The following is a 72089-nucleotide window of genomic DNA, read 5'->3' on the forward strand; positions in this document are numbered from 1 at the left end:
TTTTGGCCAATATTTATCCCTCAACCAACTTTAGTAAAATAGATTATCTGGTCATTGTCTCATTGTTATTTGTAGTATATTGCTGCAATTATATTGGTTGCCACATTTCTTACATTACAACAGGTATTATGATTTGAAAGGTAACCAATTGACTCCAAAACTCTTTGGACACTCTGAGGTCATAAAAAGAGCTGCATAGATGCAATTTTTACTCTTTCTTTCATGTGTGGCATCAATGATTGTCTTAAGATTAAAGGAGCATGACTGCTGACTGGGAAACAGGTATGCATTTGTATGATATGGAAGCCTGTGCTAACCGAATAGTTCAACATTGACAGGGTGAAAGCCTTTCCTGTTCTTGAGGACCATGGGATATGCCCAGAGGCCCAGATAGTTATTTTTGGTGCGGTTAATGACAACTGTGCTTTGAGAATCCAGCAATGCAGTGAAATTGGGCAGCCCTGTCATGTTGTTGTTGTCTTTTTCTTTCAATGTGACACCAGTAATTACTTGTAGCTATTGGCTTTTTGAAAATGTACTCAATGGATTTAATAGCATGTCCCTCTATAGGCAAGAAGTAACAGTTCAGGATTTTGACCCGGTGACAATGAAGGAACAGTGATATAATTCCAAGCCAGGGTGGTGTGTGGCTTGGAGGGGAACTTGGTGGTTGTGTTTCATGCGTCTGTTACCATTGTTATTCTAGGCGGTCGGGGTCACAGGTTTGGAAAGCGTTGTTGAAGGTGGCTTGGCGAGTTGCTGTAGTGCATCTTGTAGATGACTCAGACTGCTAAAACCTGTGCGCCAATGGTGGAGGGAGTGAATGCTTAAGGTGATGGATCGAGTGCCCATCAGGTGAGCTGCTTCATCCTGGGTGGACTGCTTTGTCCCTGGAGTGTTGTTGAAGCTGCACTCATCCATGTAAGTGGGGAAATATTCTATCACACCCCCTCCCCCCACAGGGCCATCTGTCACTTGTTCTTGTGTTTTGATTTCATAGAGTGTTGACCTTGTTCTGCTATTAACACCTTCTGCTGTCTTACCTTTACAGCACTATCAGCACCTTCTATGCACTTTACCACTATCATTAACACTCCCTTTGTCTTGAGTCCATGACATCTTTGTCAATCTCTCCTTAGCTGTCACCTATCCCCGACCTTCTATCTCGTTCCACCTTCTCCACCCCTCTTAAACAGCATAAAATTCATCACATTTCTACTTCTCTTTAGCTCTGAAGAAGAGTCATGCAGACTCGAAACGTTAACTCTGTTTCTCTCTCCTTAAGTACTACCAGACCTGCTGAGATTTTCCAGCATTTTGTTTTTATTTTAGTTTTCCAGCATCTGCAGTATTTTGCTTTTATCTTAATATTCTATCACACTCCTGGCTTGTGCTTTGGTAGGCAGGGTTTGAGGAGTCAGGAGGTGAGTCATTTACCACAGAATTCCAAGCCTCTGACCTGCTTTTCTAGCCGCAATGTTTATATGGCTTGGTCCAGTTATGTTTCTGCTAAATGGTAATACCCAGAATGTTGGTAGTGGGGGATTCAGGACGGTAGTGCTGTTGAATGTCAAGGGCAGCTGGTTAGATTCTCTCTGGTTGGAGATGGTTACTGCCTGGCACTTGTGAGATATAAATGTTACTTCCCACTTACCAGTCCAAACCTGATTGTTGTCCAGGACTTGCTGCATAGGGGAACTGATCACTCTAGTAAGTGGGGAGTTTTGCATGTGACTCTGCTATCATCGACAAACACTCCCACTTCTGGCCTTATGTTGGAGGGACCATTATTGGTGAAGCAGCTGAAGATGTCCGCAACCAGGACACTACCTTGGGGAACTCCTGCAGCGATGTCCAGGAACTGTGTTTATTGGCCTCCAACAACCATTTTCCTTCATGCTCGGTATGACTCCAATCAGTGGAGAGCTTCCGCCCTGATTCCCATTGACTTAAATTCTGACTTCAGTTGACTTCAACTGGGAACACCACCACCTGGAAGCTCCCCTATAAGCCACTCACCATCCTGACTTGGAAATGTATCGCCGTTCCTTCTCTGTCACTGGGTCAAAATCCTGGAACTCCCTAACAGTACTGTGGTGTACCTACAGCACATGGACTGCAGCAGTTCAAGAAGGCAGCTCACCACCACCTTCTCAAGGGCAACTAGGGATGGGCAATGAATGCTGGCCCAGCCAGCGAAGCCCACATCCCATGAATTAATTTAAAAAAAAAGAAAATTTCACCAGGGCTCCTTAATGCCACACTCAGTCAATTGCTGCCTTGATGTCAAGGGGAGTCACTCTCACCTCATTTCTGGAGATCAGCTCTTTTATCAAGGCTGTAACGAGGTCAGGAGCTGAGTGGCCCTGGTGGAACCCACACTAAGAATCAAGTTATTGCTGTGTAAATATCGCTTGATTGCACTGTCAATGACACCTTTCATCACTTTGCTGATGATCAGGAGTAGACTAATGGGGAGGCACTTAGCTGGATTCGATTTGTCCTTCTTTTTGTGGACAGGACATAATAGGGCAATTTTCCACAGTGTCGGGAGATGCCAGTGTTGTAGCTTGGCAAGGGGCACAGCTAGTTCTGGAAAACAAGTCTTCAGTACTACTGCTGGGAAGTTGTCAGGGCCCAGAGACTTTGCAGTATCCAGTGCCTTCAGCCATTTCTTGATATCACATGGAGTGAATCGAATTGGCTGAGGACTGGCATCTGTGAAGCCGGGGGCCTCATGAGGAAGCTAAGGTGGATCATCCACTTGGCACTTTTGACTGAAGATTGTTGCAAATGCCTCTTTCTTGTCTTTTGCACTGATTTGCTGGGCTCCCCCATCATTGAGGATGGGGATATATGTGGAGCCTCCTCTTCCTGTTAGTTGTTTAATTGTTCACTACCATTCGTGACTGGGTGTGGCAGGACTGCAGAGCTTAGATCTGATCCATTGGTTGTGGGATTGCTTAGCTCTGTCTATCATTTGCTGCTTCTGCTGTTTGGCACGCAAGTAGTCCTGTGTTATAGTTTCACCAGGTTGACACCTCATTTTTAGGGATGCCTGGTGCTGGCGCAGCATACTCTCAACACTCTTCATTGAACCAGGGTCGATCCCTTAGCTTGATGGTAATAGTAGAGTGGGGGATACAGAGGTTACAGATTGTGGTTGAATACAATTCTGATTCTGCTGATAGCCCACAGTGCCTCATTGATGCCCAGTATTGTGCTGTTGGATCTATTCTGAAACTATTCCATTTAGCGTGATGGTAATGTCACACAACACGATGGAGGGTATCCTGACAGGATTTTGTCTTCACAAGGACTTTGAGGTGGTCACTTCTACCTATACGGTCATGGACAGATGCATCTGTGACAGATAGATTGATGAGGGCAAAGCCTAGTGGACCTTTTTCTATTGTAGGCTCCCTCATACCTGCCATAGGCCCAATATGGCAGATATATCCTTGAGGCCATGACCAGCTTGGCCAGTAGTACTGCTACCAAGCCGCTCTTGATGATGGACATTGAAGTCCCCCACCCAGAGTACATTCTGTGCCCTTGCCACCATCAGTGCTTCTTCCAAGTGTTACTCAACATGGAGAGAACTGATTCAGTTAGTAATCAGCAGGAAGTTTTTGTGCCCATGTTGGATCTGATGCCATGAGACTCCATGGAATCCTGAGTCAATGTTGAGGACTCCCAGGCCAGTTTCTTTCTGACTGTATACCATTGTGCCGCGACCTTTGATAGTCCTGTTCTGCGTTGGGACAGGTCATAAACGGGGATGGTGATAGTGGTGTCTGAAACATTGTCTTTTTAAAAATTCATTCATGGGATATGAACGTCACTGGCTAGGCCAGCATTTATTACTCATCCCTAATTGCCCTTGAGAAGTTGGTGGTGAGCTGCCTTCCTGAACCACTGCAGTCCATGTGTTGTAGGTACACCCACAGCGCTGTTAGTGGGGCAGTTCCAGGACTTTGACCCAGCGACAGTGAAGGAACAGCAATATGGTTCCAAGTCAGGATGGTGTATGGCTTGGAGGGGAACTTGCAGGTGGTGGTGTTCCCATGCAATTGCTGCCGTTGTCCTTCCAGGTGGCAGAGGTCACGGGTTTGGAAGGTGCTGTCAAAGGGGCCTGAAGATATGGTTTGGTGTGTATGGCCATGTCTGGCTGTTGCTTGACTAGTCTGTGAGGTGTTGAGTAGATGCCAGTGTTGTAGCTGAACTGGTTCAGCTTGGCTCAGGGTGTGGTTAGTTATGGAAGACTGTTATGGCATAGTCAATGATGGATGCTGAGTTGTTCAAATCTCAAAGGGAAACTTGAAACAACCATCACAACTTGTTTTGCAAAATGTGTGCCTTGAATGCAGTCCTAATAAGACCACCAAGTCTTATAGGTTTCTTACCAAACTAAATTAAACCTTTATTAATAGAAGAAATTATTTTCAATACATAAATGGATCTACAAATTACAACGATGATATCTAAATCCCCTAATTAATCTAACTCCCAATTACACTTTCGTTAAGGCAACAGCAAGACACAGATTTTAAAAGACCCAGGCAAAGAAACACAATACCCTGAACAATCCAATTCAAAGTGAGTTTTCTTAACTTCAGTTTGTTGTACACAATAGCTTGAGGCGTAGATGCTGAAGGCTTTTCAACTTGTTAGATCTTAAAATGCCTACCCTTACACACAGCCTTGCACTCTGCTGTTTTGTTTTGATATTCATTTAAGGGATCTGAGCATTGTTGGCAGCAGTTGTTGCCTCTCCATAATTGCCTGTGAGAGGGTTGTGTTGAGCCACCTTCTTGAACTGTTGCAGTCCATGTGGTGTAGGCATATCACATGGAGCTGTAGGGGAGGAATTTCCAGGCTTTTGTCCCACGATAGTGAAGGAACGATAATGTAAGTCAGGCTAGTGTGCCGTTTGGAGGAGAACTAGCAGGTGGTGGCATCTATTGCCCTTTTCCTTGTAGTTGCTGGAAGTCGTAGGCTTGGAAAGTGATGTTTATAGAGGCTGGGTGAGTTGCTGCAGTGCATTTTGTAGATGGTACACACTGCTGCCTCTATACATCAGTAGTGGAGGGAGTGAATGTTTTATATGGTGGATGGAATGGTGATCAGTGGCTGCTTTGTCCTGGGCGGTGTCAAGCTTCTTGAGTGTTGTTGCACTCATCCAGGCAAGTGGACAGTATTCCATCACAGTCCTGACTTGTGCCTTGTAGATGGTGGACAGCCTTTGGAGGGTCAGGAGGTAAGTTACTCGCCACATAATTTCCAACCTCTGACCTGCTCTTGTACCTGCTCAGTATTTATGTGGCAGATCCAGTTCAGTTTCTGGTCAATAGTAACCATCAGGATGTTGATAGTGGGTATTCAATGATGGTAATCCCATTGAATGTCAAGGGCAGCTGATAGGTTCTGTTTTGTTGGAGATGGTCATTGCTTTGCACGTGTGGCATGTATGTTACTTTCCACTTATCAGCACAAGCTTGAATGCTGTTCAGGACCTGCTACATGTGGACATAACTGCATCAGTATCTGAGGAGTGGTGAATGGTGCTGAACACTGTGCAATCATGAGTGAACATTCCCGTTCTGACCTTATGATGGAGTGAATTTCTTTATATCATATGGAGAGAATCCAGCTGGCTGAAAACTGGCTTCTGTGATGGTGGGGATCTCAGGAGGAGACCGAGATGGATTACCCACTTGGCACCTCTGGCTGAAGGTGATTGTGCATGTCTCAGCCTTGTCTTCTGCAATCAGGTACTGGACCCCAACATCATTGAGGATGGGGATGTTCATGGAGCCTCCTCTTCCTGTCATTTATTAATCGGCCACCACCAGTTATGACTAGATGTGACAGGACTGCAAAGCTTTGATCTGATCAGTTGCTTGCTTAGCTCTGTCTATAGCATGCTACTTCTGTTTTTCTGCATTACAGCGTTGACTACAATTCAGAAGTACTTAATTGACTATGAAGCAGTTTGGGACAAACCACATTCATGAAAAGTTCTATATAATGTAAGTTCTTCTATTTATACCCTTCATTTTCATTCAAAGTTCTATAAAATCTTATGTTCTTTGTGAGTTTGGTTGTAATTTACATTATTAGTTGTAGTCACAGTAACACAAGACTTAATTTAATTAAAGGAAGAAAGAAACATACATTCAACATTAGGCCTAAAATAGTGGCCTGTGGTATAGACAACTCACTGTATAATCAGGATATTCAAAATGTCCAATTCCTTATTATGCGTGTACAGTAGCTTCAGTAATGCCATTGTGGCCTGTCAGTAAGGCATTATAGATTTATTGGCCAGCACGGATAACCCACAGAGGACACCAGGGAATTCAAGCAGGGTTAGAAAATGGATGATTTCCAGGCTTTTTTTTAAAGGCCTCAATGTAGTAGACCACTAATGGAATTTTTAAAAATTCAGGATGATGGCATCGCTGGCTAGGGCAGCATTTATTGCCCATCCTTAATTGCCCATGAGAAGATGGTGAGCCGCCTTCTTGAACCACTGCAGTCCCTGTGGTGTAGATACATCCCCAGTGCTGTTAGGGAGGGAGTTCCAGGATTTTTACCCAGTGACAGTGAAAGAATAGGGGTATATTTCCAAGTCAGGATGGTGAGTGACTCGGAAGGGAATTTCCAGGTGGTGGTGTTCCCATGTATCTGCTGCCCTTGTCCTTCTAGATGGTAGCGGTCGTGGGTTTGGAAGGTGATGTCTAAGGAGCCTTGGTGAGTTTCTGCAGTGCATCTTGTAGATGGTACACACTACTGCCACTGTTCGTCGGTATGGAGGGAGTGAATGTTTGTGGAAGGGATGCCAGTCAGGATGGTTGCTTTGTCCTGGACGGTGTTAAGCTTCTTGAGTGTTGTTGGAGCTGCACTCATCCAGGCAAGTGGAGAGTATTCCATCATACTCCTGACTTGTGCCTTGTAGATGGTGGACAGGCTTTGAGGAGTCAGGAGGTGAGTTACTTGCCACAGGATTTCTAGCCTTTGACCTGTTCTTGTAGCCACAGTGTTTATATGGCTAGTCCAGTTCACTTTCTGGTCAATGGTATCCCCCAGGATGTTGATAATGGGGATTCAGCAATGGTAATGCCACTGAATTCAAGGGGCAATGGTTAGATTCTCCCTTGTTGGAGATGGTCATTGCCTGGCACTGGTGTTGAACGAATGTTAGTTGCCACTTGTCAGCTTAAGCCTGGATATTGTCCAGGTTTTGCTGCGTTTGGACATAGACTGCTTCAGTGTCTGAGGAGTTGAGAATGGTGCTGAACGTTGTGCAATCATCAGCGAACATCCCCACTTCTGAAATTATGATAGAAGGAAGGTCATTGATGAAGCAGCTGAAGACGGTTGGGCCTAGGACACTATCCTGAGGAACTCCTGCAGTGATGTCCTGGAAACTGAGATGATTGACTTCCAACAACCACAACCATCTTCCTTTGTGCTAAGTATGATTCTAACCAGTGGAGAGTTTTCACCCGATTTCCATTGATTCCAGTTTTGCTAGGGCTCCTTGATGCCACACTCAGTCAAATGCTGTCTTGATGTCAAGGACAGTCGCTTTCACATCATCTCTGGAGTTCAGCTCTTTTGTCCATGTTTGAACCAAGGCTGTAATGAGGTCAGGAGCTGAGTGGCCCTGGTGGAACCCAAACTGAGCATCAGTGAGCAGGTTTTTGCTAAGCAAGCGCCGCTTAATAGCACTGATGATGGCCCCTTCCATCACTTTACTGATGATGGAGAGTAGACTGGTGGGGGAGTAATTGACCGGGTTGGAATTGTCCTGCTTTTTGTGTACAGGACATACCTGGGCAATTTCCACATTGCCAAGTAGATGCCAGTGTTGACACTGTATTGGAACAGCTTGGCTAGGGGCATGGCATGTTCTGGGGCACAAGTCTTCAATGCTATTTCTGGAATATTATCAGGACCCATTGCCTTTGCAGTATCCAGTGTCTTCAGCCGTTTCTTGATATCATGTGGAGTGAATTAGCTGAAGACTGGCATCTGTGATGCTGGGGACCTCCGGAGGAGGCTGTGATGGATCATCCACTCGACACTTCTGGCTGAAGATTGTTGCAAATGCTTTAGCCTTATCTTTGCACAGATGTACTGGGCTCCTCCATCATTGAGGATAGGGATATTTGTGGAGCCTCCTCCTCCAGTGAGTTGTTTAATTGTCCACCACCATTTACGACTGGATGTGGCAGGACTGCAGAGCTTAAATCTGATCCGTTGGTTGTGGATTCACTTAGCTGTCTATCACTTGCTGTTTATGCTGTTTGGCACGCAAGTAGCCCTGTGTTGTTGCTTCACCAGGCTGATACCTCATTTTTAGTTATGCTTGGTGCTGCTCCTGGCATGTCCTGCTGCACTCTTCATTGAACCAGGGTTGATCACCTGGCTTGGTGGTAAAGGTAGAGTGGGGGATATGCTGGGCCATGAGGTTAAACATTGTGGTTGAGTACAATTCTGCTGCTGCTGGTGGCCCACAGAGCCTCATGGGTGCTCAGTTTTGATGTGTTAGATCTGTTCGAAATCTATCCCGTTTAGCACTCTGATAGTGCCACACAACACGATGGAGGGTATCTTCAATGTGAAGGGATTTTGGTTCCACAAGGCCTGTGTGGTGGTCACTCCTACCGATACTGTCATGAACAGATGCATCTGCGGCAGGCAGGTTGGTGAGGATGTGGCCAAGTACGTTTTTCCCTGTTGTTGGTTCTCTCACCATGTGCTGCAGACCCAGTCTAGCAGCTATGTCCTTTAGGACACAGCCAGCTCGGTCAGCAGTGGTGCTACTGAGCCACTCTTGGCGATGCACCCTTGCCACCCTCAGTGCTTCCTCCAAGTGTTGTTCAACATGGAGGAATACTGACTCACCGGAGTGGGGTGGTACATGATAATCAGCAGGAGGTTTCCTTGCCCATGTTTGACCTGATGCCATGAGGCTTCTTGGGGGCCGGAGTCTGCATTGAGGACTCCTAGGGCAATTCCCTTTCGGTTGTATACCACTGTGTCACCATCTCTGCTGGGTCTGTCCTGCCGGTAGGACAGGGCACACTGAGGGATGGTGATGGTGGTGTCTGGGACATGGCCTGTAATTTATGATTCTGTGAGTATGATTATGTCAATCTGTTGCTTGACTAGTCTGTGAGACAGTTTTTCCAATTTTGGCATTCTCCCCCAGATGTCAGTAAGGAGGATTATGCAGGGTTGACAGGGCTGTGTTTGCTGTCATCGTTTCCGGTGCCTAGGTCAAAGCTGGGTTGCCCGGCTGGTTTCATTCCTTTTTATTGTCTTTTTAACAGTTTGATACATCTGAGTGGCTTTCTAGGCCATTTCAGAGGGCACTTAAGAGTCAACCGCATTACTGCAGGTCTGAAGCCACATGTAGGCCAGACCAGGTGAGGACAGCAGATTTTCTTCCCTAAAGGGCATTAGTGAACCAGATGTGAAACAACTTTTTACGACAATCGACAATGGACAATGCTTTCATGGTCATCACTAGACTTTTAATTCCAGGTTTTTATTAAATTCAAATTCTACCATCTGCCATGTTGGGATTCGAACCTGGGTCCCCAGAGCATTAGCTTGGGTCTCTGGATTACTAGTGACAATACCACCAATACCCCCTCCCCCCAATTTAAATCCAATTAGTAAAATCTGGAATTGAAAGCTAGTCACAGTAGCGGTGATCATGAAACCATCACTGATTATCGTAAAAACCCATCCCTTCAGGCAAGGAAATCTGTCCTACTTGTGACTCCAGACCCATAGCAACATTGTTGGTTATTAACTGCCCTCTGAAATGGCCTAGCAAGCCATTCATTTCAAGTGAAATTAGGGATGGGCAACAAATGCTGGCCTTGCGAGTTATGCCCACGTCTCCTAAAGAATTTTAAAAAGCGCGTTAACATCAAGAGTAAGGTAAACACACACCAATCCCCAGGATTATGCAGTAGCTTCAGTCATTCTATTGCAGTTCTATAAATTGTACTCAGCTGAGCTGCTCTCAACTTTAGCCACTGCTGTTATACATGAAGAAATATTCCTCTGAATCTTGGATAAGCTAGCAAATGACAGCTTTAGTGTTTGAGTCATTTTGTACAGCACAAGGCATTTGTCTGAACAATTATTCCAAATTAGCTCACTTTCAGCACTTCCATACAATTTCAAGCAGTGATCCATCACACTCCCAACATGGGTGACTCTGGGACAATTTTACTGGCTTAAAACAAATGCTATCCAACATTTTAGCAGATAACAACTTTATTTCCCCTTTTCGGAGGAATAATGCATTTCCGGTTTTCAACATTTTTCCACCATTAGTGCTGGTGTACGGTCCCTGCCAATTTTGTCTCATTAAATTAAGGCTTGAAACCATGTTCTGCGTTCCTATTGTCACAAATAAATCTTTCAAGAAGGAAAGGGCTGGAAAATTTTGCAGCCCCTCAGTGAAGCTCTTCATTGTAGTTTATTGGTACGCCTGGCTCACTGAGAGATTATACTTTCTTTGGTGAATATTGAAGGTATAAAAGGTGTCCTTGATAAGGAAATTGGTTGTGGTTTTAATGCTAGTTCTATCCCAGATTGACTACCCTAAGATCTTGTCTCCCACTAATGTTGATAAATTGGGAAATTGCTATTCAGACCTGTATAAGTCTTGTTTATTACAATGTATGTCTAATTTTGAATCTAGGGATATTAGATTGCTGCAGCTTTGGAGGGAGTTTTATATACAGTGTATTAAGAAAGAACTCAGGGCTTGGCAGTTCTGTTTCAATCACAAGCCAATTCTAATGCTTTTCTGTGCTTGTGTTATTAAACTTGTGGCAATGCCTGCAGTATAGAAATGGGCTTGAGAATTCAGTTTCACTTTTCAATTGTTCTAAATTTAAGTGTGATGTCTCTCTCCAGGAAGAGAAAGGGGGGAGGGTAGAGAATATTGTTTTGAAACAACTTCTGTAAATTATATATAATAGCAATGATGAGACGTGTTTGACTTTGGGGATCATATTCATTTTCCAAGGTCTTCATCTTCTCAGAAATTGAGAATCTGTCCCAGCACCAAAGGCCATTTTATTTCTTTCTAATTGGAAGTAAGCGTTGACATGAATGGTTTTTACAAATGTGTGTGAGATTCAATCAAAAGCATTTTATATTCCTTATAATCTAAAAGAAAATCAGTGAAAATCATTGTGGTTAAAGTAAATTCTAGGAAAGGCTGTATTTTTATTAGCTGTACAGCCAGGTAACTTTCTTTACTAGATCTGAGAGATGGTGTGCAGTTTAGAGGTCAAGAGAGAAGCTGTAGTATATAATTGACAAACAGGGGAATTATGTAGCTCCTAACACCAGCTGAAATCTTCTGCAAAATATCATGAACATACATACAAGCTGCTACAGATATGAGCATCGATGGAATAGGTAGGCTGTGTCTGTGGGCCTTCTGACCAAGATTACCTGAATACTTTAAAGACCTTTAAACATCAATCATTTACTCAAGAGAAATTGGCTGTGGTGGTATTCTCTTTATTCTTGGGACTGTTTTAATTTTTGAGTGAATCTGAACAGATTATGTTTGGGGGACATCACACAGACCTCTAAATGTCTTATCTTTACAATATTTTTCTCCCACTGCAGTCAAGATTTATAGATTTAAGGTGAGGGGCAGGAGGTTTAGAGGGGATGTGAGGAAGAATTTTTTCACTTAGACGGTGGTGGGAATCTGGGACTCTCTGCCTGAAAGGGTGGTAGAGGCAGAAACCCTCATAACATTTAAAAAGTATTTGGATGTGCACTTGTGATGCCATGGCATACAAGGCTATGGGCCTAGTGCTGGAAAATGGGATTAGAATAGTTACGTACTTGTTTGACTGGCACAGACTCGATGGGCCGAAGGGCCTTTTTCTGTGCTATAGACCTCTATGACTCTATGACCAAGAACCTTTTCCCTTTCTTCAGATGGTGAATGTAAGGTTGTTCATTTTGGCAAGACTTGGTGATAGCTCATTAAATATGCTAATTCATACACTGTTTCTTATGCAACAACAATTTGCATTTATGTAGCACTTTCAATGTAGTAAAATGTCCCAAGACACTTCTCAAGAATGATATCAAACGAAACTTAAGACTGAGACATATAAAGAGATATATAGGCAGATGACCAAAAGCTTGGTTAAAGAGGTAGCTATTAAGGACCATCTTACAGCAGGAATAAGATGTAGAGAGGTTTAGAGAGTGCATTTCAGAGTTTAGGGCCGTGACTGCTGAAGGCCAATGGTGGAACAATTAAAATTAATGATGTTCAAGCATTCAGAACTGAAGGAACACGGGAATATCAGAGGGCTGGAGGAGGATACAGAGATAGGGAGGGATGAGGCCATGGAAAGATTTGAAAGCAAGCATGGGAATTTTATAATTGAACTGTTGCTCAACTGGCAGCCAATGTAGGCCAGGGATGCACAGGGTGATTGGTGAACAGGAGTTTGTGCAAGCTTGGATAGGGGTAGTAGGATATTAGATCAACTTAAGTTAATGAAGGGTAGAAGAGAGGAGACCAGCCAGGTGTGCTTTGGAATAGTCAAGTCTAGAGGGAACAAAGGTATGGATGATGGTTTCAGCAGTAGATTTGGGGAGCAGGCAGGAAAGTGGAAGATCAGCCATGAACATATTGATTGGCGGAGCAGGCTCAAGAGATTGGATAGTCTACTCCTGCAGCTGTTTCTTCTGTTCTTATGAGGCTGTGGCAGAGTTGAGTGTTGTTATAGAAGTGGAAATAAATGGTTTTAGTGGTGGCGCAGATATGTATTTGAAAGTCCATCTTGCTATCAAATATGATACCAAAGTTGTGACGAGTCTGGACAGTTGCCAAGGAGAGGGATGTTGTCAGTGGCTAGGGAGCGGATGTTGTAGTGGGGACCGAAGACAATGACTTCTAAAACGATCTAAAATCATGTAATTTAACAACAGATGATCTGAGGTAATGCAGAGTCAGGCAATGTTACAAGATTAGAGATAATGTTAGACAAGGGAATCAAAGGTTATTGGGGGTAATGCGAATGTGGAACTTGAAACACAAACAGATCAGCCATGATCTTATTGAATGGCGGAGCAGGCTTGATGGGCTGAATGGCCTACTCCTGCTCCCATTTCATATGTTGATATGTTTGTGTATTAATCCACAATTTACCTTTTGCTCATATAAACACCCTGGCCATTTCTAGATAAACAATTGTGGAACTGAAACTTCTCTCTCAAGCAATTGCACTTGGATATTATGCTAAGTGGCCCAATTTTTCTAAATTTCTATATTTTTGAATGTTTTCGTGGTTCAGACATGCAATCTTACCTCTGTTAAGAGGTAGATTAATCTTAAAGCAATTTAGACCTGGTTTTATAAGAGCAGAAGAAATAGAGTTGGAGTAGGCCATTCAGCCCCTTGAGCATCCACAGACATCTGAGGTAGAGATTTCCATACTCACAATCTTTTGAGTGAAAACATTTTGCCTCAACTCAAGCTAACTGGCCGACCCTTTATTTTGAGTCTATGGACTATTCTTCCAACCAAGATTAAACCTTTTCAGGCATGGATGTAGACTTTCTACTTACTGCTTGGGCTTAAACCTGGCATTGCATATTGAGCTACCTATATTAGAAACCAGCTGATTTTTATTTCTCTAACAGTTTCTATAAACTGCAGCTGACTCATAATGTCCGAGTTACATCTGGACAGTGAGTTGAACATCTGCCCCGTGGTCTCAAACAATGCTAACGTAATGAAAACATAAATTGCTGGAAACACTCAGCAGGTCTGGCAGCATCAGTGGGGAGAGAGAACAGAGGTAATTTGCTGAATTAAATGGCCACAGTCACTGGCCGGCAAGCCGGTGGCAACCACGCAGCAGCCGTTTCCAGGACCCTCAAAAGGATTAAATGCCAATCAGTCACTTACCTGCCTGACAGTGGAATTCCGAGGCCTTTGGAGGTGAGGATCCTGCCTCCAAGAGCTGCCAGCCATTCAGATTGCCAGCAGCTCTAAAGCTGGGAATAGTGCTGGAGGCTAAGAGGAGAAACAAGTGGCATGGGCTCACTGGGGCCTCGGTGAGGTGGTTAGGGCGGGGGGTTGATGTGGCAGGCTGACAGGTTATAGGTGGTGGCCTGTCCAACTGTTTGACAGTCTCCCCACCCCCACAGCTGATAGAATAGCAGCAGCTACAGGATGAGGCAATTAAGTATCCTTAATTGGCCACTTAACAGCCTCAATTGGCCTAGAGATGGGGTGGACAACCACAACCTTCCCCGCCCCTGAATTTATTGGTATCATTAAGAAGAAGACGGGCTCTCCAACCCACATCTCCCTACCTAATTAAATGTCCTCCCCAAACTCCCATCCTGTTCCCAAGGGGGAGGGCATTAAATTCCATCCAACATTTCAGGTCATTGACCTTTCATCAGAACTGAGAAAAGTTGGAAAATGTAATGGGTTTTGAACAAGTTGGTGGATGGGTGAGAAAGGGAAAAAAGGATAAAGTCTGTTGTAGGGTGGAGGGCAGGACAGATTAACTAACAAAAGGTTTTCATGGTACAAAGCTATAGGATGTGGTCATGGGACAAGTAAAGAAACAAAAGGTGTGCCTAGATGAGGTGTGGTTTTATGTATATGCATTCATGGGATGTGGGCTAGGCCAACATTTATTAGCCATCCCTAATTGCTCTTGAGAAAGTGGTGGTGAGCTGCCATCTTGAACCGCTGCAGTCCATGTGGTGTAGGCACACCCTAAAGTGGTGAAGGGAAAGTTTTTTAAATGATCACAGGTTCAGCCAGGGAGAGGAAGGTGGTGGTGGATGGGGACTGGTTGGATCTCCATTCATAGAAGAAGTGGTGAGCTTTCAGACCATCCTATTGGGGGATGGAGGTGTAGAGAGATTGGACGTCCATTGTGAAATGGAGATGGCTAGGGCCAGGAAACTGGAACTGTTGAAGTGACAGAAGGCATTAGAAGAGTCACAGATGTAGGTAGGCAGAGACTGGATAAGGGGACAAAATATAGAGCCAAGATAGAAAGAAATTAGTTCAGTGGGGCAGGAACAGGCTGAAATAATGGGCCTACCAGAGCAGTCCTGTTTGTGGATTTTCGTAAGGATTGAGCGGGCTGTATGGGTTTGGGAAACTATACAATTGGAAGCCGTGGAGGGAAGATCTCCAGAGGAAATGAGATCAGTGACAGTTCTGGATACAATAGCTCAATATTCGGTGGTGGGGCCATGGTCCAGGAAGGGGTAGGAGAAAGTGACAGAGTTGGTGTTCAGCCTCTGCTAGGTAGAGGTTGATACAGCAAATAACAACAGCACCACCCTTGTCACCAGGTTTGATGATGATGTTAGGGTTGGACCTGAAAGAACGGAGTGCAGCAAGTTCAGAGGGAGACAGGTTAGAGTGATGGAGAAATTGAGATGGCCAATAACACACTGGCAGTTCTCAATGTAAAGATCAAGAGGGAGTAAAAGACTAGATGGAAGAAACCAGGTGAAAGGAGAATACTGGAGGTGGTTAAAAGGGTCCTCCAAGTCAGGAGAAGACTCCTGGCCAAGGAAGTAGGTGCAGAGGCGAAGGTGAGGGAAGAAGAGTTGTGTCATGACAAGCTCAAAATTCATTGATATGGGGGCATAATGGGATGAGGCTGATCATTTAGAGACCGAAAAGGAAATGTCAGAGAGTATTGTGAATACATGGCAGTGGTTGACATATGAAGAAGGGATGGGGTCAGGCGGAAGAGGAGGGAAGGAAGGAACTAGAGGGGTGTTATTACTCACGAGTTGTTGAAGTTCGTGAACTTTCCTGCCTGAAAGGATTAAGATTTTTGTTAAAGTATCAGATGAGGCGAAGGATGAAATGAAACTGTGGGCTCGGACAGCTTTGACGAAGTGAGAGTTCTGCTTAAGAGAGAAGTCAAAAGTGTGCATGTGGTGCTGCATGGCGCTGAGAGCAGATCTTAGGATATGGCGTGGACATCAAATTGAGGAATTCTAAGTGTCTAGGAGATAACTGTATTCAGGGAGAGATCTGATACATGAAGGGCGGAATTACGGTTTGAATTCATGTGGAATAACTTGCTAAGGAAGGGAAAGTGGGTGTGAAAGGGGGTTTTGGTAGATACCAAATCAAACACAAAAGGGAAATAGAAAGCAATGAAGATGAACAAGGAAGAAGAGACAGATGGAAATCCCATTGGAGGAAAGAACAGAACTTCTTCAAGATAGCATTCCCAGAAAAGAAGTGGCAATGAATTAAACATTAATACAAAAGCAAAAATACTGAGCATGTTGAAAATCTGAAAGACAGACATCTGGACTCAATATTGAGTTCAACAATTTTAGATCGTAACTTTGGCCCCTATTATGTTTTATATTATTTTACGAGCTTGTTTTTTTCTCTTGTTTCTTTCTTAATCCCTTTACTTTTTTTTTGGAAAAATATACTTTATTCATAAAATATCTGGAAGAACATTCCAAAATATTTCAAAATCACCATCACAAAAGTACAATCAGATTCAACTTTTACACATGGATCCCAAGGTGCATCAATACAATCAATGAATATTACAATCATTTCAATATGGTCAATGCAGACAATCAGACAATGGGATTGGAGTTATCAACATACATCATGTTGCACTCTGAGGTGCTTCAATACAATTATAATACAATTAGTATTCAATGCAGACATTCATTGTGAGCTGTACAGCCCGAGGGGCTCTCAACAGTTCCCAGCATCTCGGTGCACTGTGGCAGAAAGGTCTTAGACAGCGACCTTTCCCCAATGGGCCTTTGCAGCGGCTGCCCAAGCTTTAGTGCGTCCCTCAGCGCGTAGTCCTGGACCCAGTCTGCAACACTCGGTCGGGGACAACTCTTTGCGCTGGAAGACCAACAAGTTACGGGCAGACCAAAGAGCGTCTTTCACCGAGTTGATGATCCTCCAGCTGCAGTTGATGTTTGTCTCGGTGTGTGTCCCTGGGAACAGCCCGTAGAGCACAGTGTCCTGTGTCACAGAACTGCTCGGGATGAACCTCGACAGAAACCACTGCATCTCTCTCCAGACCTTCTTTGCAAAGGCACAATCCACAACGGTCTCGTCCCCACCACAGCCACCTCGAGGGCAACGTCCTGAGGGGGTGAGACTCCTGGTGTGTTGGAAGGATCTGACTGGGAGGGCCTTTCTCACCACCAGCCAAGCTACATCTTGGTGCTTGTTGGAAAGTTCTGGCGATGAGGCATTCTGCCAAATGACTTTGACAGTCTGTTCGGGGAGCATCCCACAGGATCCACCCTCTCCTTTTCCCTCAGGGCCTCTAAGACGTTACGTGCCGACCACTGCCTGATGGACTTGTGGTCAAAGGTGTTTCTCTGCATAAATTTTTCCACCAGGGACAGGTGGTACGGCACGGTTCAACTACTTGGAGCGTTCCGCGGCAGCGTGGCCAGACCCATCCTTCGCAACACCGGGGACAGGTAGAACCTCAGCACATAGTGACACTTGGTGTTTGCGTACCGAGGGTCTACACACAGCTTGATGCAGCCGCACACAAAGGTGGCCATCAGTATGAGGGCGATGTTGGGCATGTTTTTTCCCCCTTTATCCAGAGGCTTGTACATCGCGTCCCTGCGGACATGATCCATTTTCGACCTCCAGATAAAGCGAAAGATGGCTTGGGTGATCGCCATCGCGCAGGAGTCTGGAATGGGCCAGACTTGCGCCACGTACAGCAACAGTGAGAGTGCCTCACACCTGATGACCAGGTTCTTACCCGCAATGGAGAGGGAGCGTCGCTCCCACATGCCCAGTTTTCTTTTCACCATAGACATTCGGTCCTTCCAGTTTCTAACGCATGCCCCGGGTCCCTCCGAACCATATCCCCAGCACCTTCAGGCCGTCAGCCCTGACGGTGAAGGGGACAAAGGATCGGTCAGCCCATTTCCCAAAGAACATGGCCTTGCTCTTCCCACGATTTACCTTGGCTCCCGAGGCCAGTTCGAACTGGTCGCAGATGTGGATCAGTCTGCGCACCAACAGCGGATCTGAGCAGAAGACGGCGACATCGTCCATGTACAGGGAGGCTTTGACCTGAGTGCCTCCGCTGCCTGGGATTGTCACTCCTCTTATGCCCGGATCCTTCCTGATGGACTCAGCAAAGGGTTCTGTGCAACACACAAACAGGACAGGGGAGGGATGGCAGCCCTGCCTGACTCCAGATTTAATAGGAAAGCTATCTGATTCCCACCCATTGATTGAGACTGCGCTACTGATGTTAGTGTAGAGCAGTTGGATCTAATTGCGAAATCCCTCCCCAAACCCCATTTTGGAGAGCACATCCACCGTGTAGGTGTGCGATATTCTGTCAAAGGCCTTCTCCTGATCCAGGCTGATGAGGCAGGTGTCCACACCCCTGTCCTGCACATAGGCAATCGTATCCCTGAGCAGCGCGAGGCTGTCCGAGATCTTCCTGCCCGGCACAGTGCAGGTCTGGTCAGGGTGGATCACAAATTCCAGAGCGGACTTGACCCGATTGGCGATGACCTTGGACAGAATCTTATAGTCCACATTCAAAAGTGAAATGGGTCGCCAATTTCTAATTTCCTCCCTTTCCCCCTTGTGCTTGTAGATGAGGGTGATGATGCCTTTCCTCATGGATTCTGACATGCTGCCGGCCAGAAGCATACTCTCGTACACTTCTAGCAGGTCTGGGCCGATCCAGTCCCACACAGCCGAACGCAACTTTGCTGGCAAGCCGTTGCTTCCGGGAGTTTTACTCTTCTCGAAGGACTCAAGGGCCTTAGTCAGTTCTTAATCCCTTTATTTTGCATTTGAACAGTTGCTATCCTGCCAATCACACACCATCTGGACACATCTTATGTTTCTTGACTTATTTCATTAACACTCCTTTTGGTTTTTGTACCATGAAACCTTTTATCATTTAATCACTCCTGCCCTCCATCCAATCACAGAGTTTCCCTTTTGTCCTTCTTTCCACCCCCACCCCGTTTTTATTTGTTCAATTATCTATATAACTTTTCTCAATTCTGATGAAAGGTCACATGATGAAACGTTAACTCTGTTTCTCTCTGCCCTCAGATGTTGCCAGACCTGCTGAATGTTTCCAGCATTTTCTGTTTTTATTTCAGATTTCCAGCATCTATAGCATTTTGCTTTTGTAACATCTTTGATCAGGCCTAGTTTTTATTTAAATATTAAGTAGCTGAGGAATGGATTCAAAATGGGCATAGCTGTAACAAAGGCTCAATATTTCCTATATTGACACTGGCATTTTCTGGAAGAACACTTAAGAGAAATTGTACTCAGCTAATGTGGGCAAATCACAAGTTCCATAGCCTAATATATGCACCAGCAAACCTGCTTCAGACAGAATGGTAACTCTGCATTTGTGTTTTTTTTTATTCTTTCATGGAATGTGGATGTCGCTGGCAAGGCCAGCGTTTGTTGCCCATCCCTAATTGCCCTTGAACTGAGTGGCTTGCTGGGCCATTTCAGAGGGCAGTTAAGAGTCAACCACATTGCTGTGGGTCTGGAGTCACGTGTAGGCCCAGACCGGGTAAGGATGGCAGATTTCCTATCTTAAAGGAGATTAGTGAATGAGGTGGGTTTTTACATTGGAGGTGGTTCAAATGAGGTTTACTAGATTGATACCTGGAATGAGTGGGTTGTCTTATGAGGAAAGATTGAACAGGCTGGGCTTGTTTCCACTGAAGTTTAGAAGAGTGAGGGGTGATTTGATTGAAGTGTACAAGATCCTGAACGGCCTTGACAAGGTGGACGTTGAAAGGATGTTTCCTCTTGTGAGTGAGTCCAGAACTAGGGGGCACTGTTTTAAAATTAGGGGTCGCCCTTTTAGGACAGATATGAGGAGAAACTTTTTCTCTCAGAGGGTTGTGCAACTTTGGAACTCTCTGCCTCAGAAGGTGGTGGAGGCGGGGTCATTGAATATTTTTATGGCAGAGGTAGATAGATTCTTGTTGGGCGAGGGAATCAAAGTTTATTGGGGGTAGATGGGAATCGAAACACAAGAAGTTAGCCATGACCTTATTGAATGGCAGGGCAGGCTTTATGGACTTTAACAGATTGAATGGCAGGGCAGGCTCGAAGGGCCAAATGGTCTATTACTGTTCCTATTTCTTATGACAATTGATGATAGTTTCATGGTCACCATCACTGAGACTAGCTTTCAATTTCAGATTTATTAATTGAATTCAAATTCCATCCGCTGCCATGTGGGATTTGAAGCCATGTCCCCAGAGCATTAACCCAGGCCTCTGGATTACTCATCCAGTGATATTACCACTATGCCACCATTTCCCATTTATGCTGCCAAGCAACAGATATGGATGATGACAATGTATCAGATTCTGAGGGCTCCATAGACAGGAGAAAAAGTGTATTAAATTTTGGCATTGATAGTCTGTGCAGACTGATAAACTGTACATTAATTGTGTTTAACTGCATGTTGGTGCAGGTGGTCTTTCACTGTGGATTCTCTTATGCCCCTATAAATAGACACTGAAAATGTAGTTTTTTTTTGGTTGGGAGATGTATGCTTTTAATGTGTAACTCTGCAAATAAATACTTGTAAATGTGTATAAAATCTATCCTTCAGCAACTGGCTTTCTGGAATATAACATGGAAGCAGAGGCACAATGTTCTCAGAGTATTAACCATAGGACCAGTGGAGAATGAAGTGGATATGTGGACATTGGTTATGTTCCTAACAAAAAAGAAGCATTGTTGTTTCCTATGAGAAGTAAGATCACAAGTAATGGATTTTGTAAGAAGGATGCCTGTCAGTTGGGTAGAGAAGATTAGGACCTTCTGTTAGAGTTGTCAGATGAAACCTACAAGAAAGATAATCTGTTAAATATCTTTTAAGAAAGATAACCTGTTAAATGTCTTTTGGACATGGTCAGACTTTGATAAATTTTGAAAAACAGAGGGTCATGCCATGGAACTTTATGAACTTCAACATATTGCATAAAAGATTGACAAAATTCAATTTGGGGATCCTTGGATCCATGCTGTAGTATAATGGGTTAATAGTTATCATAATGAGTTAGTGATGTGTATCATGATGTAACAATGACATCAGCAGTCATGTGCTAGAGACTCTCTAGAGCAGATGGAATAGTCTGTACACAAGGGAGATGTGCTCACCACATAGCTCATCAGGTATATAGAGCAAATAGTGTAAATAAAGTGGTTTTGAAGTAACCTGCCTGTGTCTAACTAGAGTTACTCATGAGTATAGGGAAACCTGCCCAGTATAGATTAGGCTGTGAAACCAACCCACAAAACAAGCACTGACATTTAAATTGCTGGATTGTGCTAAATTGTCCCAGATGGACAAATTACTGGCTCTAAATGGTTTTTGATTCTCAGGGATGATTCGATGTCTGCTGCCTTGAAAATAATCCTTGGGAGACAGTCATTTCCTTCAGCCTTCATGGAATAAATGGAACATTTCATGATGGTGCAAAGAATAAAGGACCCAGTGATTTCCAGATTTTAAAATAGTTCAGATATTGGTTACAGGGATCAATGCAATGCAAGGATTAAAGACAGGTAGAGTGGGGATAAAAGCATCTTTAGTAAATCTGTCTATTGCAGCAGAAGGAAAAATTGCAACAGCAATAATAGATTAGCAAATCCTAGGAATGCCAAGGAAAGAGTTAATAGGTGCTTCAGATGTGACTCAAAGTATCATTATGTGGTGAACTACCCAAAGCAGAGAGACAGGGTCCATGAAATGAAACATGAGTAAGAGAATGAAGATAATGATGAATCTAAACAAATTATACTGGACACAAGGAGTTTTAGTCACAGACTGATTTAAATGTCCTGTGCTAGAAAGTGATTGCACTTCAACAGCATGTGAAACAGATTGGTTAAAATGTTACCATGGTTCACTAAGTACTGAGGTTCAATACTAGGTTAAGGGATATAAAAGTATTATTTGTTTTAGGGTTTGTGATGACAACATATTGAGGTCACTAAAGAGGGTGATAATTCCATATAAAATAGCTGAAGTAAACCCTTCTATAAATACTGATGTAGCCTCTAGTGAGATACCTATGCTGTTGAATAAACCCTTGCCTTTGGAAGATATTAGCATAAAAAATATTGGAAAACAGTATTTATCAAATGTGACAATCAAACTCATAATGTTCTGCCCTCACAGTTAATCAGAATTAATTACAAAATCTCTGACTGAGCAGCTGATAGAAATAAACATGTACCTCAAATGTCCATGTTGATGATGAGGTTTCTGAGGAACAGTAGATCAAGAGCTGGATAGTGGTTATATGAGTGATCATGACACACGTGAGAGAGCTATCACATCCACAGGTAATTGCACAGAGGGGGTACTCAGGTGACAATTGTTTCAGAGGGGTCTAGAAGAACAGAGGGATGTGACAATTGTGGTATGTGCAGGAGAAGCTACAGGGAAGTTGAAATATTGCCTGATTATTCAGAATGATGGCCAAGATTGGCGGTTTAGGTGAAATATTGGAAAGTACGAAAGTGCAGTGCAAGTACCGGTCACTTATTGGTGAAAGATCTTCCAATAGTGCAAACAGGAGATTTCACATTAGTGGTCCTGACAGACATAAAAGTGTAAGAAGAGGCCATAGCTTGAATAGATTAGATAATGGAATAAAGGCCATGGAACAGTCCTGGAACAGAACTAAAAGCATGAAGTTTTGGTGTCTGCCAAGAAATTTGAGGATAAAAAGAGGCAAAACAGAAGTCCTTAGAAAGTTGGAGAGAGTTGGGAGTTTATCCTGAGGTACCATACAAGGGTCAACCAGCTTTGTCACACATGTGGATTTGTACCTAAGAAATCCTTGCAGGCGGCATGGTGCTGCACATTTATAATCCCTCAGAATGACCAGGACAGGTGGGTGATGAGGCAGAAGTGATGCTGCATATCTCTATTGGCAGGAAAAGTGTGTTCATAATACCAGGGAGCATCAATACATGGGAGTTGGAGTACTTTTCTCAGTTGGAGTGACACTGATGGAGGAGAAGGTTATCAGCATCGGATGGGTCATGGGTAGGAAGCCTGTCACTGAGGGAAAGGAAGGTGTGGATTCCGTAGAGTTTTGAAGAATGAGGGGTGACCTCATTGAAACTCACTAAATTCTTACAGGGTGTGACAGGGTGGATATAGATAAGATGTTTACCCTAGCCAGCGAGTCTAAAACTAGGGGACACTGTTTCAGAATAAGGGGCAAGCAGTTTAAGACTGAGATGAGGAGGAATTTTTTCACTCAGAGGGTGGTGAATATTTGGAATTCTCTACCTCAGAGGGCTGTGGAAGCTCAATCATTGAGCATGTTCAAGGCTGAAATTGATAGATTTCTTCAGACTAATGACATCAAGGGATATGGAGATAGTGAGAGAAAGTGGTGTTGAGGTAGATGATCAGCCATGATCTAATTGAATGGTGGAACAGCAGAATGGCCTATTCCTTTTCCTGTGTTCCTATGTTCTTATGAAAGCAATGGAGAGTCAGTAAAGTGATGGCTATGTGCACCGCTTTCTAGATCATGTGTGAATTATGGCAACTGTGTGGACCTTTAACCCTACTGGAGGCTCCTGATCAACGGCAGGCATCAGGGATTGGTTGAAGGACTAGCTTTTCACTTAAATCATCTATGCAGCAGGTACAGCAGCAGATTAGGAAGCAATGAGGGCTCCTGCTAAACTGGAAAACTCAAAGTTTGGATTGCCATCCCAAGACATTGTGTCCCTTCAATCCACCGCCCCCTCCACCAGTGCAGATACATTCACATCGGAGGGCTTTGTTGCACTTGTAGAATAGGTGGCACAATCTGATGAGCACTGCACAGATACACAGGAGGAGGTAATGTTGGCAGTGACAGCTGCAGCCATTTCCCCTTGAAAGAGTGAGGAGGGGTCCAGTGATGGGCAGCTTCATGCAGATAGTGAGCCTCGGGTATCATCCGCAAAGTGGCAGATGATTCAGCAGCAGTGTGAAAAATGTGAACGTTTGTTGGAGTTTCCAGAGACAGTGCAGTCCCATGTGCAAATGATGAAGGGGCCCATCAAGCTGTGAGTGGTGCCATTTCTTTGGCATCCTTTATTGAGAGAGTAGCATTCTTCATGGAGAGACACATGGAGCATAGCACTCATTGGGTGCAGGGCATGTGGACAGACCTCAAATACGTAGCCTCACTCATGAGGTCTATGGACCAATATTTGGGTGAGATAGGCCAGTAACACATGTCCCCATTGCCAGGATCTGAACCACTCCAGCCAGCCACAGAAGTGCATGTGGGGCCTGAAGGAGGGTGGTAAGGATGAAGACAATTGGGGCATTTCTGAAGGTGCTTTGATTGTTGAAGGTGGACTCTTGGTCCCATTAACAGTGACACCAAGGCTCTATGCTGGTATGGTAACTGAGGCAGCCACTGCACAGATTCAGATGGCCCCCAAGTGTGCCGTGACCTAGTAGGGCTCAGGGACCCAGAGGACACAGGCCATATCCATCATGAACCAGGCCAAGAAAGGCAGCAGCTAACTGCACATCAACTTCAGATGCAGGGAGAGCAGCTGGTAGAGGTTAGCTTAGGTAAGCACACAACTGCATGGTTTAGCGCTTGGCATTTCACTGGGTGATAATTCATTGTTAAATGCAGAAGCCTTTAATATTTTACATGAGTTAAAGGCCTTGACATTCTAATGTGCAATTGCTTTTGTATTTTCAATTTCCCCATGACATTCAATGACATTGCCATCGCCGAATCCCCCACTATCATCTTCCTGGGAGTTACCAGAAACTGAACTGGAGCCATATAAATACTATGGCCACAAGAGTAGGTCAGAGGTTGGGAATTCTTCTGCGACTATCTCACCTCCTGACTCCTCAAAGCCTGTCCACCATCTACAAGGCACAAGTCAGGAGTGCAATGGAATACTCTTCACGTGCTTGGATGAGTGCTGCTCCAACGACACATCCAGGGCAAAGCTGATCTCTTGATTGGCACCCCATCCACCACCGTCAACATTCACTCCCTCCACTACTGATGCAGCAGTGTGAAAAATGTGAACATTTGTTAGAGTTTCCAGAGACAGTGCAGTCCCATATGCAAACGATGGAGGAGTCCATCAAGCTGTGAGTGGTGCCATTTCTCTGTTGTCCTCCATTGAGAGAGTGGCATTCTTCATGGAGAGACACATGGAGCATAGCGCCAAGTGGATGCAAGGGGCAGCATTGTGTACCATCTACAAGATGTACCACCGCAACTCACCAAGACTTCTTTGACATCACCTTCCAAACCTGCGACTTCTACCACCTAGAAGGACAAGGGCAGCAGATTGATGGGAACATGCATGTTCCCCTCCAAGCCACACGCCATTCTGACTTGGAACAGGATCGTCGTTCCTTTACTGTCACGGATCGAAATCCTGAAACTCTCTTCCTAACAGCACTGTGGGTGCACCTACACCATGTGGTTAAAGAGGGAGGCTCACCACCAGCTACTCAATGGCATTTAGGGATGGGCGGCAAATACTGGCCTAGCCAGCAATGCCCACATCCTGTGAAAAGAGATATCTAAAAAAATTAAATATATGGATGGTCTGTAAAGATGAGCACCTGTGTTGAGAATGCCTTATAATAGTGCTGATGGGTACAGAGAGGTGGTGAGGATCTCTTATAAAAGGTCAGCGAGGCCACCATTGGGAGAGAACCTCTTGGACCTGTTTTCCCTTGTTCGTGTCCTCATTTGAAGCACTTGCAGATCAGAGAGATCAGATCCTTGTCCCTCAGTATCCAGCCATCATGGCTTTTAGATGGCCTGAAGAGCTGAGATAGCTAGGACTATTTAAGGGTATAGGAATCATGTTAGATTCCCAGAAATCTTATCCATATCTGCAGGATCTGCTTACAGATTCAGGTGACTTTATCATTCAACCCTGTCCTGTTCAGAAAGGCACTTGACAGCTATGGAGGAGCCTTGGTGGTCACCTTGGAGAGTCCAGCATGGCCAAAGTCAACAGCCTTCTTGGCCTGATTGGTTCCACGCTCTATATATTGCTCAGCCTGATGGTACATGGCATGCATGACTTCCTTTATGCAGTGATAAGCTGCTGACTGGGAGATGCCACATAGATCTCCAGATGATCCCAAAAATGAACCATAGGTGAAACAGTTGAGTGTCAAAGCCACATACAATGTAGCAATCATTTGATGTCTGCAACTTCCCACTGACATCACCTCCTGCTCCGGCATACAGCACGGCTTTGCAGAGGTGCAGTTTTTGTAGATATTGGTGCTCGGACATCTCCATGAAGCTAATCCTCTGACGCTACAGCCTTTGAGCTGGGTAGCACTCTCTGTAGCCATGAGGCTGCCCTCTTGCCCTTGTGTGTCATCTTTGTCCATGTCCAATGGCTTTCTCCATCCACTGGTGCACCTCTGGCCATTGCATAGCTGCCCCATGTAACTGTATCCCATCTCTGTGCCACTATCCCCCTCATTGGAGGAGTCAAAGTTTGAAAGCATTGACTCCATAACCAAATGAAGCCTCTAGTGTGAAGAGCCTCTCAAAAACCTTGCCCTGCCTCCAATGGTTGCTATGGACCTGGGAGACACTATTCCACGAGCAGAACTGCCCCACCGTTTGCTGCATCTCCAAACTTGATCGTGTTGTTTCTTCAAGCCACAGCCTGCAGACAGCTTCATGTTTTGACTGCCAGTTCCCTCCACAACCCAAGTCCTGCTCAGTTCACACCTCCTTCGAGTAAGTGAGACTCTGAACCTCTGTGTATCCTGGGTGCCATTCATAGGGTCAGAAAATGGTAGGAAATAAATGACAAATGGCTGTTTAATGAGCTTAATTCCTTGCCCGCTGATGATATGTCTGCCACTGATCTGTCCCGCTGCCACATTTTATAAACTTGGTCAGTGGCGGGAAGACTTTGGGGAGCTGGCCTGCCATAGGGCTATGTCATTTTATTGGCCAGAGCCTCCGTTTCTGCTACTACGAGGCTGGTTAAGTTCTGCCCAGTAGAGTTGGAAAAACATATAAATTAACAATTCTATTTAGAGAGTGTTACTCCTATCTGCTTAAACTAACTCATCGTAGAATGATGAAGTTATATTTAAAGATGAGACAGAGCAATGACAAAGCTTGATTGGCTGGTTGAACTGGTTGGGTGCTCAGACTAGACCAGATGCTAGTTTTGACGCTCTGGGGTTAAGTACTATGAAGGAGCACCCTGAACTTCAGAATGATTTAAGGGCAAATAAATATTAAGATAATTAAATCTGGAGAAAGGTGTACTTAAATTTATATCCTTAGTTAACAAAGAACAGGAAACTGGTCATTTTTAGGGATGCTTCACTTTATACAGCATACGGAAGTTTTTGATTTAAATTGTTTTGAAACATTGATTGTACATATAAATTCTAATTGTTATTTGAAGAAAGAGAAGGGAACCTGTTAATTGTATATTAATTATGTTTAATTCTACACAGGTGGTGGGCGTTAACTGGGGACTCACTTCTGCCCCTATAAATAGACATAGGGCTGAAATATTTGTGCCCCCAGTGGGCGTGATTCTCGCAAGGTGGTGGGGGGGGGCACGTAAAATAGGGCAGGCACTCACCCCACCATCTTCTCACCCACCCCTGAGCTTATCCCATCTGCCAGATTTAAATGAATAATCAAGGGTTAATTAGGCTTATTATCCAGCCGATTGACCCTGATAACATACTGCCCATGCCATAAAACGTTTGGCGTGGGCAGCCAAGTGGGAGTGGGCAGCCTGATTTTTTCAATGAAATGTTTAAATGGTGGGAAGGAAGGGGGGTCATTCTTTGGGGGTTGCCCTTTGTCGATCACGGGGCGGTACCCCTAACATCGACACCCACCTTCCTTCCTTCCCCACTCCCCTTCCTAACCTACCCCAACCCTCCTGGCCCAAGACCCTGGACTTACCTGCTCCAGGCATCTATGCGCCTCCTTCTTCTTCTGCAGTCCCAGCAATGGCCACTGATGCCTTCCTGGCACTGCCAGGACTGATGGTGGGGACTTCCTCCCCAGTGAGAGACATGTTGCTGAAGCTTTTCATCCTGCACTCATCAGGACAAACACAAGAATGCCAAATTTCAAACATTCTCAACAATTTATACTACAGAAGAAAAGGGTGCTGATTGGTTGGCAAGTCGACTCTGATTGACTGGGGCATTGACATGGAGAAAGCAACAGGGAACCAAAGGCTACCCAAGCTCCCTGGCAATTCAAAAAAGGTGCAAGGTTTGAACATATTACTTTGGTTGAACAGAACAGGTCCCTGCATATAAATGTATATTGTTCTAGCAGGCATAAATGAGCCATGTTATGAGCTCAAGTGATTATCTTAAATTGGTTATTAGTATAGCGATGAGCACACTCAGGATTATTCAGCAATTCTGCCCAATCTCAGAATCACATCTAACAGTAGATATTTTGTTTTTGGGTTTGCAAGTGCAGGCTTCTTAAGTACGGTCTTTACTCTGTCTATTATGGACAACTTAAGGAACACGTTGATTTATTCGCCCTAGCCATTTTATCACCATGCAAGCTTGATGCAATAATAGAGTGCATCAAAGCTACCCCTGCAGGACAATGTTTATCCCGATCAGATTATTGTTTGTTGCACATTGCGCAAACTCGCAAATGGGCCAAAGGCCACCACTTTCGGACCTGAAAAGTGCCCAAATTACCCAGGAAAGGTGAAGTATCTCAAAAATTTGAACAACAGATTAAAGAAGCCATTTCACGCTGTTACTGTGGAGCGGCCACATGAGTGGTATTTTCCACCAACAGGATGCTGCCGTCATTCCAAAAAGATGCTCTGCCTACCACACAATTGAGTGAATGAATTTCACTGTCGTTGTGATGCCTGGTATGTAGGCAATGTGTTCAAGTGATTGGGTGATCGAATCAAACAACATGTTCCTTTAGTTGTTCGTAATGGGCAGAGTATAGTCAGGAGGCAAGTAGCACTGGTGGAGCCAAAACTGAGGAGTGATTAGCTGGTTATTGCTGTGTACGTGCTGCTTGATAGCACTGTCAACAACACGTTCCATCACCTTGCTGATGATTGAGAGTAGACTGATGGTAAAATTTGAATTTAAAGGAAATCTGGAATTAAAAGTCTAATGGCCATGAAACCATTGTCAATTGTGGTAAAAACCCATCTGATTCACTAATGTCCTTTAGGGAAGGAAATCTGTCATCCTTACATGGTCTGGCCTACATGTGACTCCAGACCCAAAGCAATGTGGTTGACTCTTAAATGCCCTTTGAAATGGTCTAGCAAGGCACTCACCACCACTTTCTCAAGGGCAATAAATGGAATGGGCAATAAATACTGGCCTAGCCAGTGACGTCCACATCCCATGAATGAATAAAAAATAGAATGTATGATTCTGTGAGTATGGCCATGTCAGGCTGTTGCTTGACTACTCTGTGGGACAGTTTCAATAATTTTGTCGCAAATCACCAGGTGTTACTGAGGGGGACTTTGCTGGGTCAGTTGGCAGGGTGCACCTTTGTTGTTCCTGGTGCCTAGATAATTGGTCGATGCCAGGTGGTCTGTCCCATTTTATTAGTATTTGGCTTTTGTGCAGCAGTTTGATACAACTGAATGGCAGTAAGTGTCAGCCACACATATTTAATCTCTGGAGAATGCCTGGTTGCCTTCAGCTCCAAGGTAATGGTTGGCAGCCTGCTCAGCATTAGTTCAGCAGAGCAGGGAGGCTGGGTGTTTGCATTTGGGACATATTTGGTCCAGGTTTTTTTGTTATTGGTCATCATTTCCTGCAAAGGTACAGCTTGTAGGTGCCACATGCTGGCCAATAGGTAATTAAAGTTGCCATTCTTTGTATAGGAACTTAGACAGTGAATGTTGTTGGGCTATTTGACTGTAACATATATTACAGCTGTGCCTGAAGCTACTGTACAAATCAAGATATCCTGATGATGTAGTGAGATGTCTACATGCAAACATTTTCCATCAGAAGTTGCTCACTATTGCTCAGGGGCAGGGATATTCGATGAGTGACTCCAGACCCACAGAAATGTGGTTGACTCTTGGTTGGCCCCCTGAAATGGCCTAGCAAGAAACTCAGTTTAAAGGTAATTAGGGATGGGCAACAAATGCTGGCATCGCCCGCATCCCGTGAAAGATTAAATTTAAAAAAAGTAACTTTCAAAAGGAAATTGGATACACACTCACAAAGGGAAAAAAAATTCTAGGGCAAGAACAGGGGAAGGGGGACTGATCTTTCAAGGAGCTGGCACAGACTTGTTGGTCTCCTTCTCTGCTGTGTGATTCTATGATTACTGCCATCCTGCTGAATATCAGTGAACTCAGCATAAATAGTCATTTGGCAGTACAGAACTTGAATATTGTTGAAAAAAGATACATCTTTTGTCGAAGCTTTTCGTCTTGCACTCATCAGGACAATGAACAAGAAAAGACAGTCACCTTCAACTGGTGCATCCTCCATGGCAACGCCTCTACCAATCAGAGTCCACTTGCCAACCAATCAGCATTCTCTCCCCATACAGTATAGATATGTTGTTTCCCCTGTCCTTAGTATTTTCTGGCGAATTGTCCTGATGAGTGCAAGTCAAAAACCTTTGACAAAAAATGCCCCCCTTTTCAACTTAGGACTAGAATGTGGGTCCTGCTGACCCCTTTGGTTTGGCAGTTGGTAATTCTGAACAGTATTTTTTTTTTACAAATTCAGCTTTACTGGGATGAATTATCACTTCCTCTGCAGAATCCATCCTCTTAAAGTCTGGACAGGGGAGTCATTGAACCAATAACTGACACAAGAAACAGGATCTTTCTCCAATACCAATATTCCTGATGTTGCAGTTTCTCTTTGCAGCAACCAGACAATTTTCCTGTACTTTTTAATTTTGGGAAAATCTTGGCTACTGTTTTAAAATACCCAATAGCCATTCCCTTGAGGTTTTCATTGATGTTAAATTTCCCATCATTTTCATGGTCTTGTTCTGTATAATTTGGATTTGCAGTTTCTGACACTTTTATTTGTGACATTTGGATCATACTTACTTATAGTAAACTGATATTTTTCTCTCTAAAAGCATTAATGATTTATTTCCAAAATTTTATCCTATTTATTCTCTAGGTTACCTGTCATAGATTCTTTCTTTAGTTGCATTGTTTTCTCCGTGCAGTGCCTAAGGCATTTGCTGCTTGTCTCAGTTGTATTTGTTACATTCATATTTTATTTCCATGGACATTGATCTGATAGCTTCTATGTGGTCCCTAATTAATATGTTGTTCAAATTTCATTACTGTTGGTTGCCATGTAACAGGAATAGGTTCCTATTTTATCCTTGCCAATTTGATTGATGTTCATTAAAATATTATGTTGTTAGTTCCTTTGGGTAATTCATGTAAGGAAGGTTTTGAAATCAGAAATTTCATCCTCTATCTGCTTGTTCTGGATGATTGACTAAATGGCCCCATTTAGGATCGTACCATTACATGGTCTCAGAGTAAAATGCTAATCTGCGCCTCTGTGATCAGTTTGTCTATTTCTAATGATACCATGATATCTCCCAGAACAACATGGACAAGTAACATTAAGGTATTCCCTCATCTTGTAGTTACCATTCTCCAAATATCCTCTTAATCCAACACCTCCATCTCTGTTCTAGTTCCATCTGATTATTTTTTTCCCTGTGGGATGCTTCGATGATGCCAACTTCACATTTTACCCAATATCAATTTAAGTTCAATTAAGGAAAAAAAAGTGAGGAATAAATGTTGATAGCCATTGCTCCTATTATCATATTTACTCTGGCTCTTACTGAGTCTTAAGTAAACCCAACTACATACAGCAGCTACAGCACTGAATCAGATCATTTGGCTAAAAATGTGTATGTCAGTGTGTGGTAATTGGATGTGTAATATACCTTTAAGAAGAATGTTATAATGGAAGATCACGTGATCATAGTATCCAATAGCAGAGTAGCGCAGGCTACCTCAGTAGTCAGTAGTCTATAGTTAGAGTCTGTAATGTAGAGACAGGGTTTGAGTTGTAAGCAGTGTAGCTGCTGAACACCTTTGTAAATAAACAGAATCTGTTCCACCTAAGAACTGTGTGCTGACTTGCTCTGTCTATTGTACCAACTCGGCCACCCCACAACAAGCATACAACCCGGATCCATAAGTCCCGACAAACTGGTGACCAGGATCGAACAAACTGGCGACGAGGAAAAGACAAGAACAAAGCAAGGAAAAAGTAAATATACAATAAACTGGCTTTGAGAATAAAACAAGTTAATGAAAGAAATCAAGAGAAATGAAATTGGCCTGTACCTTGCATGCTAATTGTAAGTAGAATTCCGTCCTAATCATCGACGCAATCCTCTCACAGAATGCCGCAATTCAGAAGAATTGATCCTTTCGATCCAGCCATGGACGATTGGTCTCATTATTTTGAACGTCTTGCATTATTTTTCCAAACGAACGACATTTCGGGTGAAGAGAAGAGGTGAGTGATCCTCTTATCCATGTGTTTTACTCCCTTTGGATTGATTCAAAATCTGATGGCACTCGGTGCTCCTGATGTGAAAAGTTTTGAGGAACTGGTGGACCTCGTAAAGGGTCCTTACCAGCCAAAGCCCTCGGTAACGACACAACAGTTCAAATTTAACTCAAGAGAAACAGCCCCGGGCAAGACAGTTGCTTGTTATGTGGCAAGTTTGAAACAGTTACCAGAACATTGCGAGTTTGGTACATCTTAAAATGACATGCTCGGAGATGGTTTAGTGTGCAGTGTAAATGAGGACATGATTCAGAAGAGATTACTGTCTGAAACAAATTTGAATTTTAAGAAGGCGCTAGAGAGAACACTGGTTATGGAAATCGCAGTAAGGGGTTCGTAAGCCATACAGGGAGTGCAAAATGACGCCATCCTCTATGTTGGGCGGGAAGCCCCAACCAAAAAGGGTGAAAAAATGCAAGGCTCTGCGGGGTGGGGCACAGACACTGCTAGCAAACAAATAAAAATAAATGACTTAGCAGTGAAAACATAGAATAATGGCAACAGAGGTGGAAACAGACAACCTTATAACGATTGACAGTTTAAAAAAGTCGAATGTTTTTATTGTCATCGAAACGGATGCTTAATGAGACAATACAAGGAAAGAATTAGGGAAACTTTCAGGCAAAAGAAAAACACCCGTGAGATCTACAATGTAGAAGAGCCTGAAGCAACAGATTCAGATGTTTACTTGTTGCATAACTTGAAGGTTGGGAGAGCAGAGCCAATATATAAAACAGTGAAGGTAAATGACAGACCTATTAGAACGGAAGTGGACACAGGAGCTTCCATTTACAGTGAATGGTGAACACACCATCAAATATCTGAATTATGGTGAACATAAATTAAATTTGGAAGAAACAGATGCCAATTTAAGAACTTACACTGGAGAAGACATCCAAATCAAAGGCATAAGCAGAATTACTGTTCATTATGGAAGCCAGTCGGTAAAACTACCCTTGATGGTGGTAGCAGGCGAGAGGCCAAGCCTTCTTGGATGAAACTGGCTAAAGAAGATTAAGTTAGAATGGGCTGAAATTCTCCAGCTGAGAGCAAGTGGGTTACTAGAGCTACTACAAAAGTCCGCCTCAGTCTTCAAGAACGAACTTGAGAAGATCCAAAGGCTGCAAGCAAAAATTCATGTGGACCCCGATTCACGGAGGCAAGACTAGTACCTTATGCATTGTGGGAAAATATTGACACCGAACTGGACAGGTTAGAGAAGCTGGGAGTTATATAACCTGTGCAGGTCTCTGAATGGGCAGCACCAATTGTTCCCGTTCTTAAACCCGACCAAAGCATTCGAATTTTTGGAGGCTACAAATTGACAGTTGATAAAGTGGCGAAGCTGGACAGACACCTCTTATCAAAAATTGAAGACCTGTATGATAAGCTGGAAAGTGGAACCGCCTACATGAAGCTTGATATGAGTCATGCTTATCAACAATTAGAGTTAGAGTAGGCCTCCCGGAAATTTGTCACAATTAATACACACAAGGGATTGTACCAATACACCCGTTTTCCATTCAGCGTCTCCTCAGCTTGTGCCGTATTCCAGAGAACAATGGAAAGTTCACTGCAGGGCCTGCCACATGCTGTAGTTTATTTAGATGATGTTCTGGTGACAGGACTCAATAAAAAGGAGCATTTGGCAAACTTAGAAGTCTTAAAACATTTTTTTGCAGGTTGGAGTGCATTTAAAAAAAGATAAGTACGTGTTCTAAGCGAAGGAGGTAATATATTTGGGTCACTGGGTAGATTCACAGGGCCTCCGCCCAGTTGAGGATAAAGTGAGAGCCACGAGAAAGGCACTAGCGCCAAAGAACACCTCCGAGCTCAAATCATTCTTGGGGATGATCAACTACTGTGGGCATTTCTTACCTAATTTGTCCACAGAACTGGCACCGCTGTATTACCGACTCAAGAAAAACTAACATTGGTCTTGGCAAACACCGCAGAAAGAAGCTTTCACAAAGGTGAAACAACTGTTGCACTTGTCCAATCTGATAGTACATTACAACCCGATTTGTTGGCATGTGACGCATCTCCCTATGGAGTGAGAGCAGTGCTCTCCCATCGAATGGACAATGGCACAGAAAGACCTATAGGATATGTATCAAGAAAGCTCACCACAGTGGAAAAGGGATGCTCACAGATAGAAAAAGGTGTTAAGAAATTTCACTAGTACATGCACGACTGTCCTTTTACTATCGTTTCAGACCACAAGCCATTGCTAGGATTGTTCGGCGAGGTCAAGGCTATCCCACACATAGGCCAAGATTTTCCTGTTGGCGATTTGGGGGCGGGGCCCGCTCGCCGACGGGAAAAATGATGCGGGACGACGTCGGGAGGAACCCTGATGTCATCCCGGTCCCTTTAAATTTTTAGGAAGATGGGCGGACAGCGAAACCAGCTGTCCGCCAGCCGACCTGTCAATGGCCAATTAAGGCCATTGACAGGCTAATTAAGATTGTTAAAGACCTGCCCGTCCAACCTTAAGGCTGGCGGGCAGGCCAGGAGCCCCGGCGGGCTTCTGATAATACATAAAACCTCATCCAATGGCAGGATGAGGTTTCATGTCCGTTTTTAAAAACTTCAATAAAGCTTATGTCGTTTTTATTAACATGTCCCATCTCATGTGACATTGTCACATGAGGGGGACATGTTAATAATATTTTTATTTTTCTATTTTTAAAGTTTTTTACACTGTCACTAATCTCCCTGAGACAGCACTTTGCCTTAGGGAGCAGTGAAAGAGGGCACTTTGACAGCTGGGGATTACTTCCCCCCCACTCACAGGAAGTGCATAGCGCTTCCTGTCGGGCAGGCTGCTGGGCAGGCCTTAATTGGCCTGCCCACTCAAAATGGCGGCAGGCTCCGTTTCGTTGGCGGGAGTCGGCTGTCCACCCGCCCCCGAGCTGGTGGGGCCCGCACGCCCATCAAGGGCAAAATTCTGCCCATAGCCTCAGCAAGAATCCAAAGATGGGCATTAATCTTGGCAGCATATGAGGATACTTTCATCCACAGGCCTAGAAGTCAAATTGCAAATGCTGATGCACTTAGTCGTTTACCCTTACAAGAAAAAGATGTGGATGTCCCAGTTCCTCAAGAACTCGTTTTATTTTTGAACTTCTTAGATTCATCACCGGTATGTGCTAGACAGATCAGAAACTGGACAAGTCGAGACCCAGTCTTATCAAAGTACGAGAACAAGTTCTTCATGGTTGGTTATAAGAGCAGGAATCTGATGAAATGAAACCGTATTTTAACAGAAGACATGATATAACCAGCCAGGATGGTATCTTATAGTGGGGAGCACGAGTGATTGTTTCTCCAAAAGGAAGAAAGCCATTGTTAATTAAACTATATAGTGCACATTCAGGAATTTACCGAATAAAGACCATAGTACGCAGCTATCTATGGTGGCCTGGGATGGATAGAGAAATAGAGAGCTTAGTGAAAAATTGTATGCAGTGTCAGCAAGTGAAAAGGTTACCTTCAACAGCTCTGTTACACCCTTGGGAATGACCAGGAAGGCCATGGGTACACATTGACTATGTGGGACCTTTCATGGGAACAATGTTTCTGCTCTTTGTTGATACCCACTCAAAATGGATGGACATATATGAGGTGAAGTCACCAACGTCTTCTGCTACAATTGAGAAACTACGTCAAAGTTTTGTCATACACGGGCTACCAGGAGTGGTCGTATCTGATAACGGCACGGTTTCACTGGTTTATCAGCCTCAACAGTATCAATCAAGTAAAAACTTCACTGTACCACCCTTCCTCAAATGGACTGGCCGAAAGGGTGGTTCAAACATTTAAGGCTGGCATGAAGAATTTTACTGGAGATTCCATAGCAATGAAGCTAGCACGCTTTGTTTCCCATTATAGGACCACCCCTCACACAACAACAGGTGTCACACCTGTGGAATTATTGATGAAATGCCGTCTCAGGACAAGATTAAGCTTAATAATGCTGAATTTAGGGGGGAAGGTAGAAAGGAGACAGGGAAGTCAGAAAACTAGACATGACTGGCATAGACATGACTGGCATAGTCATAGTCAAATTGACCATGGGAGAGACAGTATATGTGAAGAATTTTGGAGAAGGACAAAAGTGCTGATGCACTTAGTCATTTGCCCTTACAAGAAAAAGTTGAGGATGTCCCAGTTCCTCAAGAACTTGTTTTATTTTTGAACTTCTTAGATTCATCACCGGTATGTGCTTAACAGATCAGAAACTGGATATGTCGAGACCCAGTCTTATCCAAAGTACGAGAACAAATTCTTCATAGTTGGTCACAAGAGCAGGTATCTGACGAAATGAAGCCATATTTTAACAGAAGACATGATATAACCAGCCAGGTGAATTATTGGGTGAAATAAGTACAGTGACTGGACCTCTTTCTTACCATGTGAAGGTGGAATATCAAATCATACGAAGACATGTGGATCATATAAGGAGGAGAGAAACAAATCACGGAGAAATGATTCCACCAGTATTCACGACTGAGTCAACGTTCCCTGTTGAGAGAACTCAACCGAGTACAGATGTGTCTGAAGGGTCAGCTGTACCTGCAAGAGTTGAGGAAAAGGATTTGCAGGTGCCCACCGAAGAACCTGAGGTTCAGAAAATTCCAGAAAAGAAGGTTCTTGACAAAGCATCTGAAGCTATAGAGCTGAGATGTTCTACACACATAAGGAAACCCCCGGAAAGACTGAATTTGTAAATAATTTGATATTTTGAGAAAATTGTATTGTAACTGTAAGATGTATTTCTGTGTAAAGGGGGAGGGATGTGGTAATGTGATGTGTAATATACCTTTGGGAAGAATGTTATAATGGAAGATTGCATGATCTTAGTATCCAATAGCAGAGTAGCACAGGCTACATCAGTAGTGAGTAGTCTATAGAGTCTGTAGTGTAGAGATAGGGTTTGAGTTGAAAGCACACAAGTGTAGCTGCTGAACACCTTTGTAAATAAACAGAATGTGTTCTACCTAATAACTGTGTGCAGATCTACTCTGTCTATTGTACCAACTCGACCACCCCACAGCAAGTGTGCAACCCGGATCCATAAGTCCCAACAAACTGGTGACCAGGATCCAACATAGTGTTTATTCTCCACACAGGATTCTGGCATCTTACTTCGTCTCACTGTACAGAAGGTCTTTGGGTTGTTTGACATCTGATGGACATGGTCAAGCCAGCCCAGATGCTGTTGGCTTGGTAACGGGTGCATACTGATGGAATTAGCATGCTCCAGGACCTCTGAGTTCGTGACATTGTCCTGCCAAGAGGTGCTGAGGATGCGTTTGAGGCAGTGAAGGTGGAAAATGTTCAGCTTTTCCTCCTAATATATGTTGTCCAGGCCTCACCACTGTAGAGGAGTGCACTGAGAATGCAGGCTTGGTAGATTCACAATTTAGAGATCTCGGTCAGTTTTCCACACCCTCTTACTCAACTTGAACATAACAACATCAGCTTTTGCATTGCGTGTGTTGATTTTAGCATCAAGTGACAGATTGATTGTGATAGTGGAGCCTAGATATGTGAAGCCATCAACAACCTCCAGCGCTGCATTGTCAATGTTGATTTTTGATGACATGGCAAGATCATGGACCATGACATTTGTCCTCCTGATGCTGATGGTCAAGCCAAATCCTTTATAGGTATGAGAAAGTCTGTCTATTTGCCACTGAAAGTGTTCCTCAGTATGGGATGCTATGCAACATCAGCCACATAGAGTATCTCTCTGATGAGGACATGAAGCATTTTTGTCCTGGATCTCAAGTAAGCAAGGCTGCACAGCTTTCCGTCTATCTATATACCCTCTGGAGATGAACTGAAGGTATATAACAACAACAAAGAGACGTAAATGCCAAAGAGTGTCAGCAAATATGTACCCAATTAGAAAGACCAGCTAGAGTTTGACCTTTAATAGGAGTTCAACATGATGTTTGACATTCCAACTTAGAAGAGAGGGGAAGCAGTATCTGGGTAGACTTTGGTCAAATCTTGTGGGGTAGTGTAGGTTCAGAATGCGGTTGGTGTGACAGATTATGTACAGAGTAAGGGGAACCCATGTGAGATAGAGAACGAGGATCCACAGAAACTGATTCTATTCAAATAAGATAAAAGCAAAATACTGCGGATGCTGGACATCTGAAACAACAACAAAAATAGCTGGAAAAACTCAGCAGGCCTGACAGCACCTGCGGAGAGGAACACAGTTAACGTTTCGAGTCCGTATGACTTCTTCATCTGATTCTATTCAACATGTACAAAGCATTGGCTACCTGTGAGGATAAGGGTAAAAACTTTAAGAAGGACAGGCAGAATATGGACCACGGAACATTGGAGCAGGAGGCTGTCAAAAGTAAGGTCGAGAAAGAGGAGGAGGGACTAATAATGTGGAATATGTTTCAATAATTAAGATGACAGGTAGCATTTTTAGTAAGCAGGATTGAGGGACCCACAAGATGCCGAGAATCTTGTGCTGATATTATTTTCAGACAGAGGGCCCATTTTCGGGTCCCAACACCTCTTCATGGGTCTCCAGTGCACCTTCCAGCAACATATTCTGGGAGGCGGACTCCTGATTGGCTGCCTGCCTGTCATCAAATTAAGGATGGTAGGTGCGTTCCTGAGGCTGCAGGCCTAATAAGAGGAAGAGGTGGGCGCTGCTGAGCAGGTAGGATTTTGTGAGGGCACCTCAAATTGGAGGGATATTTTAATGAAAGTAAATAGGTCTGAAGCCACTAGCATCATTGGAGTGGAGGAGGAACTCCTCTGGAGGATTTTTTTCAGCCGTAAATATGGCTTTCATCCCCACAGCCCTGCCATTGGAGCATGGATCCCCTACAAGTACACAAGAAATAGGAGCAGAGTAGACCATATGGCCTGTTGGGCCTGCTCTGTCATTCAATAAAATCATGACTGATCTTGGGCTTCAACTCCATTTCCTGCCTCCTCTCCATATCCTTTAATTGCCTGAGAGACCAGAAATCTGTCCATTCCAGCCTTAAATGTATTCAGTGATGGAGCATCCACAGTCCTCTGGGGTAGAGGAAGATTCACACACCTTTGAGTGAAGTAATTTCTCTTCATCTCAGTCCTAAATGATCGGCCCTTTATCCTGAGATTGTGCGTCCGGACCAGTGGAAACAATCTCTCAGCGTCCATCCTGTCAAACCCTTTCAGAATTTTGTAGTTTCAATTTGATCGCCTCTCATTCTGCTAAACTCCAGAGAATATAAACCCAATTTACTTAGCCTCTCATTGTCAGACAACCCCCTTATCCCAGGGACCAAACAAATCAACCTTCGCTGTACCGCCTCCAATGTAAGTATATCCTTTCTTAAATGCGGAGACAAAACTGCACACATTATTCCAGATGTGGTCTTACTAAAACCCTGTACAACTGTAGCAAGACTTTTTAATTCTTGTACTCCAATCCCCTCGTGACAAAGGCCCAACATGCCATTTGCCTTCCTAACTGCTTGCTGCACCTGCAATCCTTGTACAGGCACACCCAAGGCCAGAATTTTCGGCTCGGTGAGCGGGGGCGGGGCCCACTCGCCAAAGCGTAAACTGATGCGGGGTGACATCAGGCGTGCATCCTGACTTCACCGTGTGTCATTTAGATTCTCAGTTCGGCTGCGCGCCTGCCGAACTGCCAAAGGCCTATTGAGGCCTGTTAAAAACTAATTAAGCTAATAAACTGAGCTGTCCGTCTAACCTTAATGTTGGGGGCAGGCAAAGAGCCCAGGCGGCCTTCGCATTTGGAACCTCATCCACGTGCGGGATGAAGTTTCATGAAGTATTTAAAAATTGAATAAAAATTTTTTAAAAAATTAATTGGCATGTCCCAGCTCATATGACACTGTCACATGAGGGGCCATGTCTTAAAATTTTTTATTTTCTTTATTTAGATGTTTAAAACTTAAGGTGCCTCAGGGAGGTTTCTGCGCTCTTTCACGCACAAGCCCTGACTCAGGGAATCCCTCCCCCGCCTGCACAGGGAGTGCTCAGCGCTTCTGGGTGCGCGTGACGCTGGGTGGCCTTAATTGGCCCGCCCACGTAAAATGGCGGCGCAGACCCGATTGGGGGCGCCGATTGGGTTCGTGCAGGCTCCCGCCCAAAGGGGGGACCCTCCCCCAAGTCTCTTTGAGCATCAACACTTACAAGTTTCACACCCTTTAAAAAAATATTCTGCTTTTCTAATCTTACTTTGCTACACTATACTTCATCTGCCATCTTTTTGCTCACTCACTTAACTTATCTATTTCTCTTTGCAGTCTCTCTGTGACCCCCGACAGCTTAACTTTCCACCTAGCTTTGTATCATCTGCAAACTTTGATACATTACTCTCTGTCCCTACATCTAAGTCGTTACTATAGATTGTAAATAGCTTAGTGATGTACTGATCCTTACAGCACTCCAATATTGACTGCCTGTTAATTTGAAAAAGCCCCATTTATGCCCACTCTCTGCTTTCTATCCTTTAACCAATTCCCCATTCATGCTAAAATATTATCCCCAACTCCATCAGCCCTTAGCTTGCCTATTAACCTAATAGCTTCCGGCTCTGGTGGCACCCAGGCCTGCCACTGGGAAGCTGCCTCCACAGAGTTGCTGTGCTCTGCACACAGTGGGGGACTCTAATGTCAGATCCTGGGACAGTTCTTACTGGGCTCCCGACTAGGCACTTAATTGGCCTAAGTGGCTACCCATTGCTGCGGTATCTGTTGCCGATGTTCATCGTACGGCAAGATTGCTCACAGGTGGAAATGCGTCAGGCACTGACCTGATGCTCCAACATCCAGTTTTACTCCTGGTCCCACCTTCAAACTTGCCTCTGTGGCACTGAGAGGATTCTGCCCGCATGCTGCCTACCTGGTGCCCTCTCGGTTTGAATCGAGAGGGAAGGGTAGGACTGAGCCATTGTGATCCATCCTGGGACTACAACGTTAGGAAGGGTAGGCACAAGGTCCTGTTTGGAGAGTACCAGGAGCTAAAGCTAAATTAAAGAACAAGATCTCAAGGCTTATAATCTCTTGATTATTACTTGAGCCATGCGATGTTGAGACAAGTAAATTAGGGAGTGGCTGAATGAGTAGTGTGGGAAAGTGGGGTTGCATTTCAGGGGACACTGGCACTACCCTTGGGACAGGAGGAGCTATACTGCTGAGACTGCCTTCACCTGAATTGAGCTGGGAACTGGGCTGTAGAGGAAAGGATAAATAAAGTGGTCACAAGAATATTAACTAGTAATTGTGGGAAGGGGAGAAGTAGAGGGAAATCTCAGGTGGAAAAGGTAGTATTGGTAATAGTTGAAAAGCAAACAAAAAGGAAAAGCGTGGAGTACATACGGTATAGGTGTGATGGAATCCATGGTTGCCAAGCTCATGGGCAGAATTTTGCTCTTGTTGGGCAGGCGCGGTGGGTGGGCCCGGGAGAAGTTGCAACGCTGACCACTGCCCACGATTGGGCCCCGACATGGGTTTCACACAGGCTGGCCAATTAATGGCCAGTCAGCCTGAAATGCGCACGGAGAGCTCAGTGCTGCCGGGGTGGGGGCGGGAGGAGCGTGAGCGCTGAAGTGTGCACAGTAAAAGTTCCCTGAGTCACAGACCTACCTCAGGAAGCTGAAGATTTTTAAACAATAAAAACAGACATTAAAAATAATGAAAACATGTCCCCTCATGTGACTTTGTCACAGGAGCAGGGACATGTTAAATATAAGTGTTAAAAGTTTTAAATTATTTTTTAATCACTGGTCGAAACCTCATCCCACCCGTGGATGAGGTTTCACCAAAAATGCAAAGGCTGCTTGGCCTTTTTGCCCACCCGCCAACCGAACAGTTGGATGGGCAGCGAATAATTGGGGGCAATTGGGTTCTTAAGGGCCTTAATAGGGCAGTTAATTAATGGTGGGTGGGGCTCCGACTCCCACATGTGCCCGCCGACCAAAATAGCGCAAGTGCGCGATGATGTGGGTACGCTCGCCCAACATCATCGCGCGTCATTTTACACTCGTTCGGGTTGGACGTGCGCCCACCCGACGTGCGAAAAGTTCATTGCCCATGTTTTTTGAGACCGTCCCTTAATGAAGAGGGAAACCAAGAAAGGGAACTGAAAAGGAAAACTGATAAAGGAAACTGACCCCTTCAGTTTCGAGGGAAACCCAAAGTGAAACCGAGACATCTGGGAAGACTAAAACTGGTTGAGACGATATAAAGGGGTGCAGAGGCACCCACGCTCAGTTGTAGTAGTTGCTAATCCCAGTGGTGCAGTACAGACTAGCTGAAGAAGACGGAGGATAGACCAAGAAGCTGAGAATAGGCAAATACAGTTGCTGTAGTTGTTTCTGTTACTTGAAGATATCATGGTGGATCTATGGCATCTAGGCCAAGTTGAGGAAGTTCTGACACATGCCCTTTTTGGTGAAGGCCATGCCCGTGGAACTCAGGTTCGTTGTGCGCTGCTGTCAGCTGGGAATCAGGCTACATTCTAGAAGAAGAGAAGCTGAAATTCTCCATAAGGCAGACAGAGTTTTGAAGGGCCTGGTGACTGAGTTTGATGACCCTGATGCTGAGTGGACTGCTGAACCAATTTGTAAGATCAATCTTAGTTACACCTGCCATGTGATGTGTAAATTCTAGTTTAGAATCGACTTTCTGTTAATTCATACTTAATGAATGTTGACTTTAGGTTTTAGAGTATAGATGGTTAGCTAAGAAAGTATTTAGTGTTTGCTTTGTTTGATTCTGGTATAGTAAACATTTTTCTATCTTAAACCATGGAACCTTGTGGTTTTATTCTTCTGGTAAATAACAAGAATTTCATATTTCTTCTACTTCTGAAAAAAGACGTTACTAGTCACTACCAAGATCGTAACGTATGGCACAGAAACAGGCCAAGTGGACCAACCACTCCAAGGTGGCATTTATGTTTCACCTCAGTCTCTTCTTATCGTTCCTCATCTAAATCTATCATCATATACCCTCTACCCCCTTCTTCAAATGCTTGTCTAGCTTCCTCCTAAATGCATCTATACAATTCATTTTAACCACTTCCTATAGTGTGTTCCACATTCTCACCACTCTTTGGGTAAAGAAGTTTCTTCTGAATTCCCTATTGAATTGATATTCTTGGTGACTATCTCATATTGATGACCTCCAATTATGCTCTTCCCCACAAGAAGAAACATTCTCTCTATATCCACTTTATCAAAACCCTTCATAATTTTAAAGACCTCTATTAGGTCACCTTTTAGCCTTTTTTTTCAACTGAAAAGAGACCCAGCCTGTCAATCCTTTCCTGGTATATAGACCCAATATTTCTGGTATCATTCTTGTAAATCTTCTCCGCATCTTCCTCAGTGCCTCTACATCCTTTTTGTAATATGGGGCTGGATTTTGCGTTCCCCCACCAGCAGTTCTGGAGGAAGGGGGACACATAACATCTAGTAGGTGGCCTTCCCACTGCCTACCCGCCTGCCCCCAACCTGTCTGAAATTTTATGTAGGGCTGGGGAGATGTCAGGCATCTTACCTGCCTCTGGGCCTAATGAGGCCCATAAGTGGCCAATTGATGGCTATGTAAGGGTCTCATGCCACATTGAGAGGAGACCCATGCCATGTGGGTTGCCCAGCAGCTTTAGCTGTGCAAGCTGGTGTCAGGCAGCTGGGGGGAGGGGGGAGCCTCCTTTGCACCCTCTTTAAGGTCATAATCCCCCACTTTAAGGCTCCCCCTGGCCTCCTGAACCAGATCCTTACCCCCGCCCTGTCCCTCCCTTGCTGAGACATGTGGCCCTGGACTTACCTGGGCTCTTCAGCGTGGTGGGACTACCTGTGGTCCCAGCAAAGGCCACCGCTACCGACTGGCACTGCTGGGAATACAAAGCTGCTGGCCATCCACTTGGCTGCAGCTCTCTAAGGTGAGATTTCCTCCTGAGATAGGGGTGGAAGTCACGTCTTTATGCAATTAAGACTGTTCTCAGCTGTCAGAATTATGGTGACCACGACTGCATACAGTACTTTAATTGTGATCTAACCAAGGCTCAATACAGGTTTAGCACAACATCGTTACTTTTCAATTCTATCCCTCTAGAAATAAAGTTTACTGCTTGTTTTTTTTAAGGCCTTGCTAACCTATGGCACAACTTTTAGTGATTGGCGTATTTGTATTTTGACATCCCTCTGCCAAGACATCTGCCAATGCACCAAGCATTTCAAAGTGCATGCTCATCAGCCTTTTCTTGTGGGCTTTAGCCTTGAAATCCTCATCTCAGACCTTTGCAGCAGAACAAGTCTGCAACCTTGCCCTCCAGGGAGCTGGCACACACAATACCCTTCACCCCAGCCTGGCTACAGCCAAATGTGCCAGTAACTACGCCCTCTGCAGTCCCTGCCTCGAAAGTAAACACAGTGCCAATATCTGAACTGGTGTCTTCAAGTGTTGGATTAAGTAATGGTGCTTCTTCATCAGATGTCTTCTGTTCTTCTCTCCATTCATGGTCAGGTTGCACTGGCTGGCCAGGTGACAGGTCTTTGGTATTTGAAAGCATAAATGCAGACGGAGAGTTTGGGGTGAGTGAAGTGCAGGTGTTGGGGTGGAAGGCAAGCAGTGCATGGTCACGGCATCTGCAGCTTGTGGGAATCGGATGAAATGGAATTTGCAAAGGTGCATTAGGCAGGAGCAGCCTGCTATCCTGGATGGTTTCAGTCATGCTGGTTGCCATGGCCACAGTGATAGGGGACTTGACAAGGTAGACATGGGGTTGTTGCCCCTCCCTGGGGAATCTAGAACATGGGGGGCACAGTCTCAGGATAAGGGGTAGATCATTTAGGACTGAGGTGAGGAGGAAGCTCTTCGTTCAGAGAGTTGTGAATCTTTGGAATTCTCCTATCCCAGAAGGGTTGTAGATTCTCCATCATTGAGTATATTTAAGGCTGAAGTTGACAGATTTTTGGTCTGTCAGAGAATCGATGGTTATGGGGAGCAAGTGGGGAGGTGGAGTCGAGGCTGAAGATCAGCTATAATCGTATTGAATGGCAGAGCAGGATCGAGGGGCCATGTGGTCTACTCCTGCTCCTATTTCTTATGTCCTTATGTGACTGTCAGGGCAATAATTCAGAGCACCAACTCTTCTAAGGAGGATGCAGGAATGCCTGTTCCCCTTTCGTACCCGGCTGCCCCCTCCTGCTCTCTGCTGCTTTGTCCTGCAAGAGAGAAGGGAGAATGTCAGTGGGCAGTATTTAATGCCTTCCCTGTGGCAGGTTTGGTGGCAGGGAACATTTAATCATGTGAAAGGGTGGTGGGGTCACCTTCCTGCCTCCACACCAAGTCTGTGGCAGGAAAGCCAGTGGAAAGTCTTACTTCCCTGATGCCAATTCAGTCCCAAAGTAGACAAGAGGGCAATTAGTACCCACTTAAGGGTCTCATCGCACCGCCACTGGTATTAACCCAGCAGTGGGTGGCGGACTTACCATGTGGGGACCAGGACAAGCAAACCCTTGCGAGGTTGCTTGCGGGTTCCCGATGGGTGCAGGGTGGGGGCCCCTCATTCAAAGAGACTCAGTGCCTGATCGAGGGGCCTGGTATTCATAAGGGGGGGCCCTCTGAGAGCCATTCCCTGTCCATGCTGCTAAACGCCTCCCCCGTATCCCCCAGCTTGTGACCCCCCCCTCCCACCATCACTCAGCTATGACCTGGGATCCAGCAGCGATACTGAAGCCTCGGATTGGGTGTCGTACTGGCAGCAGCCACCGCCCTCCCAGTGTCATTGTTGTTCAATAGAGCTGTCGGCCTCTGACTGGCCACCTTCCTACTCTTAGCGGGAGGGACTTCTGCTCCTCGGGTATTTGATCGCGGGGAAGGCCTACCGCTGTCCAGTTTAGTGGCTTTGCGTTAGTTAATGTGGTGGGCCTTCCCGAAATCAGGCCAATGGGGTTCTCGCCAGCTCACCAGCCAATGGGTGAGACCCCCATAGCCTCCATTAAATACTGCCTAGTGAATGAGTTGCAAGCTGTTTGGGCGATATCCCATCATTGTTGAATAGCTGGAAACATGTGGAAGCTGCCGGATAAAGGTGTGAGGCTTGAAGCAGTGGTAAGTATCTGAGGGTGAAGTGTGAACATTAATGTTAGGTATAAGTCCAGTTTGCTAAAGATTGTTGATGGGTGAGTGATGGGTGTGCGGTAGATTGAGCAGTGTATGAGTTTGGTGGTGCAGTGGGTAGGGAATGGCATTTGAAGATATGTTCGCTGATCTTGACCACACATTTAAGGTCAGTGAGTTTCCTGTGGCACTGTAGCCAGGTCCTCAGGGCCCGACCCTGTGCATTGACCTCATGGCTATCAGCTCCCATTTCCTTTCAAGTGCCTAAGTGCCTCCTGCCCCATGTGGAAGTATAATGTCTCTCCTCCTTTTCAGCTCCTACTAAATCTGAGAACCTAGGAAATCTCTTCCTCCCTCACCTGCTTTTCTGTTGCTGCTCCTTCGGGACTGGGGTGGGGTGGGGGGGGTGGAGCGTGGGGGGTGGGGGAGGTGGTTGAGACAAGAAAGCTGGATAGAGGGCCAGTGATAATGGCCCTCTATCGCTCTACCTGTCCCGACCCCCCCCTTAAACCAGCTTATATTTCACCACTTTTCTATTTTTCCTTAGCTCTGGTGAAGAGTCATGCGGACTCGAAACGTTAACTGTACTGCCTTCCACAGATGCTGCCAGACCTGCTGAGTTTTTCCAGGTATTTTTGTTTTTGTTTTCGATTTCCAGCATCCGCAGGTTTTTGCTTTTATGACCTTTAAGCTTTGCTGATTGATTGCTGTAGATGAAGATTTCTGTCTCAACCCTCTGAGGGAAAAGAAGTGTACTGTTGCTGACAATTTAAGTTATGGCGGAAGGACAGCACAAAATCACAAGCTTCAACTATCCACCAATATTTTCTGACTCTGAACCTTATCAGCAATGGACGGCTGAAGTTGAAATGTGGACCCAGGTTACTGCTGCACCCCGGAAGAAGCAAGGTATGGCTTTGGCATTATCATTACCAGCCAAAGGTAAGATTAGGAGTAAGGTATTTTCAGAATGGAAAATGGATGATTTGGATCATAGCCTTCTGTTAGAATTTTTGGATAAGTTTTGCAAAAAGGGTGAGTTATTGGAAGCGTATGAAGTTTGGATGATCTTTGATAGGTTTAGGAAATCAGATGATCAGTCCATGAAAGAATATGTCATGGATTTTGATAAATGGTACAGGAGACTACAGAGATTTGAACTTGAAATTCCAGAATCGGTATTGGCATTTAAATTACTGGACTGTGCTCGCATTTCTCACGCTGATCATCTTTTAGTACTAACAGGGGTTCAATTTCAGGGGAAAGAACCTCTCTTAGATCAAATGGCTGCTGCTCTGAAAAAAATTCTGGGGAAACCGTTGTTCCCTGCCACTTTCTTAACAAATGAGAACAACTATACTGTGAAACAAAGGATAGATTCAATGGTGGCTGAATTTCAAGGTCGACCAAACATTAGACGAAGATTCCAATACAAAGATGGGGTTAATGACAAGAGGTCGGAAAATTGTCGTTACCCGAGCCAATTTGAGAGTCGGGACAAAAAGTATGTCTGGGACGGTGACTGTAGGCGTTTAAACCCAAAAAATGCATGGGGAATGGTTAACTGATGTTTTTGGTGTGATTCCCAGTACCATTACATGATGAACTTCCCACAGCGAAGGAATCGTGTATTTGAAGTGACCCATGAGACAGATTCATCTGAAACGGAAAATGATGACTGTGACTGCCATGATGGAATTGTATTGATCACTGAGAGTTTGAATCCGGTGATGAGTATCTTGATCGTAGGTTCCTTCAACTGTGCAGCTCTGGACAGTGGTTGCACTTCTATGGTGTGCAGCATGGACTGGCTTAACTGCTATCTGGAGTCTCCCGATGAGGCAGATCGGCAGAAGATCAAGGAGCATGAAAACCCTACCTGCTTCGGGTTCGGAGATGACAATACATTAACATCCTCCAAACAGGTGGTTCTCCCTTGTAAGATAGCAGGGATCAACCTGTTTCTCAGTACTGATGTGGTCTCTAGTGAGATACCGCTATTGTTGAATCGATCTGTGATGAAGAAGGCTCAGATGACGCTAGATATGAAGAATCATAGAGCAGTTGTGTTTGGGGAAAAAAATGTGGATCTACATTTTACTTGTTCAGGCCATTACTGCTTGCCACTAAGGAAGCAGAGGTTTCTTATCAAAAAGTTCACGCAATTTTGTTAGCTGCAGAGATTAAGAATTTGGTGGACAAAAAGAAGATCATTTGGAAATTATATACAGTTTGCACATCCAGTGCCACAGAAACTGAAGACTCTACTTCGAGATGTGGGAGTGGTCGATAAAGGATATGATGACCTTATTGAACGAATCACTGCTCCCTTTGAAATTTGCCTTAAATATTGTAAGACACCACCACATCCTATTGTGAGCTGCCAATAGCCAGGGAGTTTAACAATGCAGTGGCAATGGACTTGAAAGTTTGGGTCAAGGATAGGGGTTTTTTTTAATACACTTCATAGATATGGCAACCAGATTTAGCCTATCCACTGTGATACATAGTAAAGACAAAAGGACCATTGTTGATAAGGTCATGGAGAAATGGGTAGGAACAGGATTAGGAACACCATTGACGTTCCTCACAGATAATGGCGGGGAATTCGCCAGTGAAGAATTTCGAGATATGTGCGCAAATTTAAACATAGTTATGCACATTGCAGCTGAGAGTCCATTTAGTAATGGTCTTTGTGAAAGAAACCATGAGGTAATAGACGACATGTTACATAAAATATTAGCTGATCAACCAGATTGTAAATTGCAAATGGCGTTAGCATGGGGGTGCATGCAAAGAACTCTTTGCAAATGGTTGGGGGGTACAGTCCCTACCAGTTGGTGTACGGAAGAAATCCGAAGTTAGTTTCAATGTTGTCAGATGCTCCCCCTGCTCTAGAAGGGACTAGCATTAGCTCCACCTTTTCTGCTCACCTGAACGCTTTGCACGAGGGCAGGAAAGCTTTCATTAAAGCTGAGGTTTTAGAGAAAATTCGGCGGGTCCTACGGCACTGTTCCATCAGGAATACAGTTTAGACTAGAAGGCATGGTCTATTATAAAAGGGAAAGCCAGAAAGAGTGGAAAGGACCTGGCAAAGTAATAGGGAGTGATGGGAAAGTATTAATTGTGCAACACGGCAATCAAACTGTTAGGGTACATTCTTCACGGTTAATTGGTACTGACTATACCTTTACAGGCTCTGAACAGGACATAGAATGTGAGGAGGCACCATGCACTTCATATACACATACACTGGGTAGTTATGAGGAGCAGACGACAGCAGATACAGGGTTGACTGACTATGAACAAATTAATACTGAGGTACAGGACAATGCTATTCATCCAAAAGGGCAACTACCCAAACTAGGAACAAAGATAACATACATGCCAGAAGAGACCATTGTGTGGAGGGATGTCACCATCATAGGGAGAGCAGGAAAGGCTACTGGTAAATACAAACATTGGCTAAATGTGCAGGATGAAGGACAGGGGACGCAACCTATTGATTGGCAAGCTGAGGTAAAGATGTGGAAACCCAGAAAGAGCAGGATGAGTTTTGACAGTGAACCAGAAAGTGGTCGTGACCCTAGAAAAAAAATCACGGACTTGCGAACTGGGTTCTGCTCAGGAGATCAGGATGTCAGAGTGTACTTGCCTACTGCGGGGAAAGTGAGTTTGAAGATTTTTTTAGCTATTTTGGCATCCTATTCCTGAGAATGCAAATCGATGGATATAAAGGCTGCATTTTTACAGAGGGAGAAGTTTCAAAGGGAAGTTTTTTTTAAAAATCACTCAAAGAAGCCAGGGATGTGGAAGGAAAGCTATGGAAATTGAACAAGTGTGTTTATGGGTTGAATGATGCATCTAGAGTTTGGTATTTTTCCGTGAGGTCTGTCCTGTTGAAAACAGGCTGCAGTTAGTTAAAGGCAGACCCCATAAGGAGTGACTAGCTGGAATCTTTATCATGTTGATCATTTCCTGTGGGGAGGCTCTGTAGAATTTGAACAATAGGTAATCAAGAAGATAAAGAAGGAATTCCAGGTTGGAAGTCAGGCTTCAGGGGCCTTTAAATACATAGGCTTAGACATTAAGCAGAACAAGTTAGGAGTGACATTGAATCAACAATCCTATCTAGAAAATGTTAATCATAACCCAATAACTTGTGGTAGATCATCACAAGAAGAGGATCCTGCTACCAAGGAAGACATGGAACAGTTGAGAAGCTTGATTGGATAGTTGAACTGGCTGTGCACTCAGACTATATCTGACGCCTCCCTCCCAGAAACATGATAGGGTCCCCCTTGTCCTCACTTATCACCCCACCAGCCTCCGCATTCAAAGGATCATCCTCCGCCATTTCCGCCAGCTCCAGCATGATGCCACCACCAAACATATCTTCCCTTCACCCCCCCGGCGGCATTCCGTAGGGATCGTTCCCTCCGTGACACCCTGGTCCACTCCTCCATCACCCCCTACTCCTCAAACCCCACCTACGGCATCTCCCCATGCAAACCCAAAATATGCAACACCTGCCCCTTCACTTCCTCTCTTCTCACCGTCCAAGGGCCCAAACACTCCTTTCAAGTGAAGCAGCATTTCACTTGCATTTCCCCCAACTTAGTCTACTGCATTCGTTGCTCCCAATGCAGTTTCCTCTACATTGGAGAGACCAAACGCAGACTGGGTGACCGCTTTGCAGAACACCTTTGGTCTGTCCGCAAGAATGACCCAGACCTCCCTGTCACTTGCCATTTTAACACTCCACCCTGCTCTCTTGCCCGTATGTCTGTCCTTGACTTGCTGCATTGTTCCAGTGAAGCTCAATGCAAACTGGAGGAACAGCACCTCATCTTCCGACTAGGCACTTTACAGCCTTCCAGACTGAATATTGAGTTCAACAACTTTAGATCTTGAACTCCCTCCTCCATCCCCACCCCCTTTCTGTTTCTTCCCCCTCCCTTTTGTTTTTTCCAATAATTTTGTAGATTTTTCTTTTCCCACCTATTCCCATTATTCTTAAATGTATTCCACCCATGGTTTATTTCACCCCACCCCCACTAGAGCTATCTTGCTTGTCCTGCTCTCCAATTTTAATTAGCACATTCTTTTAGATAATATCATCACCTTCAACACCTCTTTGTTCTTTTGTCTGTGACATCTTTTGGCTATCTCCTCCTATCACTGTTTGCTTGTCCCAACAACCCTTCCCCCCCATCCCCTAAACCAGCTTATATTTCACCCCTTTCCTATTTCTACTTAGTTCTGTTGAAGGGTCATGAGGACTCGAAACGTCAACTTTGTTCTTCTCTGCCGATGCTGCCAGACCTGCTGAGTTTTTCCAGGTATTTCTGTTTTTGTTTTGGATTTCCAGCATCCGCAGTTTTTTGTTTTTAGCTAGTTATGATGTGTTGGAGCTGAGTACCATGATGAAACATGCTACAGTTGAGCAACTTCTGAAAGCAAATAAAGCACTTAAACTTAAATTCTGAGAAATGTGTGCTCAAGTTTCTAGCCTTGGGTGAACCAGAAGATATGAGGTTGGTCATTTTTAGCGATGCTTTACATGCCAATCTTCTAGATGGGCACTCTAGCACAGCAGAGTTTATCATATTCTTGGTGGGAAAGAATGATAAATGTTGCCCACTGGCTTGGGAGGCCAAGAAAATAAAAAAAGGAAGTGAAAAGCACCTTAGCTGCTGAAATGCAGGCCTTAGTAGAAGCATTAGATATGGGGGTTTATTTATCCAATATACTGATAGAAATATTATATAAGGGGCAGTGTGAGAAAAGTTTGCTCATAGAATGTTATGTTGATAACTGGTCTCTTTGGGACAACGTTCATTCCATGAAAAGTGTCACGGAGAAAAGGCTAAGTATAGGCCTAGCCAGCATAAAAGGGATGTTAGAGAGAAGAGAGATCTCTAAGATAAAATGGGTTGACACAAGTCACCAACTATCAGATTGTTTTACGAAAAGAAGTGCCTGCTCTAATAAATTATTAAATGTGTTGGAAGAGGGGTGTCTTATAATGATGCAATGAAAAAAAAAATGTTTTGTTTTATAATTGTTTATAGATATATATATATGTGTGTGTGTGTGTGTGGTAAAAGAAATTCAGGAATTATAGATGTGGAAATTTGTTACATTATTTCCTCCTGTTTGTTTAAAAAAATGTTGTTTTAAAAAGAAAAGACGGGTATCTGTTAATATGGCAATAACCTTTTTAAAACCAATTGCTAGTTAAACAGGTGATGGGTATTGATTATCCCATCCCTAAATAGAATAAAAAGATACAGATGGAACACTTTGGGGGGAAGCTACTTGGAAGTCAGTAGCACTGAGAAGTTGTCTTGAAAATAAACCAGCTTGAACCAAAAGACCAGCCTGGATTAATTCTTCCACCACAACCTCTTATTATGAGTGACACTACATGCTACAATCATACAGCTGAGCAGGCTGCATGAAGTTTGCATCACTACCATTGAGCCAATTTTTACCTTTAAGTCTCCCATTAAGGGTGATTATAAAGACATGTGATGAATTTAAGGGGAAGCTGGATAAATACATGAGGGAGAAGCAAATTGAGGGTGACATGAAGTTGGATTGGAAGCAACTCGGGTTGGAAATAAATAGTGGTGTGAACATAGGAACATAAGAGCAGGAGGAGGCCAATCAGCCCCTCGAGCCTGCCCTGCCATTCAACTTGATCATAGCTGATCTTCTACTTTAATGCAATTTTTCCCACACTATCCCCATATCCCTTGATATCTTTAATATCCAGAAACCTATCAGTCTCTATCTTGAATGTACTTGACTGAGCCCCCACAGCTCGCTGGGGTAGAGAATTCCAAAGATTCACTGCCTTCTGATTAAAGAAATTCCTGCTCATCTCAGTCCTAAATGGCCTACCCCTTGTTATGTGACTGTGGCCCCTGGTTCTAGACACCCCAACCAGAGGAAACATCTTCCCTGCACCTATCCTGTCGAGTGCTGTAAGAATTTTATACACTTCAATGAGATCACCTCTCATTCTTCTAAACTCTAGAGAATACAGGCCTAGTCTTCTCAATCTGTTGGGGTGAATGACCTGTTTCAGTGTTGTAATTTCTGTGTAATTCTGTGTATGATCACTTTGATTGGGTAGCAGTTTAATTGCTATTTCAATAGTTTAATCTTCTCTGTGGCACACTGTTTGCAGCATTGATTCTTTAACTTGCACAATGATTTATCTATTCTATTGTTCTTTTCACACTTCTCCAAACTTTCTGCAACACTTGCCTCTACATTTTCCAAACACCTTTGTAGTTCTTCTTCACTTTTTGCCTTCAAACTTCTGTAACAGTCTTAAACGGTAAGTCCAATCTTTCCCCATTAACTATCAGAATTAAAACATTTCATTAGTTAGTGTGGACAGTCAGCTGTTCCCTATTAACCTTATGATTCCAGTAATCATTCTGCAAACATACAGGTATTCATTTGTACCTACTTAAAGCTCATAGTAAGAATATAATACTGCAGATGCTGGCAATCTGAAATAAAAACAAAATGCTGGAAATACTCACACAAAAACAAAAAATGCTGGCAAAACGCAACAGGTCTGACAGCATCTGTGGAGAGAAAGACAGAGTTAACGTTTCAAATCTGTATGACTCTTCAGAGCTAAAGGGAAGTAGAAATGTGGTGAAATATATACTGTTTAAGGAGGGTGGAACAGGTGAAGCTGGTTAGAGGGCCAGTGATAGGTGGAGGTAAAGGAGAGATTGCGAAAGATGTCATAAACAAAAGGTCAAAGGGTTGTTATTAGTGGTGGTACTGGCTAAAGGAGGTGCTAATGGTGGCATTAAGAGTGGAAAGCAGAATGTAATAATGGCAGGACCAGGGTAAGTGGGGGTGGGGTGGGGGGAGGGGATGGTGGTGGGAAAAAAGATCAAAAAGGCTAAAAGCTGGAGAAAGGAAATAACCTTCCCTGGGGAATTAAATGAAACAGGAAAATAAATACTGGAGTTTTAACCTTGAAGTGGGGAGAAATGGGGCAGGAGTTTCTGTCTTACCCAACAAAGTAAGATAGCTTGAGCACATTACACTACAGCCTTCATCTATCAAGTTACAGGGTCCAGATGGGACTTACACTGAAAGTCATAGACCAACGCATGGCAAAATTGAAGCACAAAGGTACAGAAATCATTGAACCTCCAGAATCAAGAATCTTCTTTACTAAGCAGGAAGGCATGCTTAAAATTGAAGCTAATCTATAAAGATGAAAAAGTTGCTGATGGGCAATGCAGAAATAAATTCAGGAATGAATTTCCAAGATTATTACAGGCTTGGGAAGACTGAAGACTGAATATCATATTACTCTAAGAATTGATGCTAAACCAATTTTCCTCTTCACACTGAGGAAAGTCCCTCATCCACTCTTGGACAAAGTCAAAGGTGAAATTGAGAACATGCTACAGCAAGGGGTCATCTCACCAGGAACCATACCAACAAAATGGTGTTCAGGAACGATCATCTTCCCAGAGCCAAATTACCCAATTAGATTCCGCATGAATTTAAGTCAACTAAATAAATCAGCAGAAATTGAGATTGACCCAAAGGTTTAATTGGGTGGGAGTCTTGCCTAACTAGCCAAGAGTACTCTATTTACCAAATTGGATGGAAACAGTGGAGGCACTTGCCTCTGGATGAAGAATTAGATTGCTAACCACATTTCCAACACCATTTGGTCATTATTGCTTTGATAGATTGCCATTCAGAATTGCATTCACTCCTGACGTTTTCCAGAGAACAATGTCTCAAAGCCTAGAAGGCATGGAATGAGTAATACGCCACATGGACAACATGCTTGAACACAGGTCCGTGAGAGAAAAGCATGGCCATGTAGTTAGAGCAGTCCTGATAGTCTTACAGGATGCAGATTTAACATTGAAAGAAAAATGTGAGTTTGCCAAACCTATGATTAAACCCTATGATGAACCCTCATCACCCCCAACACCTGACCCCCTTCCCACGACACCTTTTCCATGCAGTTGCAGAAGGCGTAACACCTGCCCCTTTACCACCCCTGTCCTTACTGTCCAAGGGCCCAAACACTCCTTCAGGTGAAGCAGCGCTTCACTTACATCTCCTTCAGTTTGGTCTACTGCATTCGCTGCTCCCAATGTGGTCTCCTCTACATCGGCGAGACCAAACGCAGACTGGGTGACCGCTTTGCGGAACACCTCCAGTCTGTCCGCAAGTATGATCAAGACCTTCCTGTCGCTTGCCATTTCAACACACCACCCTGCTCTCATGCCCGTATGTCTGCCCTTGGCCTGCTGCAATGTTCAAGTGAAGCCTAATTCAAACTGGAGGAACAGCACCTCATCTTCCGATTAGGCACTTTACAGCCTTCTGGACTTAACACTGAGTTCAACAACTTCAGACCATGATCTCTCTCCTCCATCCTCACCCCTCTTTTTTTAATCCCTGTTTATCTCTATTCATTTTTATTTTTTAAACATTATTTTTATTTTTATTCATTTATCCGTGGCTTTATCCCCTTTTTTTATCTCCCCTTCTATCCCTTTTTTTTCCCCACCACTGCCCCCTCCCCCCACCCCATCCCCTACAGGGCCATCAGTTGCTTGTTCCATGTTGTTTTTTCACACAATGCTACCCTTGTTCTGCTAATATCACATTCTGCTTTCTTACCTTTACGCCACTATCAGCACCTTTTTTTTTAGCACTAACCACGACCATTAACACTCCCTTTGTCCTTTAGTTCATGACATCTTTGTTAATCCCTCCTTTGTCCCCACCTATCGTTGGCCTTCTATCCAGCTCCACCTGCCCCACCCTCCTTAAACAGTATAAATTTCATCACATTTCCACTTCTCTTCACCTATGAAAAAGGTCATACAGACTCAAAACATTAACTCTGTTTCTTTCTCCATAGATGCTGCCAGCCCTGCTGAGTTTTTCCAGCATTTTCTGTTTTTGTTTCAGATTTCCAGCATCCGCAGTATTTTGCTTTTGCCTATGGTTAAATTTTTTGGTCACATTGTACAAGCCTCCGGAATAGCAGTTGACCCACAAAAAACAAAGGTGATCGGAGAATTTCCACAACCCAGGATATTTACTGAACTTCGGAGGTTCTGTGGGATGGTCAACCAAATAGACAAATTCTTACCTTATTTGGCAGAGATCAATGAGCCTTTGAAACAGCTGTTGAGACAGAGTCAACAGTGGTGTGGGAAGGTGGGCCAGCAAAATGCTTTTGAGAAAATCAAAATCTTTTAATTTCCTCTCAAATAATAACACATTACGACCCTGAACTACTGACAATAGTAGCAACAGATGCATCGTCTACAGATCTTGGTGCAGTATTATTTCAAGTACAGAGACATGGTAAACATAGACCAGTCTGCTACACATCAAGGCCACTCACAGACACAGAAGAGATCTGTTACAATTGAGAAGGAAGCAATGGCAGCAACATGGGTGTGCAAAAGACCCTCGGACTATGTGATGGGATTGCGGTTCAAAATTGAAACCGACCATGAGCCACTAGTCATTCTTCTGAACATGAGAGAGATTGCAAAGATGTTGCCTAGAATCCAATGGTTCAGATTAAGATTAATGAGACGTGACTCCATTACAAAGTACATTCAAGGGAAGTACCAGATGACATCAGATACACTATCAAGGATACCAGATGAAGGAACCAATCTAGACGGTTTTCATTTCATCAAGGACATAGAAGCATATACATCTCTCATTACTCAACTCCTACTTTCAAGAGATAAAACAAGCACAAAGCAAGATAATGACTGTGTCCAGATAAGAAAATGCTGTCTGGAAGGATGGCCAAACTATACTCCTAACAATCCAATACTCCAGCAGTACTTCGAATAGAGAAAGCACCTCACAATCATTGATGATCTCCTAGTTTTTGACGACAGAATAGTCATTCCAAGAACACTTTGGCTTGATATTCTTCAAAGACTTCACCAAGGTCACTTCGGGACCAGGAGATGGACACTCACACCGACAGAAGGGAGAGTACGGAATGTCCTCAAACTCAAAGATATCAGAACATCATCAGGGAGGTTGATCGAGGCACCTCAGAGACTAACCCTGCGAACTCTGAGACTCTGGGGGAGATGTAGGAGGATATATATATAATTGGGATAAAGATTTGGGGGTGATGTAGAGCAAAGGGTTAACATCAGAAGCACATGATGTTGACGTAATGATGTTGTAACACCAGCTGATTGAGTAACAGAGATCTGGAGAAAGGAAAAGTTCCAACCTCGTGCAGAGGTCCCAATATGTATATAGAAGCTGTTAATAAAGAATAATGGTTTTTACAAGCTGCAATCTCAATCAGCCTACTTTGGAAGAATAGACAAATGCCAAAGCAGCCCTTCTAGGCCCCAAACACACAACAAAACACACAACAAAACAGAGACCACATTGTGAGCAGCGAATGCAGTGGATTAGATTGAAAGAAGTACAGGTAAATCTCTGCTTCACCTGGAAGGAGTGTTTAGGGCCTTGGATCATGTGCACAGAGGAGGTAAATGGGCAAGTGTTACATCTCCTGCATTTGCTTGGAAAGATGCCGTGGGAAGAGGATGGGGTGTTGGATGTGACTGAAGAATGGACCAGCATGGGTATCATGGAGGGAACGGCCCCTTTGGAATGCTGAAAGGTAGGGAGAGGAAGAGCAGAGAGGGTGCCCCAGAGGGTGGTTGGAATCTGAAACACACTGCCTGAGGATGTGGTAGAGGCAGGAACCCTCACAACATTTAAGAAGTATTTAGATGAGCACTTGAAATGCCATAGCATATAGGGCTATGGCCAAGTGGTGGAAAATAGGATTAGAATAGATAGGTGCTTGATGGCCAACATGGACACAATGGGCCGAAGGGCTCATTTCTGTGCTGTTTCACTCTATGATTCTATGACAAAAGCAAAATACTGAGGATGCTGGAAATCTGAAATAAAAACAAAAAATGCTGGAAATGCTCAGCAGGTCATGCAGCATTTGTGGTTAGAGAAACAGTTAATGTGCTGGATTTTCATGGGGTTGGGGAGACCTCGTGAATATTTAAAAATGGCAGCCGGGAGCTGATTTCAGGAGTCCCGGTACCCTAGAATTTTCCAACGTGGGATAATAGTGCAGGTTGTGAGTCCGCACCCTGAACTTCTGAACTGGCTGGCTTCATTGGGGCATAAGCATCTCCTTGCCCTCTGCAAATTTTGTGGAGTCAGGCCATCTTTTCAAGGACACGTGGTTCACGGCCCCTCAGAAGTGTCACGAACCATAGTCAGAATGAGAGGACCTTTTGAAAGGTAAATTCAAAAGATCTTACATGTGCCCCTTGTCAACCTATGCTCCCCCAACCTAACCCACACCCATGAGCTCTCGTAACCTTCATGCAAACCTATGCTGCCCACTCACCACCCCCATAGCCCCTCATGCCCTCTGTGCCAATCTATGCCACTTCATCCACCCTCATACCCTCCATGCCAACCTATGCACCTCTACCTACATTCCATGGCCCCTTATACTCTCCAATGCAAAACTATGACACTTCCATGCCCATTTATCCATCATACGCTCTGTACAGAACCACTGAAACCTATAGTAACAATAGCATGTGTGAAATATCTTTTCAAAAAAGTCACTCATTTGTAAAAATTGTTTTTACTACAACCCTGTAAGATTGTGAATCATCCAGATCCTTAAGTATCAGTAACAGCATTTGAAAGCTCTTTATCTTGTATAAATAAACATGTGAAATTGATAGAATAGATCAGAGAGAAAGGGCAGAATCATCCCAGATTTACATGAACTGCAGTAGTGGGCAGGTAAAACGATGTTTTAGCTGCTGGCTGTGATAGTGGGTTTTCACGCTGTCTCATCCCAACCCGGCACATTATTTACGCACTCTCGGGAAACACGTCATTTCCATGGTGGGCGGGCTCTCGTTTGCCTGCCCGCCATAACCCATCACACCAGGTGCTATATTTAAAGTCAAGCTGCAAACCCAAGTCTCTGTACTCCCAGACCACGACTGCTGCACAGCCCTGAAACTGGAGAACACTGCAGCCCCTAGGTTCAGTGATGCATCCCTCGAGCGCCTTTTGGATGCCATGGAGGCCTGCCGGGATGTCCTCTATCCCGCTCTGGCCGCAGGATGGGCAGCAGGAGCACTAACCCGGGTTGGGAGGCAGTGGTCAGCACCAACGCCCTTCGAAAGAGGGCAGCCACCCAGTGCCGCAAGAGGATGAGTGATCTTCCCCGTTCCATCAGGGTAAGTCACTCTTCTCATCACTCTCATCCCACACACTCTCAAACCCATCACACATCCACAAGGATCTCACTCACTGCCGGTTCAAGGGACATCAAAGTTCACTCTGTTACACTCGCTGTCATTGTCCTCATCCCATCCATGGGACCACTCACTATCCACACAGGCCAGGCATACTTATCATCTGGCTTGGCAGGCATCCTGCTTACACTCTCTCCATCTCTATTCATGCAGGACAAGCTGGCACACAACAAGACGGAGAGATCGCAGCTAGGTGGCGAATGCCCGAAATCAAGGCCCTCACAGACTTTCAAAACAGAGCCATCCAGCTGGCTGGCAAGGATCATGACCGGTCCTGTACTGATGGTGAGGTCGGCACTGCTCTACCAAATGAGGGTCCAGCTGTGCCACATCCATCAGATAACCTTGCTGTGACTGATGTGTCCTGTTCCACAGGCCACTGCCATGCACTAATGATCTCTCCTTGCTTTCATGGGCACATCTGCCTAACAGCTGATGGAGTCCATGACCCAGGGCCTCCAATCAAGCCCAGAAGAAACCACTGAAGAGGAATCTGGAGGCACCCTCCCTGAAGTCCTGTCACAGCGCCCACCCACACCCTCCACCAGCGCAGAAACACGCACCTCAGTGGGACCTAGCTTTAGAGTAGCCCCAGGACCACAATCTGGTGGGCGCATTGCACCGTCTGGTCCACAGCAGGTGGAGGCAGGGGCTTCCCAGGTTTCTGGAACTCGGAGGACTGCTGGAGGCCAGAACTTTGCTGTGTCCGAGTCAGATGACGAGACTCTGGACTCAGTCATGTCCCAGTTGCTGGAGTTGCAAAGGCAAGCTCAGGAACATCAGGAAGGGATGTCCACTGCTGCCCTCAGATTGCAAGGCACAATGGAGGAGTCCGTCCGCCTTCAGTCTGAGGTGAAAGCGCCAGCATGCCAATGCATTGAGGTCAACACTGGTAGGGTGGCAGCTGCCATGTAGACCTTGGTCCAGGACTTCACCCCTGCACTGCTGCGTGGGATCTACTCCATCACTGGTGCCATTGTTGGCCTCCAACAGTGTGTATGCGAGAGTGGTGCTGGGCAGCTCGATCTCACTCCAGCTAACCCTGCTCCTCAAGGAGTCAGCCAGGGGCCCCCGGGCACCCATAGGGAGGAGGATCAGCAGGTACACACTCCGGGGCCATCCATCCAGATGACTCCGAGAGTGTCCAGCCCATCCGATTCTCCTCTTCCTGTGACCTCAGCAACTCCTGCTGCACAGACCGAGGTGGGTGCCACTGCCACACAGCAGGACCCCGAAAGCAGGCCGGGGTCCTCCAAGTCTCAGCCCTCCAGAGGACACCCGCCAAAGTCATCACAGACAGGGCGTCGCAGTCAGCAGGCTGCCTCCACCTCTGCTGTGGATTTTCGGGGATCAGGGTTAGGAAAGTTAAGGAGACTTAGTTGCACAGCCTGGGCACGGGTGTTAATCACTTGTACACATTGTTCACTATTGTCAATAAACTCCCAAGAGTGTCTCCCTGCCTATGGCTCCTTGTTCTGATGAGCAGTGTTCATGTCACTCAGATGTGAAACCTTTCTGCAGAAGATAAAGGCAGGTGTCTCAGTCCAGGGCCTCTTCCCTGTGCTTTGTGTAGCCTTCAGGCCACAGTGATGGTCCGGCCTCACACTCCCTGGAAACATTACTGATGACTGCACCTCGGCGGTGCTGGTCATTGCTGCCAGAATGTAATGGGCAGGTGCCACAGTGTTCTCTCATTCTCTCGATGTGCTCTCAGCACATTTAAGGAGGGGCTGTCCTCCATCCCTTCAGCATCTGTGACCAATGATGATGTGCTCCGGCTCCTGAAGGGCTCTCAGGTGCTGAAGGCAGACAAAGGATCAGATGCTTTTAAAGTTTCATGGCTGCATCTATATGATATGACCCTGATCACAGAGCGCAAGCGATCTGCCCTTGGCCAGACAGAAGTCACACATTCTCAAAGGCTATGTGAAGATTTATGTCGTCATTATCCTCCTGCAATCGAGTGACTATTATGGCCTCCACTGCCTCTCCTTAACAGGACCATTCTCACAGAGGGTATTCGCACTGCCATAAACCAGACTGGAGTCAAACATTCACAGATACGATGTGAGGAATGATGGGGTCACCTCACTGCGTGTTGTCATCTTCCTCCAAGAATCTAGCAGCAATGAGGGCCTCCTGAGTGTGCCTGTCTTGTCTAGCCAATGCGAAGGCCTCATCCCCGTCATCGTTGCCTCCGAGGAACTCCTCATCCTCATCCCCATCGGCATGCTCCTCATCAGAGGAGACGCGCAGCTCCTCCATCTCCTCCTCAGCCAGCTCGTCTCCCCATTGCAGCGCCAGGTTGTAAAGGGTACAGCAGACGACAACGATGCGTGACACCCTCTGCAGACTGTATGCAGGGCTTCACCAGACTGGTCCAGGCACCAGAACCTCATCATCAGCATCCCGATGGTCTGCTCCACCAAGTTGTGAGCTGCAGCATGAGCCTCATTATAGCGTCGCTCTGCTGCAGTCTGAGGCCGCCACACGGGTGTCATCAGCCACAGCCTCTGTGGGTAACCCTTGTCCCCAAGGAGCCATCCCTGCAGCTTCTGTGTAGCCTGGAAGACTCCAGGGATCTGTGACCGACTGAGGATATAGACGTTGTGCACACGCCCTGGAAACCCTGCGCAGGCCTACAGGATGCATTTGTGGTGCTCGCACACCAGCTGCACATTCAGTGAATGAACCCTTTGCAGTTGTTGTAGTCCACTGTGTGTTGTGACAGAGATCTGAGTGCCACAAGAGTGCAGTTGATCACACCCTGCACCTGTGGGAAACCTGAGATCTAGGCAAATCCAATCGCTTTTGCATCCTGGTTGTCCTGGTCCCGGGCAAAATGCACAAAGTTGTGTGCCCTTGCAAAGATGGCATCCGTGACCTCACGGGTGCATTTGTGGGTGGAGGCTTGAGAGACCACACAGAGGTCACCTGTGGAGCCCTGAAAGGAGCCACTGATGTAGAAATTGAGCACCGCTGTCACTTTCACGGCCACTGGCAGTGGATGCCCTCCATGTTCCTGTGGCGCCAAATCCTGCAGCAGGTGGCAGATGTGACGGACCAGTTCCCTAGACATGCTCAATCTTCGGTGACACTGGTTCTCTGTCACCTGCAGGAATGAAAGGCGGTGTCTATAGACCCTGGGTGTCGCTAGGCGCTGGCCTGCAATGGCTCGCTGGGGCTCTTGGGTGGTGTGTGCAGGAGCCCCAACTGCCCCTTCTTCCTGAGGTTGCTGCTCCTCCTCTGCGCAGCCAGGAGCCTTAGGTGCTCCCTCCTCCATCGTCTTTGCACTCTGTAGGCCATCAGGCATACAGCTAGTTCACCAGGCTCCATGATCCTGAAGTACTCGTCCTGCAGGATGAGAGAGAGAGGCACATGGTTAGCATGGGGTGTACGAAAAACCTGTCCTGGTTAAGTGTGACAGCCCCTTAATGCTTCTCGGAGAGCGCTGGCCACCACTTGAATGGCCTGAGATTAGTGCGCTGCAAGGCTGCCCTGTTAGCTTGAACCATGGGGGAGACTGGTCCAAACCGGGATTGGAAGGGGCTGTGAGTGCCTCCACCAGTGACTGCTACATTGCCAGCTTTAGTGAAGAGATTGTACAATATGTGCAGCTGTCCAACTGTTCTGTAGCCCATTAAAATGCTCATGAATTTGCAGCCTGTGCCAGGGGTTGTGGGGGGAAGCTCTGGGGCACTTGGTGCCACTTTGATGCCCCTGTGTTGCTTAAGTGGGTAGATAAGCTAGGAGCCCGACCCCAAGAATATCAATGTAGCTGCGCCTGAACTGTCTCAGTTGCAGAGGAGTGGTCATTTTATACAGGTTCCCCGAATGCCTGACCACTTCCCTCGCCCACCCTACATGCAAACCCCCCACAATGCTTGTGTGCTGTATTCAACAGCAGGGCTGCCCTTGCCTACCAGCCCCCCACGCCCCCACCACCAGTCGTCTCCACATCAGGGCTGCTCTTAACCATCTCCCACCACGTGTCGCTTTAACAGCAAGACTGCGCTTAACCCCAAACTCCCGATGCCCCTGAAGCTAGCAGTCCAACAGGTGACCCTAGCGAGCGCTGCACAATGTTACTGTGTGCTCACCTCCGAGTTCCCCTCAAAGTGCAGGCCGTCAAGTGCGCACCTTTTATGTGCTGTTGTAAAACACGTCGGCATATTTTCCTGCCGACGTGGATGGACAATCCAGCGGAGGGGGGAATGATTTTGGCAGGCTGGCCTGATAATGATATGCTGATGTATTTCAATGAGTCTCCAGACATTTGATTTCATGGAATGCAGCCTGACATTGACGGGCTGAGCGGACGATCGCGAACTGGTTTCCTGATGTCGTAAAACTGATCGGACCATATTGTCCGCTCACGGCACCGATCACACCAAATGCCACTGGGCACAGAAAATTCCACCTGAAGAGCTGTCAATCACAAGCAATGTTTTCCCTGGGGTGCAGCAGTTTCAACAAAGTACTGGATGTCTGGCCTCTCAGCCAAGGAGAACCCTCTCATGGTTCTGGGAGAGACGGGAAATGGTGAGAGCAGAAGTGCGTAAAATGGATTGGACACAGTGGAGGGCCCTGTCAACTAAGCTGGATGGGAATCCTTGACTCAGGAAAAAGGAAGGCATATTGGAAGCACTGGCGTGTAAGATTACATCGTAAGAACAGATGTGACAATGACGGAGAATCTGGGAGAATGGACTGGAGTCCTTACAGGAAGCAGGAAGAGGGAATAGGGAAAGAGCACATCGGCTCTTGGCACATCTTTTGTTTCTTTGTTTCTTGGAAGACTAATTCTTCTGTCAGTCAACTGCTCTTGTCTTCCACTCGATCACAGATCTTCCTTTTGTTCTTGTCCCACCTACCCCTTACTCAAAACCTATTATATTTTTAACTTTTCCCAGTTCTGTTGAAAAATCACAGACCTGAAACAATGCCTCAGATCATCTGGTCTCCGATGGTTGGAGATCCGACCTACCTCTTGGAAGCCCCAGTGCTCTGGCTATGAGGCAATTACCCAGGAGTTTTAAAATTCTGATGGACAATAATTCAGCCTTAGGAATGCTCCAAAAATGTTTCTGACTCTGAGCTAGAGTTTGAGACTTCGGATGGTTAGAACGATAGAAACGTTATGGCGCAGAAAGAGGCCATTCAGCCCATCGTGTCTGCGCCAGTTCTGACTTACTTTCCTGAATAGTTAACCAGGAAAAGTTGGAAGGATTAAAATCAGTTCTAACTCCTGCGTAACTGTACTACTGAACCTCCAACTCCCCAGTGGACCCCCCCGAACACCCCTTCCTAAACTCCAACAGCACTCCCTGACCCTCCAACTCACTCCCAATGACCCGACTAACCCTGATCCGACCGACTACCCCTGAACCCCTGACTACCACCCTGATCATCTGACAGAAGCCAACCACCTGACTACTCCCCAAATGCCCACTCTCTGCACCCTCATCCCCCGGGCCTACCTTACCTCCTCATCTGCCCAACTGGCACCCTACTCCCTCACTGCCCCTGCCATCCTACCCCCTAACCAGGATTTTCCTATTTTGAAACATTACTAAAAATAAGCAATGAATAATGGTGCTGTTTTCCAGGTGAGATGTTAAACTGAGGCCCCGTCTATACCCTCTGGAGAATGCAAAAGCCCCTGTAGCATTATTTTGAAGAAGAGCTGGGAAGTTATCCCTGGTGTTCAGGCCAATGTTTACACTCAATCAAGATCACAAGAATAGGTTATCTGGTCATTATCCTATTGCTGCTTGTGGGAACTCACTGTGTGCAAATTGGCTGTGCGTTTCCTACGTTAGAACCGTGACTACACTTCAAAGTACTTTATTGGCTGTTAAGTGCTATGGGGTGTCCTGAAGCTGTGAATGGTGATATATAAATGCAAGCTTTTTCTTTTTTCAAATCTTCCTTATGGTACCAAAATCAAAATAGTGGGCAATAATAATGGACTACCCAAAGGAGGTCCTCTGCCCTTTTCTCCATGCCCCCACATTTTCCCCTTTAGTTGCTTGTAGGAGCCTCCCATTTTCAATTTCAATGAGAAGTATCACCCGGGAAATGAATACATGAGGTGGTTTTCTATTTTTTTTCTTCATTCTTCCATGGGATGTGGGCATCGCTGGCAAGGCCAACATTTGTTGCCCATTCTTGTTTGCTCTTGAACTGAGTGGCTTGCTAGGCCATTTCAGCGGGCAGTTAAGTGTCAACCATGTTGCTGTGGGTCTGCAGTCACGTGTAAGCTAGACCGAGTAAGGACAGCAGATTTCCTTCCCTAAAAGACACTAGTGAACCAGATGGGTTTTTCCAACACTCAATGATAGTTGTCATGGTCATCATTATTGAGACTAGTCTTATAATTCCATATTTATTCATTGAAATTAAACACCCCCAACTGTTGTGGTGGGATTTAAAAGAAATTAATTTGTGGGATGTGGATGTCACTGGCTGGGCCAGCATTTATTGCCGGTCCCTAATTTCCCTTGAGAAGGTGGTGGCAAGCTGCCTTCTAGAACTGCTTCAGTCCTTGTGGTGTGGGTACACCCTCAGTGCAGTTAGGGTGGGAGTTCCAGGATTTTGACCCAACAACAGTGAAGGAATGATGATATGTTTCCAAGTCAGGATGGCGAGTGACTTAGAGGGGAACTTCCAGGTGGTGATGCTCCCATCTATCTGTTGCCTTGTCCTTCTAGAAGGTAGTGGTCATGGATTTGTCAGGTGCTGCCTAAAGAAACTTGGTGAGTACCCACAGTGCATCTTGCCCTGCCACTGTTCGTTGGTGGTGGAGGGAGTGAATGTTTGTGGAAGTGGTGACAATCAAGCGGGCTGCTTTGTCCTGGATAGTGTCAAGTTTCTTGAGTGTTGTTGGAGCTGCACTCATCCAGGCAAGTGGAGAGTATTCCATTTGAACCTGTGCCCCCAGAGAATTAGCCTGGGCCTCTAGTTTACTGATCTTACCACTATGGCACCATCTCACTTTGAGCTCCTTGAGCTCCTCATGCGTGCTTAAAGGAGAAACAAGCCCTCCCTGCGAAGGATCCTCTGCTTGTAACCAGCCATTGCCTCTTCTACCTCTTCTGTCATCACCTTGGAAAGTTTGCTGGTTCCTCCACTGTTAGCCATGGCTCAAAACCCTGAGAATGGGACCCTTACCTGGGAAGACTTGCAAAAGGGCAGGAATGCCACCCCCTGATGCCTCCCTGCTATGCTGCAAGGGCCAAGATGGCAGTTAGATCTGTTGTCTATTGTGTTGGATGTGAAACATCTTCTCTCACGGTATATGACGATGCTGATATTTGGCTACATCCAATTTTACATGGTGTAGGACTCTGGCCTTTCCTTCCACAGCTGTATAACGGGTCTAGCATCATTTTAATGTACCTAGCATAAAATTAACCATAAATCTTCTTCTTTTCATCTGTTTAATCTTCCAAATGTTAAAGGAAAGGCTCTGATCCATTGGAACCTCTGTTGATCTTTTGTGCAGGAAAGATCTGCCCGAATCAGCCAGTGTATTAAATTTCCATCTTGCTCCTTCAAATGAGTTTCTCAAAATAATGCTATATTTCACAGTGAACATAATCATTTTTGCTTGTTTGCAATGACCAGACCCTGACACTTCATGAAATTACATTGTGCACTAGCATTGCTATTTTCTATTTTTAAAAGTTCAATTTGCCGAACATACGAGTCTCATTGTCAGAGAGGAATATCTTTCCCTCGTTATACTTCTGTCCAACCTTGTGTTCGATCGATGGTACTCACCCTATGCCCCAATTTCTGTGGGGCTCTGTTCTCTATCACTTTGCACTTTCCCTGCACCTTCTCCATCTGTATCCTTCCCCATTCTTATGCTATGAGAATCTACTCCTACGTTCATCATCATTTTATCTTGATCACCCTTTCTTAAGATTATCCATTCCTATTATTATCTCCTGTATGACTAGCACAAGACAAGCAACAAAATGGTCCTCCATGGCATCCTTATTTCCTCTCTCAATGTTATGGATTAATTGATTCTGTTTTTTGCTGAAAGAACAAAAATACTTCTTTTTAACATTTAATATAAATGATGCCTCTTGTTTCTAAATGCTAGGTAGCCTAATTATTGGGGAGAGGAGGAAAGTGAAGCATGCATCCCTAAGAGTACTTTTGGAAAATGTTTCACCTTGGTTTTAATTCAATTTTGTTCTTTGGCATAAATGTGGACATCTAATTCCTTGGCTCTGTTGACAGGATTGCCAGCTTTTCCTGCAAACAATCCATGTTTTTTATTATTCATTCATGGGATGTGGGCTTCGCTGGTTGGGCCAGCATTTATTACCCATCCCTAGTTGCCCTTGAGAAGGTTCTGGTGAGCCGTCTTCTTGAACCGCTGGAGTCCATGCGGTGTGGGTACACCCCCAGTGCTGTTAGGAAGGGAGTTCCATGATTTTGACTCAGCGACAGTGAAGGAACGACAATATATTTCCAAGTCAGGATGGTGAGTGACTTGGAGGGGAACTTCTAGGTGGTGGTGTTCCCAAATATCTGCTGCCCTTGCCTTTCTAGATGGTAGCGGTCATGGGTTTGGAAGGTGCTGTCGAAGGAGCCTTGGTGAATTCCTGCAGTGCACCTTGTAGATGGTATACACTGCTGCTACTGTACGTCGGTGATGGAGGAAGTGAATGTTTGTGGATGTGCTGCCAATCAAGCGGACTGCTTTGTCCTAAATGGTGTCAAGCTTCTTGAGTGTTGTGGGAGCTGCACTCATCCAGACAGTATAGTGATGAAAATACAACTATTTCTTAGTAGTTGAATGGATTGACATGTATAGCTTGTTAGCAGTCTAGGGAGACTAACATGATAATAATTGAATTGGGCTTTGCAAGTACTCATTTTAACCAACTCTAAAACTCAGGCCTAAACCCCATTTATAATACATGTACATTAATTAAAAATTGCAGCTCTTTGTAACTGTGAAAGGACATTTAATATTCAAGTAGTTAATAATTCATTTCATCTCACCTCTGATGCTTTTAAGTTGTTAGATTTGACATTGTTAAGTGGTTTTAAAAAAAGTATTTCCAATATATTGCTAAAAAAGGAAGATCCACAACCATTTTTGTTCTTGTTTCTATTCCCCATTTCCTCCCCTTCTCTCCTGAAGGTGTGTGATGATAGTCTATACGTTCAATGGACATTGGCAGCAACATGTGACCACTTGTTCTTTATGAACATAGATAGTGAGTGTCAATGGGCTGTTTAATCTCAGAAGGCATCTATTGATGATAGATTTAGATGAGGAAAGATGGGAGGAGGCGCAAGTGGAGCCATAAACATCAGTATGAACTCCTTGGGCCAAATGGCCTGTTTGTGTGCTATGCCCTAAGTAAACATCCGAATCTGAGCCTATCTTTCCAGACTTTTGCAGGTGTATTTTCCAAGCAGTGGCATTGTTAGGCATATCATTGATCAAGGACAGGAGCTCCATCCATTTTATTTTCTTTCCCTCTCTAACTAGAGCACTGAGGTTTATTGTAGCATCCTGCTACTAGTCCCGTTGAGGCGGCATAGACCAAGGTTTGAATTTAGGACCTTCTGACCTCTAAGGTTTTGAATTTGTTGAACATTCTGACATGTGGTTCTGATCTTAGGAACTTGCATTCACCTGTGCCTGCGCTGGCTCAGTTGGGAACACTGCCATTCCTGAGTCAGAAAGCTATGTATTTGAGTTCTATTCTGGAGTCTTGAGCACATATTCTCTGCTGACAGATTCGTGCAGTACCAATGGAGTGATGTACTGTAGAAGGTGCTGTTCTTTGGATGAGGCATTAAACTGAGCACTCCTCAAAAAAGAGTAGAGTTCGACCCTGGCCGATATTTATCCCTCAATGAACATCATTGCTAAAACAGATAATATGCTGATTATCATGTTGCTGTTAATCACACCTAGCTTTCAAATTTCATTGTCTTTAAAGCACATTTAGGATGTCCTGAGGTAATGAAAGGCGCTATACAAATTGAAATCTTTCTTTTTTCTTTCCAAGTTCTCTTTCCACTCACTATGTCTCAAGCTTTATTAAAGTGTATTTATTAAAATATCTCTGTTGTTACGTAGGCAGACACAGCTGCCAATTTGCACACAGCAAAATTCCACAAATAACAATAAGATAAATAATCAATCTGTTTTGGCCATTGTTAGCTGACTGCCAAATGTCAGCTAGCACATTGGGAGAACTCCCTGCTTTGTGCTGTGAGGTCTGTTACAGACACTGGAACAGGCAGGCAGGGATTTAGCTTAACAATTTTCCTGAAAGATGGATTATCTATTGCACTATCCCAGTTGCTAGTTTCCCAGCTGAACAACAACCATTTACGATGCCAAAAATCTTTTGAAAATACAAATGGATTTTCTTTTCTTTTTACTTTCAAATGTCTTGCCTGTGCAAATTATGGTTATCAGTGTGGACTTAATTTCACACATGAAAAGTGGAGATAAGTAAATTTGCTTCAGTTCAAATGTTCAGTTTGATCCAGGACAAGTTGAGTAAATAGAAATCAGATTAGTGTGAAACACTGAAATTGCTGTTTCTTTATCTTCTTCCACTGCAATCTCCCATGTTCCTGCACCCCCATGAATTTAATCATTTTGAAAATAATGAGACCTTGTTACAGACTGGACTGAACAATGTTTGTCTTTGGCTAAACCCATGTGAACTAACTACATCTGTGTCCCAGTGAAGCTCAATGCGAGATCGAGGAACAGCATCTTATCTTTCGACTCGGCATTCTACAGAGCTTCTGAACTTAACATTGAGTTTAACAATTTTCGATCATAGCCTCTGCCTCCATCTTGTTCTTTTCTCCTCCTCTTTCTTTTGCTTTGCTGGTCTGTTCTTGTCTCGTTTCTTTCTTTATCCCTTCATGTTGCATTCTGATGGTTTTTAAGTAGCTATACACTCCTCATTTCTTTACTCTACCCATTACCACTTTCTTTGGCTGTTACATCATGAAATCTTTTGTTATTTAATTTTCCCTGGCCTCCGCCCCATCACAGACCTTCTCCTTTGCCCTTCCAGCCCTCACCCCCACCACCTTGCCACTGGCTTAAAATTTCTTACATTTCCATCTTCCTTGAGTTCTGATGGTAGTTCATTAACCTGAAATGTTCGTCCCTCTCCAGGGATGCTCTCTGAACTGCTGAGCTTTTTCAGGTTCTTTTTTTTGTTCTTACTTCAGATTTCCAGCATTGACTGTATTTTGCTTTGGTAACAAGATCTGAGTTGGCTCCTGATTGGCATCTTTCTGTCCTTGTATGCATCCAGCATTGACTGAGCAGCAATTTCTTCCCATTTAGTATCGGGAAGACCAAAGTCCCTTTAGTTGACCCTTGCTGCGAATTATATTCCCTAGCCAATGATTCCCTGCCGCTGTTTGAGACTGAACTAGGCTTTTCGCCATCTTGGTTCCTATTTGACCATGAGTTCAGCTTCTGACCCTCTCTATCACCGAGACAGCTTACTTTCTCTTTCATTAATACCACCCACCTCTGCCGCTGCCACAACCTATTTCTGCTGAAACACACACCCATGTTTTTATTAACTCCAGGATCGACTAATCCAATGCTCTCCAGGCTGGCCTCTCATTTTCCACCTTCTGTTAAGTTCAGCTCACGCAAAGCTCTGAAGCCCACGTCCTGACTTGCATCAAATTCTAATCACCCATCACCCCTGTGCTCACTGACTTACACTGGTTTCTGCTCTCGCAATTTAAAATTCTCATCCTTGTTTTCAAATCCCTCCATGATCTCACTCTATCCCTGAAACTTCCTGCAGCCCTACAACCCCCTTCTCGTTTGCCCTTCCAGA

The sequence above is a fragment of the Cetorhinus maximus genome, chromosome 10 (assembly GCF_964194155.1).
Source record: "Cetorhinus maximus chromosome 10, sCetMax3.hap1.1, whole genome shotgun sequence".
NCBI classification, from domain to species: Eukaryota; Metazoa; Chordata; class Chondrichthyes; order Lamniformes; family Cetorhinidae; genus Cetorhinus; species Cetorhinus maximus.